The sequence below is a fragment of the Citrus sinensis genome, chromosome 3, assembly GCF_022201045.2.
Source record: "Citrus sinensis cultivar Valencia sweet orange chromosome 3, DVS_A1.0, whole genome shotgun sequence".
In the NCBI taxonomy this organism is placed as follows: Eukaryota; Viridiplantae; Streptophyta; class Magnoliopsida; order Sapindales; family Rutaceae; genus Citrus; species Citrus sinensis.
Genome location: NC_068558.1, coordinates 14,934,152 through 14,993,783, shown reverse-complemented (window position 1 = coordinate 14,993,783; position 59,632 = coordinate 14,934,152). Strand labels below are relative to the sequence as shown.

At 36.0% G+C, this 59,632-nt stretch overlaps 5 protein-coding genes across 6 annotated transcripts; 1 reads left to right on the top strand and 4 right to left on the bottom strand.

The window, feature by feature from the left end:
* Positions 1 to 15,346: 15,346 nt before the first annotated feature.
* On the bottom strand, positions 15,347 to 19,063 carry LOC102628914 (MDIS1-interacting receptor like kinase 2-like). Of its 2 annotated transcripts, XM_052436399.1 has the most exons (3): positions 18,519 to 18,658; positions 16,011 to 18,403; positions 15,347 to 15,835 (listed from the first exon to the last, which is right to left on the bottom strand). In XM_052436399.1, exons 2-3 carry the CDS (start codon positions 18,262 to 18,264, stop codon positions 15,543 to 15,545), a joined length of 2,547 nt encoding a protein of 848 aa, XP_052292359.1. In that variant the 5' UTR covers positions 18,265 to 18,403; positions 18,519 to 18,658; the 3' UTR covers positions 15,347 to 15,542. The 2 variants fall into 2 exon arrangements, with proteins under 2 accessions (XP_052292359.1, XP_052292358.1); XM_052436398.1 differs by having other exon boundaries at positions 16,011 to 19,063.
* A 2,436-nt stretch (positions 19,064 to 21,499) lies between these two features.
* On the bottom strand, positions 21,500 to 22,114 carry LOC127900600 (secreted RxLR effector protein 161-like). Its single transcript, XM_052435762.1, has one exon. It carries the CDS (start codon positions 22,112 to 22,114, stop codon positions 21,500 to 21,502), a length of 615 nt encoding a protein of 204 aa, XP_052291722.1.
* Positions 22,115 to 29,851: 7,737 nt separating this feature from the next.
* Positions 29,852 to 31,922, top strand: LOC107175195 (uncharacterized). The gene is made up of 2 exons (XM_052435761.1): positions 29,852 to 30,680; positions 30,802 to 31,922. The coding sequence occupies exons 1-2, from the start codon at positions 29,852 to 29,854 to the stop codon at positions 31,920 to 31,922; spliced, it is 1,950 nt and encodes a 649-aa protein (XP_052291721.1).
* A 777-nt stretch (positions 31,923 to 32,699) lies between these two features.
* On the bottom strand, positions 32,700 to 34,124 carry LOC127900599 (uncharacterized). Its single transcript, XM_052435759.1, has 2 exons — positions 33,963 to 34,124; positions 32,700 to 33,182 (listed from the first exon to the last, which is right to left on the bottom strand). Exons 1-2 carry the CDS (start codon positions 34,122 to 34,124, stop codon positions 32,700 to 32,702), a joined length of 645 nt encoding a protein of 214 aa, XP_052291719.1.
* Positions 34,125 to 52,945: 18,821 nt separating this feature from the next.
* Positions 52,946 to 55,134, bottom strand: LOC127900598 (receptor-like protein 9DC3). The gene is made up of 2 exons (XM_052435758.1): positions 54,515 to 55,134; positions 52,946 to 54,026 (listed from the first exon to the last, which is right to left on the bottom strand). Exons 1-2 carry the CDS (start codon positions 55,132 to 55,134, stop codon positions 52,946 to 52,948), a joined length of 1,701 nt encoding a protein of 566 aa, XP_052291718.1.
* Between the last annotated feature and the right edge of the window lie 4,498 nt (positions 55,135 to 59,632).

The following is a 59,632-nucleotide window of genomic DNA, read 5'->3' as shown; positions in this document are numbered from 1 at the left end:
TCATTATATAATTAAGTTATTAAGCCAACTTTTTTAGTTCAGTATTTAATTTAAAAAGATATTCTATAAACTATGTTTATATACTTAATTAATTTTCATTATTAGCTAAATAAAAATATAGTATTATTACCTATTTTTATAACTTGTGATCATATAATGGTAGACTATTATTATTCTTTTTTTTTCTTCAAATTAGCATTATTTATCTCCATAATTTTTTATGAATATTTTTTTATAAAGGATTGCATTCAATTGAACTTGATTTAAGTAATGATAATATATTACCTTATTTAAGTTCTTTAAGATATTTATTATTTATTTAATATTTATAATTTGTTGGGACACAATTATAAAAATACTAATTTTTAATAGGAGTGGCAAAAAAGTCTGGGCCAGGCCTAGCCAGTAATGGATATGGGCCCAAAAATTACAAAGCCCACATATGTTGGGTCTGGATAAAGGGCTTAACAAAAATGCCTGGACTTGGCTCAGTCTTTTCAATTTATGAATAAAAAATAAATTTAATTTAAATAAAACAAAAAAACTCAAAATATTAAATTAAATTAATTTTTTATATTAGTATTTATTATTTTATTAGATTATATTACTAATAATAAAAAAACTTAGGCTCGGCTTGAGACCGGTCCGTCCAAATTTGGCCGTACTTTTGAAGAGTTTGGACTTTGTTTGAATGATGTGGGCTTGGGTCTGAGCTTTGAAAAGCCCGACCTAAGCCCACAAATTATCATCCCTAGTTTTTAAATTTTTTAAGTTAAAAAAGTGAACAACTTAACATTTATTTGTAACAATTTTGATAAAAAAATAAACATATCATTGCATGTGATATTTAGAACTCAGATTAATTTCACATGTATTTTAATTATAAGAAAATACTATCTGTGTCATGAAATCCACAGCTCAAGATGAAAGACTGACACGTCACAACGTTCCCCTTTAGCCACATAATAGTTAAAGGGTTTCCATGGTATGTACAGGGGCAAATTTTGAAAGACGTGTTAATTTTCTGAAGTAATACTAGATTTACAAACATCGTGCATTCCGAGTCAAATATTAAAGAGTTTGAAGTTTGCAAGATTGATAATACCCACACTTGAACCCGCGAGAGTGTTCATCACTGTTTTGGGACTAACCTTTTTCCAGGTTAGTCAAGAGATTTCTTTGATATAAATCAAATTTCATGGAATCTCTGTAATGACTGAGTTGAGCGCACGCATGATGTTCGATGAAATTCCTGAATAAAACTTAACATTTCTTGGACGAGTAAGACGTCATTTGCTTTAGCCATTTCTTTTCTTGCTTGCACATTTGTTGAAAGGAGGACCATGAAGAAACAAAGGTGCTTGACAGATCCTAAGCCTGTTACTGTCCAGCCCTCATCAGCTGCTGGTGGTTAAGAAATTATGCGGCTGGATTTGATGTTTGCCTTACTCATCTGATTGTCTTCCTAATTTGGTGATTCTAGTTTATGATAAAGACAGTGAATTAAAAGCCAGAAGCACCTTGATCTCTAAAGTTCTTTGTTATGTTGGTCTAATGCTGCATTCAACAGTCTACCTCCCTGGCGCTTATTAATGTCTTATATGCTTTTTTTTAAAAAGGTAGTGGTTGATAGAGCAGTAATTGATTGTTTGATCCTCCGATGACCAGTCAAATAAAATTACTTGAAAATCATTCGGTCAAGTTTTTGTTTGATGATAAGGCTGACTTTAGAATCATTCTCAGAAGCTCTCTTATTATCTGAATCTTTCCCAAATTGTTTCTATATATATTTAGCAAAACTCATGGTATGAAATTTTCAATCTTGATCTTCGAAAGTAACTTTCTCCAAGGACTGCTTCTGGTTACGCACCAACATTTTTTCTTTTTTCCCAACAATAAAATGACTGGATAAGTCCCCATGTCTATCTGTTTTGCCAAAAGGAAATACAAATTCTTTTACACAGAATATGCATTTTCAAGAACTTATGCATGCTAGTTAATGTTCTTTATAAATATCAGATTCAATCATATTTGTTTAATTGCAGAAAGAACTCTGTCGGAGCAGCAAGGGAAAATTTTCTTGTAAGAACCAGAAATGATAATGAAAGGAAAAGGATTTAATTATACATTCTGTTTTTTGTCACTAACAACACTAAAACGAGTCAGTAGAGAGCAAGCTTATGTATGGTCATTCCTAGAAGCAGTCTGTCAGCATTGGATTCTTCATCAAGGGTTGGTACTTAGTAGTGAGGACAAAACCAAACTAAAGTGCTACCCACATGTGTTATATTAATTAACAACAACAATTTCACTGAAAAAACGTATATATGGTCATTCCTTCAATTTTCAAGGAAGGTAAAACGAAATCTTGAAGCAAAAGCTTTGACTGAAAAAACTGAAAAAAATAGCGGCTTTAGTACATCGTCCTACTCGATCAAAATTAGAAGAAGCAAAAGCTGGAGGAGATATTTGGAGTTACCTTTTTGATTGATTTATCTCAATAAAATTATTATTATTAATGTTAAAAGAATGAATTTTTGAGTCGATATGAAATGAAGGAACGTGGGGAAAATGAGAAGGGTGTGAGGAAGGAGTGAGAATGAAACGGTGACGTTTTGTGGGTGTAGTGGGGGGAAGAAGTGGCCAGATGAGGAAGAGGCGGGTGACAAAAACAGGAGGGAAATGGAAGGCACGCACGAGTCCTTTGTATTTATTTTATGAGTCTTCATATAGTACAGTGCTGTATGACATACAGCTTACTTTTTCCACTTGAACAACCGGTATTTTACCGGTTGTTCTTTCAATAATTTAAAAAAAATCATTTTTAATGCAGAAAAAATAAAATAAAATGAAAAAAATTAAGGAAATTTATAAACATTTAACTTAAAAAATATTTGAGTGAGAAAAATATTTTTAATCTAAATGAAAGTTAAAAAAAAAGGTAAAATAATCATGTCCCAATAGTTTTCGTTAAATATCAATATATTAGGTTGATGTTTCAAGTTAATTTCACATGTCTCTAATTTTGGTTAAACTTTCTCATGAATAGGTTCATTTGTTTCTACTTTCCAATTCACTAGTTTTGTGCTTAATATTCCTATTAAATTCGTTAGATACTAATATTTTGGGTTAAATTCCAAGTAGATTCGTTTCTCGTTAAAAAAGTTTCTAAATTTGTTTATTCTTTCTCCTCTTTTGGTTTATATGTTTCAACTATTATTCCACTGATTTTGCATTTAATATTCCAACCAACTTGGTAAGATTCCGGTTGTTTGGGTTAAATACCCAACTTATTTTTTTTGGTTAGATTAGTTCCTGATTTTGGTTAATTTTTTTCATTTATAGGTTCATATATTTCAATTTTTATTCCACCGATTTTACATTTGATATTCCTACTAAATTCGTTAAATACCAAAATTTTGGGTTATGTTCCAAGTAACTTTCATTTTCCGTTGGATGAATTCCTAATTTTCATTGCACTTTCTCTCTTATTGGTTCACGTGTTTCAACTAATTGTTACTCTAATTTTGTGTTAAATATTCCCATTAATTTGGTAAGATTCCAATTATTCCGATTAGGTACCAGATTTATTTTTCATAATTTTATTTTTGGTTAGGTAAGTTCCTAATTTTGGTTATACTTTCTCCCTTATGGGTCTATATATTTCAACTATTATTTCACTGATTTTGTGTTTAATATTCCAATTAACTTAGTAAGATTCCGGTTGTTTGGGTTAAATACCCAAATTATTATTTTTGGTTAGATTAGTTCCTGATTTTGATTAAGTTTTTTCATTTATAGGTTCATATGTTTCAATTTATTACTCTACCGATTTTACGTTTAATATTCCTACTAAATTCGTTAAATGCTAAAAAATTTTGGTTATGTTCCAAGTAACTTTAATTTTTCGTTGGATGAGTTTCTATTTTTCATTGCACTTTCTCTCTTATTGGTTCGTGTGTTTCAACTAATTGTTACTCTAATTTTGTGTTGAATATTCCCATTAATTTGGTAAGATTCCAATTATTTCGGTTAGTTACCAAATTTATTTTTCATAATTTTATTTTTGGTTAGGTAAGTTCCTAATTTTGGTTACACTTTCTCCTTTATGGGTTTATATATTTCAACTATTATTTCACTGATTTTGCGTTTAATATTCCAATTAACTTAGTAAGATTCCAGTTGTTTGGGTTAAATGCCCAAATTATTATTTTTGGTTAGATTAGTTCCTGATTTTGATTAAGTTTTTTCATTTATAGGTTCATATGTTTCAATTTATTACTCTACCGATTTTACGTTTGATATTCCTACTAAATTCGTTAAATGCCAAAAAATTTTGGTTATGTTCCAAGTAACTTTAATTTTTCGTTGGATGAGTTCCTATTTTTCATTGCACTTTCTCTCTTATTGGTTCGTGTGTTTCAACTAATTGTTACTCTAATTTTGTGTTGAATATTCCCATTAATTTGGTAAGATTCCAATTATTTCGGTTAGTTACCAAATTTATTTTTCATAATTTTATTTTTGGTTAGGTAAGTTTCTAATTTTGGTTATACTTTCTCCCTTATGGGTCTATATATTTCAACTATTATTTCACTGATTTTGCGTTTAATATTCCAATTAACTTAGTAAGATTCCGGTTGTTTGGGTTAAATGCCCAAATTATTATTTTTGGTTAGATTAGTTCCTAATTTTGATTAAGTTTTTTCATTTATAGGTTCATATGTTTCAATTTATTACTCCACCGATTTTACGTTTGATATTCCTACTAAATTCGTTAAATGCCAAAATTTTGGGTTATGTTAAAAGTAACCTTAATTTTCCGTTGGATGGGTTCCTATTTTTCGTTACACCTTCTCTCTTATTGGTTCAAGTGTTTCAACTAATTGTTACTCTAATTTTATGTTGAATATTCCCATTAATTTGGTAAGATTCCAATTATTTCAGTTAGTTACCAAATTTATTTTTCATAATTTTATTTTTGGTTAGATAAGTCCCTAATTTTGGTTATACTTTCTCCCTTATGGGTATATATATTTCAACTATTATTTAACTGATTTTGCGTTTAATATTCTAATTAACTTGGTAAGATTCCGGTTGTTTGGGTTAAATACCCAAATTATTGTTTTTGGTTAGATTAGTTCCTAATTTTGGTTAATTTTTTTCATTTATAGGTTCATATGTTTCAACTTATTATTCCATCGATTTTACGTTTGATATTCCTACTAAATTTGTTAAATATCAAAATTTTGGGTTATGTTTCAAGTAACTTTCATTTTCCGTTTGAGGAGTTCCTAATTTCCGTTTCACTTTCTCTCTTATTGGTTTATGTGTTTCAACTAATTTTTACTCTAATTTTGTGTTGAATATTCCCATTAATTTGGTAAGACTCCAATTATTCCGGTTAGGTACCAAATTTATTTTTCATAATTTTATTTTTGGTTAGGTAAGTCTCTAATTTTGGTTATACTTTCTCTCTTATGGGTCTATTTGTTTCAACTATAATTCTACTAATTTTGGTTTGAACCTTCCCATTAACTTGGCAATATTCCAATTATTGGGTTAAATAGTCAATGTACTCGTATTACCAATAACAATAATATTAATAAAGTGAATTATGTTTAACCCCTTACTATTTTAGTAAATATCAACTTACTATATAGTACTAAAAATCTTTATTACAACCCTTAATCTTTTCTAATATTTTGTCTATAATCTAAGTCCATTTTTTTTTTCTATTTTCTTCACTTGAATTTGATTGTGTGTGTGTGTGTGTGTGTCTATATATATACATACTTGAGCGAGTAATCTTTATACATATTTATTCTCATTTTATCATTTTAATTAATTATTTTTAGTTATCAAGTAAATTAATGCATTCATTTTCAGCTTTCTCTTTACTCTTTAAATAATTTCTTTAATTTTTCAAAACTTTGACAATAGATTAAAAGTATATATAAAGGTGCGTGCAATTGCTGTGTTTTTTTTAAAAAAATAATTTTTTAAAATTTTTGACAGCATAAATTATAAAAAAAGTTTAAACTTACAAAAGTTATAATTTTCTTAATTTATTTGTGTTGAATTATCTTTTTTCTCTTTTTGGGGGGATCAATTGAATTGATAAGATTTCTTGAACTTGAATTTATTTATACTTAAATTTTGATTTTTGTAAATGTTATGCTCATTTTATCATTCAATTAACCATATTTATTTATCTTTAAACTAAAATAAATCAAGAATTATGATTTTTTGAATTCGAATTAAATTTTTACCACTCTATTTTCTTTTCAAATTAGTTTTAGTAATTTCCAACTACTTCAACAAAATATTTATGTTATTAATTATAAATATTATTATATTATACTTGTATTATTACCACTATTATTATTATTTGTTTTTTTAAACTATTACTACAATTATTATTACTACAATCATGAGATTTTTTAACAAAATTTTTTCTTACAATGAGTATTCTTCCTTTTCATTTTTAAATATGTATATAATTTTTGATTTATAAAATAAGTTCTTCAATATAATTTTCAGAAATTTGTTATGCCCAACAATATGGTATGATGAAAATCTAACATTATAGTAATATGATTTTGCATGTTTAATTAATTTATCTTTTTCAAATGGTCTTTTTTACTCATAAATTTATTGACATTTATTTGCAAATAAAATTATAACGTCCTACTAATTTATCCGATGCATTTAAAAATTACTCAAATCAAGAGTTTCATTACAAGAATGAGAACTTCGATCACTTAAGCAGTTACTTACAATAGTAACCTAATGTGAGGCTTATTGAAAAGTTAAAATTGCAAAAAGAGTCGAGCCTAAAACCACTTTTGTTCAGAAATTTTTTTACAAACTTGTGAGAAAACAACTCTTTAAAAACTATTAATATCAATAAAACTATTACAAAATTAAATCAATTCACAGCTTCCAAAAGCTAAATCAAATGTTAATAATTTGAGATTTAGATTTCATGGGTCTCTGCATAAAAAAAATACAAAAACCAAATGAAATTAGAAAAAAAGGCTACAAAAAAATAACAAAAATATTCAAATTTCAAAGGTATGATCCAAATTCTTAGGCAGGATCAGATATCTATTGTTTTGAACAAAAAAAATTGAAACTTAAATATAATATAACACAAAACTATATTCTAATTTTAACAACATATATTTTTGATGATTTTTTAACAACAATATTCAAAATATAAAAAAAAAAATTCTCGACTAGGGTTTCTAACAATGGAAGAATGAGAAGTATTTATATTTTGAATCAAAATTTGGGGAAAAAAATTAAAAAATTGTAAATGTATGCGGTATTAAAACAAAATTGCTTTTTATCTTGGTGGTAGTTTTACCCACCTAAATGAAACCTAAGTACTTATTGTTTCACCAAAAATATAATTTAATTTAATTTAAAAAATATAGATATAAAATTTAAGCTTGTTAATATTTTTACGTAATTTTATATTTTTAGTTGTTATATAAATTAACTTAATTTTAAAAAATATAGATATAAATGTAAGATTGAACTAATTTTGTGATCATTGCACACTATTCAGTATACAAATCATGAACCATCAAGTGAGTGTAGTGTTACTCAAATAATTTGATTTAATTTAGAAATGTAATTGTCGTGCTTAAAGTATATAACTGTAAAAATAATTTAATATAACATTATTCAATATTAGTTGCATTCAATTTGTAATTATCCATATTATGTACCATTATAAATTTGATTAATGTTTAGCAAAAAAAAATTAAATAAAGTAATTAATTTGACATAATTTTGTATGAATCAATTTGCATAAAAGATTTTTTGTGAGTTTTATTTAAAAATATGAAATATTAGATGCTTTATATTTGTCTAATATATGATTTTTTTTTTAGAGGGTATACAAAGAACATATATTAGCCACTAATAATAACAACAACAACAACATTTGAGGGGTAAGTATGATGTTTGGTATAATAATTATTCGATAGTTAGATAAACATTACAATCATTTTTGTAGGTAGGGATTTAAGTCCTTATATGTGTATTGTGGTTTGTGGGATATTGAGATTGATTTCTTCCAAATATTTAGGAATGAATTGTTTTTATTATATGTTTAGATACTTGGATTTTAATGTGATTAAAAGTTGATAAAGTTGTTTTGATAGTTTTTTAGGCAAAACATCATTACATTTATAAAGTAATATAAAAATAGTTTAATTGATATATAATTTATTTTTTAATTAATATATAGTTTATTGTAATTTTTTATATTAAAATATTATTCTTATTAGTACTTAAGTTACATTTTAAAGTAAAATATCATTAAATTTATAACGTAATATTAATAAAATAAAATAATTATTTTTGTTTAAATATATTAATCTATTAATTTTACTTAATTATATTTTTATTAGTACATAAGTTAAATATATTAACTATTTTTTCATGAATTAAAAGAAAAAGTAGTATTTTCTTTTTTTAAGTTGAGGGGGTCTTTGATAGTTTTCTAATTTTAGATTGATTATCGTAATATTTACCTAACGTGAGGGAGCGATATGATAGTTACCATTTAATATTTGCCTCTTTTAAGCAATTAAAATGAGAGTACCGGTGGCCGGTTATTGATTGTATTAATAAAATAATAAAAAGCGGCTGTATGAGATACAACTGCTGTATTATAAGCGGACCCTTATTTTATTCATAGGGAAATCGGGAACGGTGAAAAAAAAATTGATATGACATTTTGTTAAAAAATTGGAAACAAGCTTTAATACAGTTGTTGTTTTTTTTTTATAAGATTTAAATAAATTAATTGTATTATCTCACCAACTAATTAATAAATAACATATTATTTAAGATAATTTTTTAGAATAAAAAACTGAAGATGTATAGCATTACTCTTTTTTTATTTGCTTAAAAAAAATCTTTAATATATGTAAAACAAAATACCGTAGTTTTGATGGTGAAATTGATATTACATTTTGTTAAGCATTTTTCATATCGCGATAAATTGTATCTTTTTCTTTTCTTTTTTCTTTTGTGTTTTTCGGTAGGTTTCATGTGGGAATCAGAATTATCTCTTATCTGAGCATTTATGATCTTTTACAAATTTCGTGCCACATATCTTTTAATGTTTGTGAATGATTAGAATTTAATTACTTTTTTTTAATTTATTAATTACTAATCATATTAACAGAATTTGCTCAGATGAAAATCATATTATAAGAGGATCTTAATCCTTCTTGTAGACTTGCTTGCTTATGCATCATTTTTTAAATTAATTTGGAATATTATTACCTTTTTGTAAGATTTTAGATACAAATAATTGAAAATGGAGTACGATTTTTGCAAGTAATTATTTTTCTGAATAACAAACTTCATTTATTTCCGAATAACCAATCAAAAATAACAAAGTAATTGCTTGGGATCGAGCCAAACATAAAAACCAAAGCAACAGAGTACAAATTTAGTTAAAACATCTACCACTTGATACAAATCTGAAAGACATGGCGAATCAAAAAAATTTATTTTGGTCGTAATAAGTATTGAACATCATAACTCTATATCCTTTCAAAAAAATAAAAATTCGTAACTCTATACGAGTACTATGTCATTCCAAGACTAGCTAAACAACATGTAAATTTTACTTTTATTTGAATTTAATGTTTTTTATCGAATTTACACAATTTTATTAAAGCATAAACTTCAAATGTTAATGTTGGATCCTTATCTAATAACTTAAATAGTAATATGATTATTCAGCAAAAAAAGAATATTATGATAGATTCATTAAAAATTTAAAGTTAGCTTGTAACTGCGATGTTAACAATTTTTTTTTTTAATTTCATGTACGTGATATTTGAATTCATATTCTTACATGAATTAATGACTAAGATGTGGTCCCATTAACATGATAATTATATTTATTTTTATTATTTTAAATTTTACTCTCATAACCATCAAACAATTCAAAAATCTTTAAAGAAAATGCCACATGATGCTTAGTGAATTAGCATTCTCACATGAGAGATCAACTAGATTCTTATCTAAAATTTTAAATCTAAGTTACTCGGTGGCTAACTAAAACTTTAATTAAGTAAATACGTAAATATAATTTCTTAAATAATATAATTTTGTAGTTTGATTAATATTTTAATCTTAAGTCACACAACACTCAACTTGTTGCTAAGATAAAGCAAAGGTCAAGTTCTCATTATATTCAGGGGACCTTGTTTGATTAATTGGTTGACTATTTATCCAATTTGGACCATTTGTTTTTTTTTTGGGCAGAAGTTCCGTGAATCTATCATCTTTCTTTTGATTTACACTAAAAGTAAATGGATTCTTACAGTGATTAATTATTTAGCATCAACATAACAATTTAGATATTTGTCTAGTTTGTTACAAAAATCTTCATTTTTTTGCTACATAATGTATCCATATAAAATACGTATATGTTACCTTAATGGGTAGTTCTAGCCAAATTTGATATATCTTTCTAACTTTGGCTTAACAATTTTACTAATTCAAATTAATTCTATAGATTTATAATGTGACAGTAATAAATTAACTTTAAGGTTATTTTAATATTGTATTATAATGTGCTAACATTTACGATCAATAATTAAAAAATTGTTAAGTCTTTTATTGACAGCTAAGTTATAAAACAATTTTAATGTTTAAGGTTTAGATCAGATTATATATTTATGAATACAAATTCTTAATATAAAGTCGAGACAACCTTTCTTGACAGCTTCCATTATGGCGAAATACATAATTTATATTACATAGAAAATTGTTCAATACAATAAAGAATCTTTATTGAAGATTTAATAATAATGTCATAAGATGTCAACATTAAATATTTTACCAAATACGATACAACATAGTGTTAGCTTATAAAACTATATTTGCTTCAACCTACATACACATCTATTGTTGTATACGAAAGAAAATAAGCACTACATTTTGTAAACTATAAGAAAAAAGTATATTAAAGTAACATGTACGTATGTTCAATAAATTGAATCAAGGCCATGTTCATGCAAGGAAGTTCACTAGTGTATAATTCTGTTTTTATAATTTCTCAAAAGGAATATTCAGTTGAATTCTTTTGATTTTTTATTTACTATTTATAAATAAAAGATAAAAACAAAGAGTTAAATTCAATTTATCACGAGAAGATAGAGTGAAATAGAGATTTTTTTTAAATAGTTTTATTTTCTTTTCACAAAGAGAATAGACGCTGTGGTCTGCGCAGAGATGGGGCCCAGCTCGTACGTCCATTTGACGAAAATCTTGTGATTAGAACCGGATAAGCAATCGTCGTCGGACGCGTGGATAATGGATAGGAGTGAAAGAAAATGGGGCGGCTTTTTAAGTGTTGGTGGAGGCTGACGAAAACGAAAGGAAAGACAAATAAAAGATGGTGTCGACGTGTCGTTGTAAAGCGGGGGTGTTTTTTTTTTGAGTAATGATAGAGCTACAAACTCTTGTACAAACTTATTTTGTACAAATTAATGTGGCATGATAAGATTGGTTGAATTAAATATCACTTGGTCCACATGATTTGTTTTTATTAATTTATATTTTCATTCAACCAATGAATTAATGCCACGTCAGTTTGTACAAAATAAATTTGTACAAGAGTTTGTGGCTGTATCATTACTCTTTTTTTTTTCACATGAAAAAGATGTTATCACTTATCATCAAGATTAGTGGGTCCACGTGATGTCTCGTTCATGGGGTCCACGGTTTTTATTTTAAGAGTAATCATATTGGACGGAAAAATTGGATAGAACACTCGAGCAAATAGAATACTGTATGAAAAACCAAAAAAAAAAAAAAAAGTAGAATACTGTATGCATCGGTGCATGTTTACGCTAGCATAAATAGAAGATGACATAATTAGATTAATTTTTATATAAATTTATTTTATATAAATTAATATGACATAATTAAATTAATTAAATTAAATATTTTTTATTTTACATAATTTATTTTATTATTTTATATTTTCATCTAACCAATCATTTATTCAGCAATAATTTATACAAAATAAATTTATATAAGAGCTTGTAACTCTATCATCACTATGACTTAGAAACTGAAATGATTTTATTTTAATGATAAAAGCTCTTACAGTATCTTTATTATTTTTGTCAAAATTATCATTTAAAAGTTATATTTATTACAAATCATCAACTTTTACTTTTTTGTTATACCTTTATTTTTCACAATAATTATAATTTAAAGATAACAATACCTTAATACCAAACAAAACTTCATTCACAATTCTTTTGTTAATTCATCGAATATTTTAAGAAATTATAGTTATTTATTTTTTGAAAAAAAACTATTAATTTCGTTTCATTCCTATCAGATTAAGCAGATGTAAACTAATAGATGGACCATTAAACTTTCTTTACCGACAAGTCCGTGCACAAAGAAAACGATTGTCGATGCATTAAGTATTGATGCAAAGCATTAACATTATTTATTTTATTTTTAAACCATAAGCATATTGTGTTGGGTACAGAATCTATGGTCAAGAGTTGATTGAGATCCACGTGAAACTCGTGTTGGACAAATTTCGACTATTGATTTAGTGCTTAATAGTCCACACAAGCTCATCCGATCACCGAAATTGGTCCAAATTTTTTATCCAAAATTGTGCAACCAAAGGACGATGTAATTCATAATTAATAAGGATCATTAATTATGTCGGATTTTGTAGCAAAATTATGGCTCAGGGGATTTTGGGACATATCTCGCGAGGGTTATTTAGTGTCAAGTGCGTCCAAGCTCTCAAAAACTTCAGGCTAGACATGGACGCTGAAAAGTTGAATATGAAGCCTAAGTTCAATGGCAGATTTTTTTATTTAAATATCTCCAATTTGCCCTTAAATACTAAATTTATATCCTATTATATACATATACCTCACGAAGATAGGAAAAGTAAAAAATAACCTTAAAAAAAAACCAAGAATCCACACATTTCTTCCTCTCAGTGCAGGAAGATGTAGACTACGAAGTCGAGTAAGTCGAGAATTTAGTCGAGTAAGAATTGGAAATAAGTAAGTCGAGTATATGGTCTAGTAGGAAATCGAGTAAGCATATTAAATGAAATCGAGTAACCATATTAAATGAGTCAAGTATTAAGTAGTCGAGTATTAAATAAAAGTCAAGTAAATTTTTTGAACAAGTCGAGTATTAAGCCGGGTAAGTACATTGAGTCGAGTATTAATATTTTTAAAGAAGTAAAGTCTGGTAAGTTGAGCATTCAGTCAAGTAAGAAGTAAAGACGATTGAACAAGTCGAGTATCTAATCGAGTATGAAGTTGGGTATGAAGTCTGGTAAGTTGGGTATGAAGTCGAGTAAGAAGTGAAGACAATTGAATAAGTCGAGTATTTAGTCAGGTATGAAGTCTGGTAAGTTGAACATTCAGTCGAGTGAGAAGTGAAGACAATTGAATAAGTCGAGTATTTAATCGAGTACGAAGTCGGGTATGAAGTATGGTAAGTTGAGCATTCAGTCGAGTAAGAAGTGAAGGCAATTGAATGAGTCGAGTATCTAGTCGAGTACGAAGTCGGGTATAAAGTCCGGTAAGTTGAGCATTCAGTCGAGTAAGAAGTGAAGGCAATTGAATAAGTCGAGTACGAAGTCGGGTACGAAATTTGGTAAGTTGAATATTCAGTTGAGTAAGAAGTGAAGACAATTGAATAAGTCGAATATCTAGTCGAGTAAGAAGTCCAGTAAGTAGATTGAATGAGTTAAGTATTAAATTTTTGTTGGCATTTTATTGAGGCTATTTTTGTACTTTCCCTGATTTTTTAAGTATGTATGTGTAAAGTTACAGATTTTAATAATTGGAAGTATATTTTGGCTATTATGAGGGAAACGGGGTATATCCAATCAATTCCCTCTTCAAAGGCTCTATATCAGTGATAGTTTTGAAATTGGGGGCATTGAAGCGGTTGGTTTACGAGGCCATAGAAGCAGATTTTATTTATTTATCAGCAAAAACGAAGCTAGTCTTTTGTGGCCATTTGTCAACTAAATTTTCTATTTTGTGTTGAAGACATACTGATTAACTATGAATTACATCCTTCTCCAGTTGCACAATTCTATCAACTAACATTCTTTTGCTCCGAATTAAGGCCTGCATAAGCATGATACGTATAATTAACTTGTGCAGCAGAAATGAAGGCAGATATTTAAAACTCAAACAGTAATGATCAACTTGCTCTGAACACCGAACAATGGATCAAGTGGAAGCCGAGGATCCAACATTTCATCAAGCGGCATTGGAAGGTGAAGTTGAAGCTACGGAAAGAAATCTGATCTCTTGGATGCTTTCCCTTGATCACTTCCAATACTAACACTCCGAAACTGTACACCTCGTATTTTTCTGTGATCTTGATTGTGAAAGCAAGCTCTACAAGGTCAAGGACAAATAAAAAAAGAAAAAAAATTGTTTACTCTCTTTTGAAAGATCAATGCGTATAAATTAGTAAGCTTTTATATCTCTAGAGAATGTGTTGCATGATAATATTCCTCAAAATGGCAATGAATATCATAAGGCATCGGCAACGCTTTTTATCCCATTCATTCTCTGACTCCAGCCCGCTTAACTCTTATGTGGCTGCATTGTTGCTCAAGATTATGGCCAACTACCCCTTTCAAGAAATTCATAAACTAAAATTAAATGTCAGTCATGTTTTACAATACTCTGATGTCGTATCTCTGTCAAGCCCTCAATCTCGTTCAAGCATTCTTTAATTTTGATCAGGCATCCACATTGATCAAATATAGGACATCAACTAACTTTGACATAACAAAAATAAACATCCTGAAAAAAGATTAACTTGGTAGAGGTCGGTATAAGAATCAAGTGTAAATTAAATCATTCAACCAAATTCACAATCAAACTCTAACCACCGAAGTTGTTATCACAACATTGGAGATTCTACAAGGTATAAGCCATTGAGCATTCAAGACAATTGGCGAGAGCTGTAAGTCCTTTACATCGTATACTCAAAGCTAAGACAAATCATTCCCAAAAAAATATATATACGAATTGTTATTAGTTTATTTGATTTTTGGTTAAATCATAAGGACTGCAATGTAAATTATCCTCAATTTTTAATTCTTTTTTCCCTACCATTCCTTTCTTTTAACATTTAGTTTAACATTATCAATAAGTAAGAGCCACCCATTAATTAATGCAGTGGTACACACTTTCAAGTTTACATTTGACGGGTTCACCGTTTTGTAACTGTCGCAAGAAATTATTTTTTTAATTATTACAAACTTTATTTAATTAGCTAAACCTCTAAGGAATGAGCAAACTTTATTTATAAATGAAAGAGTTGAGTACACCATATACCAAGTATATATGGATGACATAATAACCAACGCCTCCTGATTCTTGAAAACTAGAACAAACAAACTCTAGTACATGAGAAAAATAAGCCAAGCAAATTAGAAGTATACTTAGAAAATTAAGACTCAGTCAAGGCAGCTGAGGTTAAATCCTTACTTGTTGACTGACCACCTTCATAGTTGGTCTAGACTCTGGACTCTCATTCAAGCATGAAAAAGCAACCTCCATTATTGATATCAGTTTTTCTTGAACACTGCGTGATGGAGGTGGAAGACGCGGGTCCAATATTTCATCAAGTGCTATATCCGTGTTGAGAGATGAAGATGAAATCAAAGAAAGAAAATCTCTTGGATGCTTCCCTTTGATCGCTTCCAACACTAATACTCCAAAACTGTACACATCGCATTTCTCTGTGATCTTCATTGTGTAAGCAAGCTCTGTAAGGTCAATGACCAAAAAAAAAAAAAAAAACGTGCATAAACCTGTAAGCTTTTACAACTCTACTGAATGTACAACATAATATTTTTCAACAATATCTAGTTACATTGTTATGTTACCGCACACATAACATAAAAATGTTCCTCAAAATGGTAACAAACGAATACTAAATACCTGGTGCAACGTATCCGTATGTGCCTGCAAATTCAGTCCAGTTGGACGATTCTGGCTTCAGAAACTTAGCAATTCCAAAGTCCGCAACATGAGCTTCATATTCCAAATCTAGCAACAAGTTCTTACTTGATATGTCTCGATGGACAATCGGAGGAAAGCAGTCATGGTGCAAGTAAGACAAGGCATCAGCAACGCCTTTGATTACATTCATTCTCTGACTCCAACCCAATTCTTGTGCTGCTGTATCACTACTCAAGATCGCAGCCAAGCTACCCCTTTCAAGCAATTCATAGACCACAAAAGAGTGTCGGGCATGCGAGCAAAATCCGTAAAACTTCACAATGTTTCGATGTCGTATCTCTGTCAGGGCCTTCACTTCGATCAAGAATTCTTTCTGATCAGCAATCTGGTCACATGGGAGTGGCGAGTGAAATTTCTTAATAGCTACGACTTGCCCAGATGGTAGTTCAGCTCTATAAACACTTCCATGTCCGCCATTTCCAATGCAATACTGTGCATCAAAATCATTTGTTGCTCTAACAATTTCATCGTACACAAGTTTCCCTTCAAAATTCAATATAGAAAACAATCCATGAGGGTTCTGGTTGCTACTCTGTCGATCTCCTGAGTCTGACTTCCGCTTTCGAAGAATGAAAATTGCTATCAACGCCATTGAAAGAAATAGTGCTCCTAAAACAGGGAACACTATTGCAAACCACTTGACTCTAGAATTTTGCTTGTGTGACAAGAAAACTTTGCATGGTTGCATTCCTTTCACACCTCCACACAATCCTTTATTCCCCTTTAACGCTTCCACTGGGGCATTCCGAAATGCTGTGCTATTTGGAACTGGGCCTTGTAATTGATTATCAGAAATGTCAATGACTGATAGACCCCGCATTCCCTCAAAGCAATTTGGAATCGAACCAGAGAGATTATTGTGGGAGAGATTCAACTTTTCCAAGCTTTTCAAACTGCATATTTGAAATGGTATCTCTCCTCCAAAAAGGTTATGACTTGCATCTAATTCTGAAAGTTGAACTAGCTTCTCCAATTCCTTTGGCAATTCTAGGACAAACTGGTTGTTGCTTAAGCCCAAGTAATGCAATTTCAGCAAGTTGCCGAGACTTTCTGGGACTGAATTGTTGAACCTATTTGCAGATAAGTCGAGGTATTCAAGGTCAACCAGCGAGCCGATTTCTGGAGGTAGACGTCCTGTAAATTGATTCCCTCTCAAAATGAGCTCGGTTAGAGAATTTAACTTCCCAAGTTCCTTTGGAATCTCCCCAACTATATGATTCAATGAAAGATCGAGTGCTTGTAGTTGAGACGAGTTTCCAATCTCACGCGGTATACCTCCAGTAATGTTATTCATCGAAACGTTGAGAGTGCCTAATTTTGGGCATTTCCCCCAGTTAGACGAGATTTCACTGTAAAAATCATTGCGGCTGAGATCTATGAAAGCCAGGTTAGGATAAATGCCCAAAGCTTCTGATATATTTCCAGTAAGGTTGTTTGCATTAAGGCGTACCCGGATTAAGCTTGTGCAATTTCTCAAGCTTTTAGGAATTGTTCCTTGAAAATGGTTTTCAGAAACGCCAAAATACTGTAATGCTCCACCTCGACAAACATTGTGCGGTAAATAACTTGTAAAATGATTGAAATCCAATCCTAGCCTGGTTAACATGGGATTCTCAAGGGAGGGAGGAATGGAACCGGATAGGTTGTTATAAAGGAGGACTAGTTCTTTTAGGTTGGTCAAATTACTAACAGATGGTGGAAGAACCCCCTTAAATTGATTTTGGTTCAAATCGAGAACGCTAAGAGACCTCATCTTTCCTATTTCATTTGGAATGGAACCAAAGAGCTCGTTTTCAGACAAACGTAAAGTTGATAAACCGGTTAGATTACTGAAGGAACGTGGAATATAACCTATGAGTTGATTGTCGTTCAACTGTAAATCATTAAGGGACTTCAATTTTCCTATACTTGATGGCATAGAACCAGAAAGTGAATTTCCATAGAGGTACAAATAAATTAAGTTGCTCAAATTACCAAAAGAAAGAGGGATTGGACCACTAAATTTATTATTGCTCAAATCTAATTGGGACAAATTTTTCAAGTTTCCAATGTCAGGAGGAATGAAACCAGAAAGTGAATTATCATTAATAACCAATCGATACATATGGCTCAAATTTCCTAACGGAGAGATTGAACCGTTCAAGTAGTTAGAGTACAAGTAAATATCCTCCATAGAACTCAATTGGCCTATTTCTGGTGGAATTGAGCCATCCAATTGGTTAAGCTGAATGTGAAGGACCTCCAAATGACTCAGAAGAGCAACCTCTGGTGGAATATTTCCAGAAAATTGATTGGATCCTAAATAAAGATATCTGAGATTCGAAAGGTTACTAATTGGAGGCGGGATAGTACCAAAGAATCCATTCCAGGTGAGATCAAGATAAACAAGATGAGGAAACGATGAGAAAGAGAAATCATGAAGCGTACCGTTTAATCCTACATTTGGAAGGCTGATGTTGACAACTCTTCCGGCATCATTGCAGCTGATTCCGGACCAAGAACACGGGTTTATTTTGGATGAAACATTGGTGGCGTCGTTAATCCAAGAAGAAAGGAGAGATCGGTTATGGTTTTGAAGGCTGGCTTTCCATTTGAGAAGAGCATCAGCTTCTTCATTAGAATCAGAAGAAACAGGAAGAGAAAAATTTGACACAAAGAATAGGATCAACAAAACAAGTGAAGGAACTACTGTACTGAGGGTTGGTGATCCCATTGATATTACAAAAACACAACCAAATAAACAAAGTTAAACCGAAGTTTTATTGAAATTCAAAAGATATTTTGATGACTCTTAGCTTTTGGAAAACATACAACGGTGCAGAAAACGAGCATGTTGGACGCCAAATTTATAGAAGCCGCACACGAGAGCAATTGAGAGGTCAACAAGTCGATGCGTCAAGTTGGGAAGATTTTTCCAATGTTTCATAAGGTGGAAAAGTTTTCCAAGATTAGGATATTTTTTACATAGTAGTCTGAATTTTATTGCTCTGAAATTATCCAAAAAATGGTTCCTTTGGTTGCAATTCAGTAAATCAATCACCGTTTGAGCCGTATGTCATGTTCTTCTACGTCGATATACGACTTGTAGTCGTCCATCTACTACTTGTTGGTTAGTTATTTTGATTATAAAATAATAATGAATTAATTAAAAATATAATATAAAATCAAATGTTTTCTTATTAGTTTATATTCTAGATTAATTTAACTTATAGTTTAATTATTTTTATTATATTTACTGCTAATGTCAGCATTTTAACTCTAAATTCTAATGGGTATACTTGTCCAAATTAAAAAAAAAACATGTAATTCCTTTCCCTTTTAATTTTTGTTTTTTGTGAAACCAAATAATAAAAATCAATTTTTGCGCTCCTATCCTCTCATTACCTCTCCACTGCTCCATTTTTTACCCCTCCGCTCCTTCTTCTCAAAACCAAACACTACCGGAAGGTACATTTTTAAACACACACACACACCCCACATCATCGTAATCATCATCATCTTCTTTTAAAAGGTAGGTATGATAAACGACAAGATCCGCAAGGTGCCCAAGATCAGCCACTGGAGGTGGCTTGTGAAATGATGAAATTAGTAACTGCAAAGTATTATTACTATTATTATAATAGTTATTTATAGTAGTATTTTATTTCATTATTATTATTGTCATTATTAATATTATTACTTTTCGTTATTTTTATAATTATTATTGTTGTTGTTATTTTCATTATTATTATATTATCATTATTATATTTTCTAGCCCCAAATTTTATGAATTCTCTTTAAAATTGGCCTCCACTATATAAATGTCTTATTCACCCATATTTGTGGGCTCTCCTCTCTCTATCTCTATCTTTTAGATCATCACAAACGTCTCCATTTTTAGGAGGCCATTTTTCATTCTCCACCCCACTATCTTCTCTACCATATCATCACTCTTCATATCTTTTTTCACCATCTTTATCTTTATGAACACCAATCTCTATATAGATATCTAGCTATATAACTTGTGTTATTCATCTTAAAATTTCATACAATCTCTCATTTATATAGTGGATTAGCAACGGCTTGCTCTTATGGACATCAGCCGAAAACCAAATCAAGTAAACATTGTGTGCTCTTTATATTTATGCTTATTTTACTATATTTTCAATTTGAGGTCGAGATTATGTTTTAGGTAGGAGCTTATTTGAGCTACTCCAATTATGTTAAGTATTTTGTGAGACCATATGAATTATCCATCAAGCACACTTGAGTCACTTGCCCCAACCATAAAAAAACATATCTAAACCCAAATTTAGCACAAGCTTCCCTTAAATATAAATTTATTTATTTGAATCAGATTTAAGTTGGATCCAGTGAGAAGCACTCAATTAATTTGAATCGGATCCTAGTGAAAATTTGGTGAAAAAATTAAAGACAAACCGAAGTGGATTGAAATTGGAAAGGTTTTCAAACACTTACAAAATAATGAAGTTGAGCATACAAGCATATCCGGGGTCAAAATTATGGAACCCACACGTACAAAAGCAATTAGCGAGTGGTTAACAAGTCAATGCCTGAACAAGACCGCTAAAGTAGAGAAGAATTTTCCCTTCTCGCTGAGCCAAAAGTCTTCACAGATGTCTAGGATATTAAGATTACCCAAACAAAGTCCACTTGTTGCAGTTTTGTCAGATCAATCTTTGTATTAATTGCCTCTTCTTGTAACACAATAAATGTCCAGGAAAACTCATACTAGAAAATAGAAAAAATTACATTTGTGATCAAGATTAATGGAAAAATTGACAAATTAATGCTTCTTTGACCCAAACTGTGACCATGTAACAGTTTGATCAGATTAATTTACAAAGAATGCTTATAATTAATATTAGAAGAATGGAAATAACACTTTGAGCATATCTTCTTAAAAATTTACTTACCTTAGGGCAAGTCATGAATTATGCCTAAAGCAAAGAAATATATTTTGATAATAAACTAATCCAGTCCCCAAACTATTTTCTCTACTTGTAAATAAACTTCTCATTTCGTATGCTCAGCAAAGAGTGGCCATGTCACATCCACAATGTGTTAAAGATGTTGAATCAAAATAGAGTAAAAACTCTAATTGATCAAGAAGAAGAAAAACTCTCTTTAGAATAATCTCACAAAATTGCAAAAGAGAAGAACTCTTAAGAAAACTTTCAAATGCTTATAATAAAGCTTTGATTGTTGAATGATAAAACTCAAATACAAATGAGGTATTTATAGGTTACAAGAAACAATCTAAACCACTCATTAAAATAACCACAAACTAATTTAAACCATTGAAATTAAACATGGGAAAAATACCTAATTTTCACCTAACTAAATTGATGTAAGCAATGACATCAAATTAATTTAGGTGTGGACTTATTTGGGCTAATATTGACTTCTCAACACTCCCCCTCAATGTTAGCCCCCATTCTTTGAATCACGCTGAGTTGACGACGGAAATGTTCAAACTTTCCAACACTCAAGCTTTTTGTAAACAAGTCAGCAATTTGTTCATCTGTCTTAACTTGCCTCATCTCAATCTCTTTTTGCAGAACTTTTTCCCTAACAAAGTGGTAATGCACTTCCACATGTTTAGTTCTTGCATGAAAAACAGGATTCTCCGCCAGCCGAATTGCCGATTGGTTGTCACAGTACAACAGAACTGCATAATCTACTGGTTGATGTAGATCATTCATTAGTTGTATCAGCCACGTGCTTTCTTGAGCTGCCATTACTGCTGCTCGGTACTCTACTTCCGTAGTTGACAAGGACACAGTCGGTTGTCTCTTGCTACACCAAGAAATCGTTCCAGATCCAAGGGTAAACATATACCCAGTAGTTGATCTGCGAGTATCGTGATCTCCTGCATAGTCAGCATCACAGTAGCCAACTAGTTTGCAATTTCCACCTTTCTTGTATAGAAGACCATAGTCTATTGTACTCTTCACATATCTGAGTACTCGCCGAACCGCTTCTAAATGAGACTTCTTCGGATTTTGCATGTATCGACTCATCACGCCAACTGCATAAGAAATGTCAGGTCGAGTCAAGGTTAAGTAGATTAGACTACCCACTAATTATCGATACATCGATGCATCTTCCAGGTCTTTGCCTTCAAGTGCACACATCTTGGCATTTGGTTCCATCGGCGTTGAGATTGGCTTATATTCTAGCATCCCAAACTTCTTCAACAAATCTTTGGCATATTTCTGTTGACAAAGAAATATCCCTTCTTTCGTCTGATCAACCTCTAGCCCAAGGAAATGCTTAAGTTGTCCAAGTTCTTTCATTTGAAAACGAACTGACAAGTTCTCATTTGTTTGGAAAATTTCTTCAACATCATCTCCAGTGATGATTAGATCATCTACGTACACGAGCACAATAGCTATCCTTTCTCCATTAGCTTTAGCAAACAAGCTGGAGTCTGCAGATGTTACTGAATACCCACTTTGAGTTAGAAATTCAGCAATCTTGCCATACCACGCCCTGGGTGCTTGTTTTAGTCCGTAGAGAGCCTTTCGCAGCTTACACACATACTCAGGATGACCTCGGTTCTGAAAACCCATCGGTTGAATCATGTAGATCTCCCGATCCAGCTCTCCATGGAGAAAGGCATTCTTCACGTCCATCTGCCACAAGTTCCAGTTTTTGTTGGCTGCAAGTGCAAGTAAGACTTGGACGGTTGTAAGTTTTGCCACTGGACTAAACGTTTCGTCTACCAATCGAGCCTTGTACCTCTCGATTGACCCATCTGGACAGTGCTTTATTTTGTAAACCCATCTGCAGGATATGGGTTTCACATTTTTTGGCTTTGGCACGAGTTCCCAGGTCTGATTTTGCTCAAGTGCAGTGATCTCGTCTTTTATAGCTGTCATCCACTCAGAACTCTGTGATGCTTCTTCGAACGTCTCAGGTTCTATTCCAGCTGCTTCTTCAACTATGGCTGCATTAGCGTATTTGGGATTTGGCCTTCGGGTTCTTGTTGACCTTCGTAATGGACTTGATTCTTCCGTTTCACTAGGCACACCTTCTTCATCTGGTTGTCGATACACCCCAGATTGCCAAGGATTTAGAGTTACTCTTCGTTCGCTATCACTATCGCATAGATCCCCAGCTGAGCTTATATGAATTTGGACAGTATGCTCCCCCATCTTTTGTTATAGCATGTCTCCAAATTCTTTCGAGTCTGGCAGCACTTCTTTTTCTGAGGTCCACCATGAGGATGCTTCATCAAACACCACATCTTGTGATGTGTAGCACCTTCCATTTACTGGATCACAACACTTCCACCCTTTTCGCTGATTGTCGTATCCCACAAAGATACATCTGACTGCTTTCTTATCGATCTTGCTACGTAGATGGTCAGGAACAAATACATAGCATACACAGCCGAATACTCGAAGATAGCTAACTGTAGGTTTCTTGTTCCACAATTTCTCAAAGGGTGAAACAAACTCCAACCTTGGTTGAGGAAGCTTGTTGATGACATGAGCTGCAGTTCTCATACCTTCGGCCCAAAATCTTCCAGGTGCATTCTTCGCATGTACCATACTCCGGCAAATTTCAGCAAGGTGCCGATTCTTCCTCTCTGCTACACCATTTTGTTGTGGCGTATTGGCACAAGTATACTGATGACGTATTTGGCATTCCCGTAGGTATTGAGAAAACTCTCTCGAGCTATACTCACCCCCGTTGTCTGTGCGCAAGCAACGAATCTTTTGCTCCACTTCTCCTTCGACTATCTTTTTGAACTCTTTGAACTTTGAGAATGCTTCAGATTTTTCTTTCATGAAAAAAAGCCCATACATATCTGGAGAAATCATCAATGAACGTAACCATATACCGCATTCCGCCAATTGATGGTTGCTTAAAGGGTCCAAACACATCAGAGTGAATTAACTCTAATGGTTTCTTTGCTTTAAACTTCGACTCCTCGTATGGCAATTGATGTGCTTTACCATATTGACATCCCGCGCAAACAGTATTTGTTCTCACGTCAAGTTGAGGAAGTCCCTTAAGCATCGACTTCTTCACCATCACACTTAGCTTGGAATAACTAACATGACCTAGCCGCATGTGCCACAGATCTGCCGTGTCATTCCTTCTTGTCTTGTCCACGTATGCAGACTCAGCTGACATCACATAAACTGACTCCAATCGTCGTCCCTCCATCGTAGGCTTTTCTGAGATCTTCAGGTCTCGGAATACCTTCACATTTTGTGGACCAAACAAGACATAGTGGCCTGATGATGTCAATTGAGCTACGGATAGCAAATTTTTCTTCATTCCTGGAACATGGTAGACATCTTGAAGTGGCACTTGGTTGGGACTATATCGAAGTGTAACGATCGCTTTACCGATGTGAGCTATCGGTAACCTTGAGTTGTCAGCTGTTACTACCACACGATTTCCCTTGTACTCAGAACAGTTTTGCAACTTCTGTCTATCACCTGTCATGTGATTTGAGCAGCCTGAGTCTACGATCCAATCATTCTCGTAGTTAATCTTTTCCGATGTTGTTACCGTGAGAGCTAATTCTTCTTCCTCTATAGCGAGTAATGCTTCGGCATCCCAGCTATCTTCACTATCTTCTTTAGAACTAGAAGTAGCAATATTGCTTTCGGTAGACTTCTTTTTGGACCAACAATCTCTCTTCATGTGGCCCTTTTTCCCGCAATTGTAACATTCGCCATCGAACTTTCTATTACTGTCACGATTCTTCGAAGCTCCCCCTGGACGAGAGCCATTCCCTCCCTGATGACTTTTTGTCTGTTCACCAGTCTTTCTAGATCCACCTTTGTTGTGCTGTCTTGAACCACTTCTGCTTTGGTTGGTGTAAAGCACTTCCTCTTCACCCTTTAGTGAGACTCTTCCCATTTTCTTGGCCATAGCTTCTTGGGCTGTCAGCAAATTTTCAAACTCAACAAGTGATGGTTGTGTCGGCCATCCTTGTACAGCGGCTACAAAGCTTCGGTATTCGGGTCTTAAGCCATGGACAATTATTCTTTTTATCCTGGCTTCCCCAATAGTAGTTGTCGGATCTAATTCTGAAATTTCGCGGCATATCGACTTCACCTTGTGAAAGTATTGGGCAACCTCCATGTCGCGTTGCGCCATTGATAGAAGTTCATTCTCGAGAAGTTACAATTTTGTATCGTTCCTCTTTGAAAAGAGTGTAGCGAAGGTGTCCCACGCTTCCTTCGGTGATTTAGCATCCCGAATGTGCTCCAACATTTCTTCTTCTATTGTGGTCTTTAAAGCAAACATTGCTTTGCCTGCTTTAATTTTCCACTTCCGCAAGACGCCGTTAGCATCTTCCGCTGCCGGTTGTGTAACTTCACTACCATCGACAACCTCCCACAAGTCTTGACCTTGAAGGTAAGACTCTATACACATTGCCCACGTGTTATAGTTTTGGTTGTTGAGCTTCTTGATTCCTCCAACAACTTGAAGATCACCCATCGTATCAACAAGACTTTGACTACACTGAACAAGCTTGAGTGACTACCGTGCAGAGTAATACACTACTCTTGACACAAAGAAGCTCCCTCTCAAGGTTTGTGATAACCCTAGCAATAATCTCAAGAAATCTTTTCTGATGTGGAAGATCAGTCAAAACTGCAACCACAGAGCATACTCGGAATTTCAAGAGACTTTACAACCAATGCTCTGATACCAAATGTTGAATCAAAATAGAGTAAAAACTCTAATTGATCAAGAAGAATAAAAACTCTCTTTAGAATAATCTCACAAAATTGCAAAAGAGAAGAACTCTTAAGAAAACTTTCAAATGCTTATAATAAAGCTTTGATTGTTGAATGATAAAACTCAAATACAAATGAGGTATTTATAGGTTACAAGAAACAATCTAAACCACTCATTAAAATAACCACAAACTAATTTAAACCATTGAAATTAAACATGGGAAAAATACCTAATTTTCACCTAACTAAATTGATGTAAGCAATGACATCAAATTAATTTAGGTGTGGACTTATTTGGGCTAATATTGACTTCTCAACAAAAGAATCCTCGAATTGCTTGGTGAGTTACTATTTGTACTTTGCACTTGTGTTCCCAACCACGAAATATAAGACCTGATCTTCCTTTGATTTTGTCTTCAAAAATTTCATTTACGCCCATTTCTCAAGCTCTTTTCGATGCTTCTGAAGCTAGGCCAGGTTCTATTATTGTGGGACTGTAAGAAGCGTCTGATGCGTCCACTATTTGAAGAAGCCAATTAATTATTATTTCTAGAGAATCGGTTTTTTGTAAATCACGCCACTTTAAACATTTGGTTTCCATTAATTGAAGCCATACTTCATCAGCCCTAGTTTCTTTGTGAAAAATCTCCAGTGTCTCTAATGATCCGATATTGACAGCTTTAGATATCTGAGCTAGATGTGGCAAAACAAATTGATGCAATAAATTTACAGAGGCCATATAGAAGCAGAGTTTTGTGTTGGGGAAAAATCAGGTTTTTAAAATTTTATAAAACCTTTTAAGATCTCTCTCATACGATATATAAGAATTTATAATTTAGAAATCGTACCTTGAAAATCCGATTTGGCTTTTTCCGCTGAAGTGATTTAGGCTCCTAGATCACGATCCGTCACTACTACTCCTGTTAGATCACGATCAGTCACCACCACGCTTGTCAGATCACGAACTGTCACCAATGATCTTCCAGATTATGGCTCATGTTTGATCTGCACTTGACCTGTGGACGCCTTTATCACTACCAAAGCAACTAGCATGAGAAAATTTTTCTCTCAACAATAGAGAGAAAAATCTTTTTCTCTAATCTGTATAAAGTGACTGCTCTCTATTTTTTTTAGAGAAAATAAGCTTTTTATATCTTCCTTTAGTGAAAACCCTAGGCTCCAAATAATTAAAAAACAAAACTCACGTTACTTGCTTTTTCTATAGGGGACCTACCTTGTAAAATAACATAAGGCTCCTTACACACAAGTTAATTAAATGGAGCCTCCCACTAAATGATATATTTAGGTTTTTGACCCAAATAACTAGTTATCTTACTTATTAGTCCAGTCGTGGTGCATTCAATTAAATGAGCTAACCCGGAGATCATTTGAGAACGTACAATAGTGGCTATAATAATTAGGCCTATAAATAAACTAGCCTAATTATTTAATTCCAAATCTACTCCACTAAAAGATTGGAATTGACCTCCATAATTGTATGCTCGAATAATAATTCGTCCCAAGTCACATTGATTTCTTTACTACACAATCCTTTGTACCACATCATTAATTAAATCGATATCTCAACTGTCCAATCAATTTAATTATATCTTGTTCCTTGATACTTACTGGTTTTCTCTAATGATCATTTTCAACATACTAAATATGTTGACACACTCTGGCCAAAAAATTCTATGATCAAGTGCCGAAAACCCATCAAGAGATGTGTTGTACAAATTCTATATTGTTAATCTATAATTCCAATGCTCATAAATGCTCCCACCAAGATACCAGGTAATCTAGACTACAAGTATGTGTCATGCCCATTGGTAACTTAAATGGAATAACAATTACAATCATGAAATCATAATTAACTCAAGATTAAGATTACAGTAAAATCAATGCCTATGAGATTTAATAAGTCTGACAGTTATTACAAAGTTAATTAAATCTCATATGTGATCTTGTTCAATGTAGTCGTACTACATCAATAAATTCATACATGATTAAGACAAATCATTCAATGAATTTATTACAGTCTATACCTAAATAAAGTGCCCAACTTTATTTATCAACTGCGAACTAAATTTATTTAATCATAAGATAACTTGTATTTATGTCTTCTGTGAATCTACATGGTGATCACATAAATACATATAATATGATTAATTGGACTTTAATAAAAATATTAATGCAATTAAGGTATTTGAATAAAATATCTCATTAATTTTATTAATCAGAAAAAATATTTATTACAATTAAATCAACACATATGCTTTTAAAGAGCATATTTTCCCAACATTTTGATCTTGCAAAAGTGAAACTAGTATGATAAAACTTGAAAACTCTGATTAATATTTATATCTTGGCCTGCAATTATCTGCTCGCAAGAACAAGCACTGCCCTGGACCTTGTACAGATCTAATCAAGATGCTTTACAAGTTGATTAAAAACAGAAATGATCAACTCAATTAACAAGGTTTCAAGAACAGGTTCTCAATACATAAACCTAAAACGAAACAAACACTGCCAAGAACAATAACAAATTTGTGTGGTTCAGCTGTACCAATGAGCCAAAACTTTCATCTACGGGAGAAGCTTTCTTGTGAGTTTTAATTGATGATCAATGGAGATTTTTTACAAAGCAATTACAAAAGATTACGGAGAATACTCTAGAACTTTCCCTCTCTTTTGTTTCTCTCTATATTGCTTGTTGATGCTGAAATCGGCTCGCCCTTTGCCCGACCAGATTTTTGCACCAACGTTTTCGTTATCAATAATGAAAATATCAATTCTTTCTTGCTTCGACGCTTGCTCCGGCCACTGAAGTTGGAATTGTCCCTATTTTTCTCACTAAGCCTGCATTCACAAAAATGGATAAGAGACGCCGGTGGTTTTGCCGGCATAAACCCTCTGATGCCTAAGTTAGCACAAGGTGTCTACGGGAAAATGGTGCAATTAAGGTTCAAATAATTGCTTAGAATTCGCTCACTCTCGGTATTGAAAAGTGTTTGGATACAATTTAGCAGAGTTTTCCCTTCTCTCAGTTTTTTCTCCCCCTTCTTCATCGATTTCTTCTTCTTTTATAGCCACTGTCCCACGTTCCCGTTTATTCTTCATCCCTCTTTTTTTTGGGTGGTGGCAGCCCCTCATGGGACTCTAACTGCTACATTATGGGCAAACATGAGATCTCGCGTCTCCCGCAACGGTTCTGGGAAAAGCGCAACTACCGTGATTCTGTGGGATCGTATTCCCGCTTTTTCGGGGGATGGGTATTGGCTCGGTATATACCTCTGGTCGGTATACTCCCCTGGTTGGTACCCGTCTATGGTCGGCTCATATTTGTCCCCGTGTTCGGCTCGTACCATTTGGCTGAGGTGATCCATGTCGGGGCGAAAATAGTAGCATGGTCGACCTGGTGCTTTTACTTACTTAACACCAGTTCCCCAGTTTCTGGTCTTACGAGTGAAATGAGTTAAGAGTAGAAACTGATAGTCAAATCTTACCAACCCGGGGGCTTCTCATCTGGTCTTCTGTTTACCGGGACGGGCCTGAGGTACCATTTTTCTTCTGGGGAGGTTCCGACCTTAGCGTGGGCCTTAATGAGCATGTCCATTGCGTATCTGGGCTTACATTTAGCCTGGCTTCTTGTAACGGTTAGTGACGTGGCATCTCCAGACTCTTCGTATTTAAAATTTGAAACGATGGGCTATTCGTCCTCGATATACGGTAAGTGAGCTGGCATCCCCATCACTTAAATGCTTTCATTTCCTCCTTTTTGTTTCAAATCCCTAGACTTGCATCATCATCGTTTCGTTATTCGTCTCTCCGTCGTTAACCTACCCCTTCTTTGAACTATACTCACACTTCTTGCGTCCAGAGTATCTACTTGCTGGGTTTTTTCTCTGTCACGGCAGCCCTATCAGGACCAGTTCATTCCAGGTATTGCTTTTAATCTCTTCTCTGGTTGTTGTTGATTGGGTTTTGTGTTGCCCCCTTTTGTATCCGTGTACTCGAGTTTTCTTTGTTTTCTTTTGGGATTCCGATATGTTAAATCGAAAAAGGAAGTTAATTGTTGATGAAAGTGATGAAGAAACAGGGGATTCAGACCTTAACGTGTCAATACCCACCGATTTCTTAGGTCCCTCCAATAGTGTAGGTCCTTCTCATGGCAGGGATAGCCTTGAATACCACCGTCCCTTGACCATTTTGCCTTCCCCTGAATTAGAGCTTGTGGGGAATAGAGGTGGACCCGCATCCGGCTCTGGTGAGGATCACAGTTATGGTGGGGTTGGGGTCTCTAAAGAAGTGGGTGATGGCGAGGGAAGCAGTTCCGAGCCGAGCGGACCCTCTAGGAAAAGGAACCTTGGCCATAGGGTGGAGGCGGATTCTTACCCCATTGATTTCATAGCTTGTGCCACTACCCCCACTGATCTATTCAAGCTTAGAAACCTCTACAACATTCCCGAGGAGGTTCTCCTTGTAGTTTCTGGGAAAGGTGATGTACCTAGTCGGCCTCCGAAGGGGTATGTAACGATGCACTTGGAGAGTTTCAGACTAGGAGCTCGGTTGCCCCTTCAATGTTATTTTGCCAAGATATTGGGCGGTATACACCTGGCCCCAGGTCAGCTACACCCGAACGGGTGGAGGGTTCTCTCGGCTATGTTTGTGCTATGGGAGAGGTGTGGGTCGGAGGAGCCTTCCCTTGTTGAAGTGAAGCATCTGTACCAGCTGCAGAGCAGCCCAAAGGAGGCAGGCTGGTACTACTTCATGTCCAATCTGCAAAAAGGAAACCGATCACTGAGTTTCCTTCTTCATGTAAGAATTGGAAGAATAAATTCTTCTTTGCTGGAGGAAACTGGTGTCCAGCAGTCCGGTCGCTTGGTGGGGATATTTACCTTCCAACGCATTTTGTCACCCCAGGTCGTTCATTTTTGCCTATATTCTTAATCAAAATTGCCACTTATTGGATTCTTTAACCTTGTATGTTTTTTCAGAATCTTGGGGTTTGGTTAAGGACTTTGAAGACCGACCTTTGCTCCAGGTTGAAATTGCTCTGGTGAACGCGTCTACCTGTCAAGACCTGCTGTCGCCAACAAACTTGGTCGGTTCAGGTTTAGTGGACATAGCTGCTGGAATGAATAACAAGATCCTCAGTTCTATGACCAGAAAGCGTGGTCGGGCTTCGAACAGATCCATCAACCCTCCCATTTCTTCAAAGAAAGTCAGTGTTGGTCCTTCTAAGGCTTCTGTTCCTGCTCTGCCCCCACCTCCACCTCGTAAGAGTGGTGGGGAGAAATCTACTGACAAGAGTTCAGAGGTCAGCACTTACTCTGGAGACCGATCCTCTCCTCTTCCGGCTCGTGATCAGGGTGACTACCTAACCCCGTATAAGAGGGACTATGGGAAGTTAGTGGGACCGAAAATGGTCCAGGACATTGAGAGCATGAATCTCAGTGAATTGGCTGGTTCCGTCCAGAGGGTCTCCTTCAAGCTGACTACCATAGTTTCTTGTTATAAGAACAGGATCACACGCCATGACAGGACGCTTCAAGCTGACAATCAGGACTTGAAGAAGAGAGTTGAGTCTGCTGATCGTTTGAAGGAGAAAATTGCGGTTGCTGAGTCCACTTCCTCCAAACTTGAGGGTGAGTTAGCTGACCTGAAGTCTGATCTTCAGGCTACTCAAAGTGAAAGAGATACTCTGAGGACCGCCCTTGAGGGAGAGATCAAATGCCTGAGTGAGCAGCTGGCTGAGGAGAAAGGCAAATCCGCTGATGTGGACGATCGGTTGGATGCCGAGTATGACTCTGGGATTTCTTTCTCCTATAAGTGCATCCTGTCTGTGCTTAAGGAAGAATATCCCGAGCTGGACATGAGCAAGCTGGAGGCTGGAGTGCAGCGGTATATGGCGGAGATCGGCCAGGTAGATAAGGAGCAGGGTGAGCAGGATCAGGTGGAGGCTCCTTTAGATGGGATGCAGGAGGGGGAAGCTGGTGGACGTGCTTTTGAAGTGGGACAAGGGTCCATGCCTCCTCCCCTTGGTGTTGCTGATCTTCCACCTCCAAAGATAACTAATCCTTCACCTGCTGAAGCCGTTGACCCTCCTAATCCTTAGGTCTATTTTTGTATAGACTCTAGATTTTCATTCGTTTTGTAAACATTTAAATATTTATAAATTTTTAGATGCTCTCTATTGGCTTTCTTGTCTAGTTTTTGCTCATAGATTGTTTTTGCAAAATAATTGGACAACTTATTTGATTTTGTCTGCTGGTTCCTTAGAGGACCGACCAGGAGTAGACATTTACTTGCCTTAGTAAAATTTTCGTAAAATTTATTGCTGGTCTTTCGTTGACCGAGCAGAAGTAAACACTTACTTGCCTTAGTAGAATTTTCGTAAAATTAGCTACTGGTCTTTTGTTGACCGAGCAAAAGCAGACACTTACTTGCCTTAGTAGAATTTTCATAAAATTAGCTGCTGGTCTTTTGCTGACCGAGCAGAAGTAGGCACTTACTTGCCTTAGTAGAATTTTCGCACAATTAGCTGCTGGTCTTTTGTTGACCGAGCAGAAGCAGACACTTACTTGCCTTAGTAGAATTTTCGTAGAATTAGCTGCTGGTCTTTCGTTGACAGAGCAGCAGCAGGCACTTACTTGCCTTAGTAGAATTTTCACAAAATTAGCTGCTGGTCTTTCGTTGACCGAGCAGAAGCAGGCACTTACTTGCCTTAGTAGAATTCTTTAATGGGCTTGTTAGCAGGGGGATTTCATGTTGAATTCATCTTTATTGAAATTTAAATGTGTTACAGAAATACAGAATATATGCATGTGCAACAAGCCATCATGCATTTAGCAGATATAATTTATCAAAATAAAGATTTAGTATAGCACTTTGCTTACTGGAAATACTTCTTTAAGTGCTCGGCGTTCCACGACCTCTTCACGTCTCGTCCATCCGGGTATGCTAACTTATAAGCTCCTGGTCCAACCGCTCGTATCACCCTATACGGGCCTTCCCATTTTGGGCCAAGAGCACTATGGTTGGGATCCCTAGTGTTTTGATTCACCTTCCTAAGTACCCAATCTCCTGCTCGGAATTGCCTCATGCGTACGTTCTTGTTATAATAACGCATGACCCTTTGTTGACACTGGGCCGCTTTTTGCGAGGCCCCTTCTCTTTTCTCCTCCAGCAAGTCTAGGCTCAAGCAGATTTGTTCTCCATTTTGCTCCTCATTGAAGTATTCCGTCCAGTGTGTTCCTATTCCAATTTCTGCTGGGACTACCGCCTCATGACCAAATACTAAAGCAAACGGAGTTTCCCCTGTAGCAGTTTTGTGAGTTGTCTGGTAAGCCCACAATACCCCTGGTAGCTCGTCAACCTAAGCTCCATTCTTCTCTCCCAGTTTAGTCTTTAGGAGTTTCTTTATCACTTTGTTGGCTGCCTCCACTTGCCCGTTTGCCTGGAGGTGTGCGGGGGTGCAGAACTTCAGGTCCACCCCTAAGTTCCGGTAAAATTCTCTGAAATTATTGTTGTCAAATTGCCTCCCATTGTCTGCAATGATGACATAGGGGATCCCGTATCTGCAGATGATATTCTTCTAAATAAAATCCGTCGTCTTTCTCTTCGTAATTTGGCTGAGGACTCCCACTTCTACCCACTTGGTGAAGTAGTCTATTGCCACAATCGCATGTGTTGCCGCTCCTCGGCCTTTAGGTAATGGACCGATCAGGTCGATTCTCCATTGGGCAAAAGGCCATGGGGATGTCATTGTGGTCAGCTTTTCTGGGGGTTGTGCAGGAACCTCAGAAAAGATTTGGCATGTTTTACAGTTCTTTGCCATCTTTTTTACATCCTGGTGCATGGTTGGCCAGAAGTATCCTTACCGGAGTGCCTTGAAGGATAGAGTTCTTGCTCCCGAGTGATTGCCACATATTCCTTCATGAATCTCCCTTAGTACATAATCTGCCTCCTCATCATCCAAACATCGTAAAAGGGGCAAAGTGAATCATCGGCGGTAGAGCACCCCATCGAGTAGTGTGTACCTCGCTGCTCGACATTTTAACTTTCTTGCTTGCCTTTTGTCCTCCGGTAAAATGCCATCGCGGATGTATGCAAGAATCGGGTCCATCCAGGATTCTTCAGTGCTTACTCTCATTACCTCTACTTCCTCTCCTATACTCGGCGAGGTTCTCACCTCTAGTGGAACTGACTTAGATAATTTAGAATCTACAGTTGCAGCCATCCTAGCCAACATGTCAGCTCGGTAATTTTCATTCCGGGATATTTGCTTCACCTCTACCTTACTTAAGAGTTCAACCATTTACTTCGCCTTCTTCAAATAAAGCCCCAATTTCTCTTCTCTTACTTGGAATTGATCGCTGAGTTGATTACATACTAGTTGGGAATCTGCTCGGATTTCTACTCTTTCTGCCCGTAGTGCATGTGCAAGATCGAGCCCAGTAATGAAGGCCTCATATTCAGCTTGGTTGTTCGTAAGCTAGAACTCAAACTTTACAGCGTAGGATACCTCGATACCTTTTGGGCTTCGTATTATAACTCATGCCCCGGATCCTTGTTCACTACGTGACCCATCAACCATTACCAGCCATACCCCCTTTGGATCCTCTTGTTCTGCTGGTTGTTCCTCTTGGACCTCTTCCCCTGATTCAACACGGTCAACCATAAAATCAGCTAGGGTTTGGGCCTTGATTGCTCCTCGGGGCCTGTAGGATAAGTCGAATTCGCTCAGCTCCACGGACTACTTCACTAACCGCCCTGATGCATATGGTTTTTGGAGCATTTACCGAAGAGGCTGGTCAGTCATCACAATTATCGGGTGGGCCTGAAAATATGATCGCAGTTTTCGTGCTGCCGTTATTAAAGCCATTGCCCATTTCTCCATCAATGGGTACCTAATTTATGCGTCTACCAGGGCTTTACTAGTGTAATACACGGGGTGTTGCTTCCCTTCTTCTTCTCGGACTAACACTGAGCTGGTAGCCCATTTTGAGATTGCTAAGTACAAAAACAGCTGGTCACCTTCTCTCGGAGTTGATAGTAACGGGGCATGGGCCAGATATTCCTTTAGTTGCCCAAACGCCTCCTCACATTCTGATGTCCACTCTATTTTCTTCCCTTTATTTATGATTTAGAAGAAATGGTGGCATTTATCCGCGGCCCGCGAGATGAATCGGTTCAATGCTGCCAATTTCCCTGTAAGACTCTACACCTCCTTAACTGTTCGTGGAGATCTCATTTCTGTTACCGCCCGTATTTTTTTCGGGTTGGCCTCAATCCCTCGGTGGCTCACCAGGAATCCCAAAAATTTACCCGAGCTGATCCCAAATGCACATTTCTCCGGGTTTAGCTTCATTTCATACTTCCTCAGCAATTCAAAGGTTTCTTCCAAGTGTTTCACGTGATCCCTCGGTTCTTTGGACTTTGTGATCATATCGTCCACATATACCTCCATAGTATGACCGATCAAGGGTTTGAAGATCTTATTCACCAACCTTTGATAGGTAGCTCCTGCATTTTTCAGGCCAAAAGGCATCACCCTGTAGCAAAACAAACCCATGTTAGTTATAAAAGTGGTGTTTTTCTCATCCTGTTCGTCCATGGGTATCTGGTTGTATCCCGAAAAGGCATCCATGAAGCTGAGCAGACTGTGACCCGCTGTTGAGTCCACCAATTGATCTATCTTTGGTAGGGAAAAACTATCCTTCGGGCATGCCTTATTAAGATCTGTGAAATCCACACACATTCTCCATTTTCCGCTGGCCTTCTTTACCAGTACTACATTGGAAATCCACTATGGGTACTTGGCCTCCCTTATAAATCCTACTTTCAACAGCTTCTCCACCTCTGCGTTTATGGCCTCGTACCTTTCCTGGTTAAAGCATCTCCTCTTCTGCCTCACCGGCCTCGCCCCCTTCTTGATTGTCAACTTGTGGCAAGCTACCCCGCGATCAATTCCTGGCATGTCCTCGTGAGACCAGGCGAATATATCTGTATGAGACTGTAGGCACTTTACCAGCTTGCCTTTTACTGCTCCGACCAATCCTGATCCGAACCTAACCACTCTGCTCGGGTTGTTTTTATTTACCACAATCTCTTCTAGCTTCTCAACAGGTTCTTGGCGACCCTTTTTAGAATCTCCTCGGTTATCTAGAGAAGTAACCTGTAATGTCTCCTTGGCTGTTGTAGCATAACAACTCATTGCCATCATCTGGTCGCCTTTTACTACACCAACCATTCCGTTCACTTTGTACTTCAGTGCCAAGTAATGCGTGGATATGACGCATTGGCTTATCCTCATAAATGGTCTTCCCAATATCATCTGGTAAGGGCTTCTCTCCTCTACCACGACAAAGTCCAGCATCATCGTTCTTTCAAACAGCCTTGTCCCCACATTAATCGGGAGTTCGATGATCCCCATGGGAGTTAACCGTCCCCCTCCAAATCCCTTTAAGGATGTATTCGTCCGTTCCAATTTCAAGTCTGCAATCCCCATATCATCTAGGGCCAATTTAAACAGGATGTCAACCGAGCTACCGTGTCTACCAGTATTCGTCGTAATTCTATACCAGCCATCATTGCTTTAATCACCAGTGCATCCTCATGAGGATATAAAATACCCTCTTCATCGTCATCTGTCCACATAATGGGAACTTGTCGTACTTTTGCCTTCTTGGCTGCTGGCAAATTGAAAAGCACTTCTTTGCTGGTCATGGCGTATCTCCCATAGTTCTTCCGTGCCCTGTTCGAATCCCCAGCCAAGGTTGGCCCTCCTGCTATCACACGGATAGTCGGCTGTTCACGTTCCAGGCCCCTCTCACCTCCTTCATCCCGAGTGTACTGTGATTCAATGACGGGGGACACCCCGTCTACATATTCATCCAAATAACGATTTCTCACCAAATCTTCCACCTGAATCTTTAAGTCACGACATTGGCTGATAGTGTGACCGTGAGTGTCGTGGAATTTACAGAATTTGCTCTTATCCCGTCGGTGAGCAGGTTTTGTTATAGGGGCTGGGGGGTATAATAGGCCTCGTCCCTCGATTCTCTCATACAACTCCTCCATAGGGACTTTTAACGGGGTCAGCTGGACTGCTCGGCTATCATGAATATCGTCCCAAGTAGATATTGAAGGTAGTTGACCTAATCGTCCCGTTCTGAAGTTGGCTGTATGTAGTGCTCTGGGAGCGTTGTGATAAGGATGGTTAGCCAACTGCCGGAATTCTCGTTGCCGCTCTAGGAATGGGGGGCGCGGGGGCTGAGCCCGATTCTGTTTGACCTGTTACGGTCTCTGAGCCATGGGGTAAGGGCGAGACCGAGCTGATACTGCATCCATCATTGAGGACTCCCCAGCTCGCTTTCCCGACCCGCTCCCACTTGGGGTTCTCATTTCCTTTCGCCTCAGCTCCTCCAGCTGTTCACTCTTTATCCTTGCCAATTTTTCTTCTTCGATTTCAATGTCTCTCTTTGCCTGCTCATACCCTACTGAATAATTCTGCACCAGGGGACTTCTCAGATTATACCATAGCCGGCCTATCCTCACACCCTCCTTTAATCCCCTCAACGCTTGCGGGTGATTGAAAGCTCCCAAATCAAGCGTGGCTCGGTGGTATCGCTTTACAAAATCTCGAAGGGGTTCTTGTTCCTCCTGCTTCATCCTCATTAGTTCCATCATATCATCCTCTGGGGCCACTGCTCCTCGGAACTGTTCAGCTAACTCTTGGCATATCTGCTCGTATCCTCTGATACTTCCTCGTGACAGCTTGCGGTACCATTCTCGGGCTCGTCCCTCCAGTGTCAATGGGAACACCCTACACCTCTGAGCTGATGTTAACCCCTGAACACCTGTTATGTTGTTGAAACATTCAATATGCACCAATGGATCACTTCGCCCGGAGTATTTGAGGTCGGGGAAGCGGAAATCTCTTGGGATTATAGTACCCATGATCTCAGTTGATAGTGGAGATTCTTCATCTAGCATTATCCTCCAACTCGGGGGCTTCCTCTTGCCCTGTATCTCCTCTGTCACTTGTGCTAATCTGCGCACCTCTCCGTCCAATTCTACAGCACGGTCAGGATCACGCGCAGCTATCTGATCTCGCTCTTGCTCAGCATTTTGCAACCGTTGTCTGAGCTCTCCTTCCTCAACACTGGCTCCTCGGCCATCAGCTTCCAATACCCGTCCGGGGCGAGGTTGGTCCCTTACTTCATCTACTCGTTCTCTTGGAACCCGACCAGTGCTTCTGTGGGGATGCACCCCATCAGGTTGGTCTGCCAGCGGAGGGATTTCCTCGACTTTACGCCTCCGGAGGCTGGGTTATGCTCCAACATCATCTCTCCCCACGGGGGTTTCACAATCCCTTCTCCGCTCATCCCTCAGCTCATACAGTATGGTCGCGAGAGTCTCCATTTGTTTCTCCATCCGCTCCAATCGATCTTGCATCATCCTCTCCTGGGCTTCATTTGCAATTTCCCGAAGAGTGATTGTCTCCACAGCTTCGTTATCCTCCCTCAAAGCGTCATTCCTTGGCACATCCATGTCTAATCGTTCGCTGCTTCTCCGGTAACTACTAATTCGGTGGTAGCTTTTTATCCAGTTCCCCACAGACGGCACCAAAATATTGATGCTGAAATCGGCTCGCCCTTTGCCCGACCAGATTTTTGCACCAACGTTTTCAATATCAATAATGAAAATATCAATTCTTTTTTGCTTCGACGATTGCTCCGGCCACTGAAGTTGGAATTGTCCCTCTGTTTCTCACTAAACCTGCGTTCACAAAAATGGATCAGAGACGCCGGTGGTTTTGCCGGCGTAAACCCTCCGATGCCTAAGTTAGCACAAGGTGTCTACGGGAAAACGGTGCAATTAAGGTTCAAATAATTGCTTAGAATTGGCTCACTCTCGGTATTGAAAAGTGTCTGGATACAATTTGGCAGAGTTTTCCCTTCTCTCAGTTTTTTCTCCCCTTTCTTCATCGATTTCTTTTTCTTTTATAGCCGCTGTCCCACATTCCTGTTTAGCCTTTATCCCTCCTTTTTCGGGTGGTGGCAGCCCCTCATGGGACTCTAACTGCTACTTATGGGCAAACGTGGGATCTCGCGTCTCCCGCAACGGTTCTGGGAAAAGCGCAACTACCGTGATTCTGTGGCTGTTGTTCTTCAAGTGCAGAGTAATCAGCTCAGTGCTAAAGTTTCCAAGACACGGGGGAATTGTTCCGCTCAAATTGTTGTCAGATAAGGAAAGATATTGAAGGAAACTCAAGCTGCAAATAGATGGAGGGATCCGTCCAGACAATTTATTGTTTGAAACTAAGAAGACTTCAGTTGAAGGTGGTGGAACCAGAATTGATCCTTGGATTCTGTTGTTTCTCATATCAAGGGTGGTGATATTCATCCATGGATGTAGCTCTATATGTGTCAAAAAATTGTTGGAAAGAACAAGGACAGTCAAACTCTTGCATCCTTGAGAACCATATTTCGAAATCCGACCATGAATTCTGCTGTTAGAGAGCTCTAAGACTCTTAAATTTTCTGAGTTTCTCAAGAAACTTGGAAACTCACTGACATTGCAATTAGAGAAACGCAAAATCTTAAGGCTAGGTAAGGAATATTCGATAAAGATATTGGCAGAAGAGGTAAATGAGAGTAGGCTGTTATTTGAAAGATCAAGAAATTGAAGCTTTTGTAAGTTTGAGAACTGGTCAAATCTGATTGCGCCACCAAATCATTTGATGAAAGATCGAGAATAGTGAGGTTCACTAATTGAAAGATGGAATTAGGAATTGTACCACGGATCTCATTTTCTTCCAAACGAACATCCCGTAGTGAATTAGGCCACTGGAATGGATCAATAGGACCATTGAGCTTGTTCCATGCAAGGTTTATAGAAATCAAAGAAGGCAGAGTGAACAACCAAGATGGTACTCTGCCTTCGAAATAGTTTCCAGAAAGGTCTAAAGTGGTTAAATAAGACAATTCACTTACATGATAAGGCAGTTGGCCTGTAAAATGATTTGATGCGAACACAATTTCAGTAGCTCTGGTAAGGTTTCCGATTGATGTTAGAATTGACCCAGTGAAATTGCAGAATCCAATATGTAAAACCTTCAAGAAAAATAGATTTCCAATTGAATATGGTATTTCGCCTAAAAAAATACTGAGAGAAATATCCAACTTCCTAAGAGAACTATTCCAATTAGACTTTGGGAGATAACCTGTGAGTTGACGGTTTAGTTTTAAATTGAGTATTTGAAGATTTGGAAAACGAAAAATGTCGTCTGGGAAATTTCCTTCCATCGCAGTATCACCCATATCGAGATCCGTCATTGTTGAAGACAAGTTTAATAGAGAAAAGGGTTTGATCAAAGACATGTTTGTCTTTCCGAGATGTAGAAGGCTTCATTTGTAAGGTTACTCGCAAGCAAATCAAAAGTTTTTTGTTCGATTGTCAAGACGCAGAAGGAAAGGACAAGATGAGTTAGTTTGGACAAGTGGGACATTTCATACGGGACTAGACCACCGAAATGTTAGGAAATTGGTGGGTGAAGCAGGACCGCAGCTAAAATGAAATTGAAAATAAAATAAAGAACAAGCACAATAGAGGACACCAGAAATTACGTGGTTCGGCTTTTAGCCTACGTCCACGGGCGAAGACAGAAAGAAATATTATACTAGTGAAAAGGAGTTACAAGTATTGTAGTATTTTAGCTCACTACCCAAAACCCCAATACACCCAAACTCTCAAATCACTAAGCACACAAAATTCTTTGCTCTTGCAAGAATCACTTCTCACAACTCTCAATTCTCTCTACAAAATTGGATCTCAAGATTGGAATGAAAAATGAGGGTGGGAAGCCCTCTTTATATAGCCAAAATTTTGGCTCTTTTTTTTTTTTTTTTTATTGGAGTCATTCAACACGGCACCACCAACAATGGCGGGCCGTGTTGAATGTTGAATGGTTGGCACCGGCCATCTAGATGGCCGGCGCCAGCCATGACTTTCAACATTCTCCCACTTGGAGATTTGATTGAGGACCAATCAATCTCCACACCATCCTTTCTGCTTCGCCATAGTCATGTTGCCTACGTTGCTGCTAGGCCACAGGAGGATCTACTCCAGACAAACTTATCAGTATTTATCGACTTGGTCAAAACATCTGCTAGGTTCTCCTTCGTATGGATTTTCTGTAAATCCACACTTCCATCTTCCACTACTTCACGAACGAAGTGATACTGGACTCCTATGTGCTTTGTCCTGGAATGAAAGGCTGGATTCCTTGCAATGTGCAAGGCACTCTGACTGTCACAAAACACAGGAATTTTCTGTTGTTTGTGCCCAAGCTCCTCCAATAATCTTTGTATCCAAATAGCTTCCTTGCAAGCTTGTGTAGCTGCCATGTACTCTGCTTCTGTTGTAGATAAAGCCACAACGGTCTGCAGTTTAGAAACCCAGCTTACAGCTGCTCCCGCAAGTGTAAACACATAACCAGTAGTGGATTTCCTTTTATCAAGATCTCCAGCAAAATCTGAATCCACATAGCCTCTGACAGTAAACTCTGATCCTCCATAACATAATGCAACATTTGAGGTTCCTCTGATGTATCTCAGAATCCTCTTCACAGCTATCCAATGCTCTCCACCAGGATTCGCCATGTATCGACTGACTGCTCCCACTGCTTGTGCAATGTCCGGTCTTGTGCATATCATAGCGAACATCAAACTTCCCACTGCTGATGCATACGGTACTCGAGACATCTCCTTCCTCTCCGCTTCATTGCTAGGACACATACTTGAGGATAATTTGAAATTAACAGGAAGTGGGGTAGAAATTGACTTACAATCTTGCATGTTGAAGCGCCGCAAGATTTTCTTCAAATAATTCTTCTGTGAGAGCCAAATCTTCCTGTTATTTCTGTCTCGGTGAATTTGCATCCCTAGAATCTTGTTTGCTGGTCCCAAGTCCTTCATTTCAAACTCCCTAGCCAACTGTGCCTTCAATTCTTGGATTCGATCTTTGTTGGGACCTGCTACCAACATGTCATCCACATACAACAGCAAAATGATGAAATCATTATCTTCAAACCTCTTGTAATATGCACAATGGTCTGAACTGAGTCTGTTGTATCCAAGGCTCATAATGAAGGAATCAAATCTCTTATACCAACACCTCGGCGCCTGTTTGAGACCGTATAGAGATTTGTTCAACCTGCAAACCAAGTTCTCCTTTCCTGTTTCTGCAAAACCTTCTGGTTGGAGCATATATATTTCTTCTTCAAGTTCTCCATGAAGAAATGCAGTTTTCACATCTAACTGCTCTAGATGTAGGTCAAATGTGGCACACATTGCCAAAACTATTCTGACTGTTGTGAGTCGAACCACCGGAGAAAATATCTCGTTGAAGTCAATACCTTCTTTCTGAGCATATCCTTTCACTACCAGTCTCGCACGATACCGCTCCACTTGGTCATTGCCATCACGTTTGATCTTGTAGACCCATTTGTTTCCAATGGCTTTTCTTCCGTGTGGTAGTGGTACAAGTTCCCATGTCTTGTTCTTGTGTAGAGCTTCAATTTCTTCCTGCATTGCTGTCATCCACAAAGCAACATCTAAGCTGTTTAAAGCTTCATGGAAAGTTGAAGGCTCTCCATCCTCTGTTAGAAGACAGTATGCAACGTTGATCTCTGTGACATATTCCGAGTGCCACGTTGGCGGTCGTCTCTCACGAGTTGACCGACGAACTTCTGGAGCCTCGGACTCGACTGGTTCTTGTTCCTCGTGCTCTGGTGCTGCTTCAGAAGAATCTGAATTTTCTGGATTATTTTCGACATATACTGGCACAGTCTCAGACTTTTCTTTTACAGTGCCATCATCTCCATCTTTTCTTTGCAGTTGATCTTCTACAAAGATAACATCTCTGCTGATGACGATCTTATGGGCAGTGGGGTCCCACAGACGATACCCCTTTACTCCATCAGCATACCCCAAGAAGATACATTTTCTAGATTTTGGATCCAGCTTTGTTCTTTCTTGGGCATTGTACATCACGTACACAGGACATCCAAATGCATGTAGGTAGGAATAATCAGCTGGCTTTCCAGTCCACATCTCCATCGCTGTCTTCAGCCCAATAGCTGTAGATGGCGATCGATTTACTATATAACAGGCAGTTTTGGCTGCTTCTGCCCAGAATGAATTAGGTAGACCAGCAGTCCTCAACATAGCTCTTATTCTTTCTGTAAGAGTTCTGTTCATCCGTTCTGCCACTCCATTTTGTTGAGGAGTGTATGCCACCGTGAACTGTCTCTGAATACCTTCTTGCTTACAGAAAGCAAGAAACTCGCTGTCTGTATATTCTCCACCATTATCTGTCCTCAAGCACTTGATCTTTTTACCAGATTCAAGTTCCACCCACGCTTTGTATTCTTTAAACACAGGAAATACATCTGACTTTTTCTTAATTGGATACACCCAACATCTTCTGGAATAATCATCAATGAAAGTCACCATGTACTTTGCACCTCCCATGGATATATCCGGTGATTCCCAAACATCAGAATGAATCAAGTCGAGAATGCATTTACTTCTAGCAATAGATCTACTGAATTTTAATCTATGCTGCTTACTTGTAACACAATGCTCGCAAAATGGTAAACTTACCGATTTGAGCCCTGGAAGCAATTTTCGCTCAGAGAGAATCTTCAAACCTTGTTCCGACATGTGGCCAAGTTTGAGATGCCACATCATCGTTGACTCTTCTCCATTTGATGCGACACACGCATCAGCCTCCTGTAGTGTTTCTCCTTTAAGCATGAATAGATTAGCACCGATCTTTTCTGCCTTCATCAATACAAGCGCGCCTTTAACGATCTTCATAATTCCATTCTCCACATGAGTTTTGTACCCATGACTATCCATTTGTCCCAAAGACAATAGATTTTTCTTCAGGCCGTTGACATGTCGTACCTCTCCAATTGTGCGAATTGTACCATCAAACATTTTTATTTTGATAGTACCAATACCAGCGATCTCCAAGGCATGATCGTTACCCATATATACAGATCCTCCTGAGATAGGTTCATATGTGTGGAACCATTCTCTCCTAGAGGTCATGTGCCAGGTAGCTCCTGAGTCTATAAGCCAGACATCAGAAAGTCGTTTTCTGCCTTCTGAAACAATTGTTGCCTCGCTGTAGAGTATTTCGCCATCATCCGAGGTACTTGCTACACACCCCTGAGCATTTGATGACTCAGGTTCTTTACCCTCTCTTCTCTTCTGATTACTCCAACACTCCTTTTTGACGTGCCCTTTCTTGCCACAATTGTAGCATTTAACATTCTTCTTACTTCTAGATTTTGATCTACCATGATTTTGACTCCCACTGGGGCCACGTTCCGTTGATCTCCCTCTCGTCACCGATAGCGCCTCCGCTTGCTGCGAACTTGCTTGTCTATTTTCCTTATTTTTCCGCCTGCTCTCCTCATTTAGTACGGAGGCTGCAACATCGTCGAAAACTAGACTGTCCACTGGATTGTTGTTCGTCAGGTTGATGATGAGTTGATCATACGAATCTGGTAGACTTTGAAGTAGAAGCTCTGCACGTTCATTTTCCTCTATATTATGACCCAACGTTGTAAGTTGTGAAAATAAAGTCTTCAAGGTGTTGATGTGGTCGGTCACCATTGTAGATTCCGCCATTCGAAGAGTATAGAGTTTCCTCTTCAAGAAGATTTTGTTGTGTAGTGACTTGGCCTCGTACAATTTTGTGAGAGTATCCCAAATTTCCTTCGCCGTATTTTTCTCTGCCACACTGGATAATACTCCATCCGCAAGTGCCAAGTGTAGATCAGAAATGGCGTTGCTGTCTACCTCGTTCCACTTGTCATCAGTTATCTCCATGGGCCTTTCTCCAATTGCTGCCAAACAATTATTTTTCCTCAATACAGCTTTCATCTTCATTTTCCACAACGAAAAATTATTTCCGTTAAACTTCTCAATTTCATACTTTGCCGCCATTTTGTTGATAAATACCGCACACAAGTTAGTGTACCACCTTGAATAGTTGTGAGTATGTGTGAGAATGCACACCAGGAAAGTTCCCAGGAAAGACTGGAGGGGTCACAATGGTCCCACTTAAAACCCAGACTCCTTAAGCTCTTATCGCCTTTGTGACAGAACTTTCCTAGACATGTACAGAACCACACAGTTGTTTTACTCACACCACTATTCCCTGCTTTGCACCGCAAAATTCTTGGATCGCTTCCACCGTTTCACGTGAATAGTACCGTATACATAAATAGTACCGTACACCGTATACGTGAATAGTGCCGTACACCGTATACGTGAATAGTGCCGTACTCTGTATACGTGAATAGTGCCGTACTCCGTATACGTGAATAGTATCGTATACGTGAATAGTGTCGTATACCGTATACGTGAGTAGTGCTGTACGCCGTATACGTGAATAGTGCCGTACGCGGTATACGTGAATAGTTCCCGACTCCAAAAATAAATACAACCAATAGCTCTGATACCACTGTTAGGAAATTGGTGGGTGAAGCAGGACCGCAGCTAAAATGAAATTGAAAATAAAATAAAGAACAAGCACAATAGAGGACACCAGAAATTACGTGGTTCGGCTTTTAGCCTACGTCCACGGGCGAAGACAGAAAGAAATATTATACTAGTGAAAAGGAGTTACAAGTATTGTAGTATTTTAGCTCACTACCCAAAACCCCAATACACCCAAACTCTCAAATCACTAAGCACACAAAATTCTTTGCTCTTGCAAGAATCACTTCTCACAACTCTCAATTCTCTCTACAAAATTGGATCTCAAGATTGGAATGAAAAATGAGGGTGGGAAGCCCTCTTTATATAGCCAAAATTTTGGCTCTTTTTTTTTTTTTTTTTATTGGAGTCATTCAACACGGCACCACCAACAATGGCGGGCCGTGTTGAATGTTGAATGGTTGGCACCGGCCATCTAGATGGCCGGCGCCAGCCATGACTTTCAACACGAAATTGGAAGCCGAGAGGTTAAGATACGTCAATTCCTTCAGCCATCCAAACTCCGGAGAGAGTTGAGAACCGAGGAAATTGCTATAAGCAAGGTTGAGGGATTGGAGATGTGAAAGATGAAAGAGGGTGCTATTGTCATCGATGGTACCTACAAGCCAACTGCAGCTGCTATAAAGGTCGAGGCCAACCACGTTTCCAGTCACATTATCACACGTTACTCCATCCCATGAGCAACAATCGGTACCCTCCGTCCAAGAGTTCGTCTTAGGAGAAGAATTTTCTTCATTGCAAAAAGAGTAATTCGCTGATCTGACGTAAGTGTTATTTTTAAATTGAAGCAAAGCCAAACTTTGTTCGGGAGGGCAGGAATGAGTTGTTTTAAAAGAAAAGTGATGGAAAGGTGATGAACAATCAACTTGAAAACTATAACCAAGCAAAAGGAAGTAGAAGAATAAGAGAGTGCAGGAGACTTTGTTATAATGCCATATGAACCTCTCCATGGTTTCTAAGAATTAATGCAAAGAAACGAGACAAGGACTGTATCTTTAGCTTTTATGTTTCATTTCCGGGGCGGGCGTGTTGCTAGTTGGTCAAAGATTGATTCAAATGATACATTTAACATTTTCTGAAATGCATGAAATGGAATGCAATGGACAAAAAAAAAAATTCCATGAAATGCATTATCCTCCAAATGACGTGAAAGAAAGCATACGATGGAATAAATACGAGAGACGGCCGCGGCTGAGTTTCAAGAATTATCTTTCAGCTGGCCAATATCATTTGTTGACTGAAATCCAACGAATGCAAGGATTAATGGGAAAAACAGAAAAAAGTAGTGGATAACCGGATGAACGGATTAAGTTCCATTTTTTTTTTAATTCTGTTACTAAAAGGTGTTCACATTAATGGTTTTGTTTTTTACCTTGTTTCACAGTATGGACTTAAAAGAGCAATCTCGATTCAAGCAAATCCAAAGAGTAGGATATTTTTATATTTGACATTACATATCATATGGACAAGTATGTAATGGTGCGTTTACTTTAAAATTGGGAAAATTGAAATTCAGAATCAAAATAATTGAGAGTATTTACTAATTAAAAGAGAAGGCGGAATGAAAATCAAGTATGTGGAATCCACAAATTTTGTAATTTGAGAATAGGAACTTGATTCTCAAGGGGATTGAGAATGAAATTCTCGTTCCCAGAACTACTATTTTACTCCCATTAAATTTTCATAATCTCCAAATTACCTCAACCAAGTACTATTTCTTTTACATCTTGATCCTTACAAAATTTATGAAAATGCTTAGAAAATTTGTGATATTTACAAATATATCCCTCAGTATTTATTATTATTAATATTATTAAGGTTTTGCTAAGTTACAATTAATATAACTTACAGCCCAACTAAAATAATGCAAAAATCAGGTGGGTTCCACTACCATTTTAATCATTTATGCATATTTTAGGTGAATGTAAGTTTTATTAATTATCATTAGAATCATTGTATTTATTACTGTTAACATTATTATTATTATTATTCATTTTTTATTATTTTTATTCTTGTTATTGTTATTTTTATAATAGATGCAAATAATACTAAGTGCAACAATTAACAAAGAATATATTAATAACTTATAACAGTTTATTTTAATTTTAATATAAAATAAACACATGAATGAGAGTACAGTTCATTCCAATTTCGATTCCTATATTTTAAGTAAACAACTTATTTTGATTACTTTTTTAATTTCAACACAATCCGATTATCAATTAATGAATACATCATGAAAATATATCCTCTATTTATAAATAAAAAAACCTCAGTTATGGTTGGAGATTAGATCTAAAGTCGCTCGTTCAATCCCAAGACAATGGTAACTATGCATCTTGTAAATAATTTATGTTTCATGTCCTTTGTTAGCACGTGATTTTGTTAGAGATTTGGTTTAATCTTCGTTGTGAACCGTTTTTGATATTTGTTCCGATTTTATTTTATTCTCACGTGACATTTAATGAAATCACTTGAGTGCGTTGCACTTATCCACCGGTCGATGGCCTTGTTTCCGTTACGAATCAAAGTGTTATCAGGACACTTTTATTATTTCCGTCTGATATCAAATTAACGACACATGACGCAATTTAGGTGGTTTGATGTTATTGCTGCTATTAAGGTCAGTAGGCAGTCGTCAAATGTAAGAGCATCTCTAAAAGGGTTTTTAAATTTTACTCTTCAAATTTCAATTTGCTTACTGATGTGACAAATAAGTGTATAGAAAAATATAATTCCCTCCAAAAGACTCACCAAATAAGAATAAATTAATATTATTTTAATCAAATCTTTTTCACTATCAAATTGAATTGTCATTATATTTTTTAAAAGAAACATAAATAATAATTATTGCAGTCTTATCTTTTCAATAAATAATAAAAAAATATTAATAGAAGAGGGAGAAACTCACTCGACAATATTGAAGAGTGAGAAACAAATCTTATTTGAAGAATATAAATTAACGTGTCTTTTGGAGTGTTAAATATTGATATGGCTCTTCAAATAAGAAGTAGAATCTTATTTGAAGAGTCTTTTGGAGATGATCTAACATATGCACTCTTTCTTTTTAATCTTATATTTTCATGGGCCAAAGGCTTTTGGCTAATAAAAACGAAGCGCATTTCTTTTATGTGTATTAGGCATTTAAAAAAAAAAAGATATTCACTTCAACTTTGTCTTCTTCTCAAAAATATTATAAAAATTTTAGTTTATTTAAAATTTTACCCCAAATTTATAATTTGTATCATCCGTCAACCAAAACATCAAAACATTTACTTTGTTATGTTGTTTAACAAATTCTAAGTACAAAGTACATCTTACCCTTGAATTTTGAGAAATTATCAATCATTCACCAAAACGTTAACTGCCGTTTATATAACCAATATTCAACTAAATACACTTAACACTCTAATTTCTTCTTTAATTGAAAAAAATCTAATTTATCTTCTCAATTATCTTTACAAATTTGAATATCAAACTTAATCTAGAAATTACCCTAAACCCTAATTCATAAACACCTAATCAATCCAACACTTAAATTTGATTTCATAAACACCCAATCAAACGTAATTTATAGTATCATAGACATCATTTGTTAACATATATGTTTTCATAATGTTGATTTTGATGATAACAAACAAGATTAAGAATGATAAATCTTTTAAGCTCAAATTATTTTTTATACAAATCATTATTTTTACATTATAAAGTTTTTATATTTAATGGAAAAATGATTTTATGAAATTGATTGTTTTTATTCTTTTTAAATAAATCATTATTTTCACATTATAAATGTTTCATATTTAATGGAAAAATGATTTTATGAAATTTGTTGTTTTTCAAGTTATGATTTAATTGAAAGAGTTTTGAAAACTTTGAAATCAACAAGTATTGCTTGAAATTTTGGAGAAGGACTTATTTGAAAAGTGTCATAGTATTTTGGGCTATATCATAATTTCAGAAATTTTTGAGATTAACAAAGCATTATTTAGAAATTCTGAAATTGGACCTATTTGTAAACTTTCATAACGATTTGGGCCATAATATAGTTTTATAAAGTTTTGGGGTCAAACTATAAATTTAGAAAAAAATTTCACTTTAGCAAATAGCTAACCGTTTATTTAAAACGGCTAACCGATAATTTCCAGAAAGTATGTTCTACAAAGAATTGTTAAAATGATGATTCTGGAACATAACAGTGAACCGTTTACTGAAAACGGTTAACCGATTATTTCCAGATTGCTAATCTTGAACCGTTTAGTAAGAACGGTTAAATCAAATTTGTTTTGCAGGTCTCTGGAATTTAACGGTGAAAGGGTAAGCCTAAACGGCTAACCGTTTATTTGAAATTTGGCCCAACGGTAACTTTTGACCAGCCTAAACGGTTAGCCGTTAATGGTTAACGGCGAACCGTTTTTGTGCAGATAGTCTATAACGGCTAGTTTTCAACTCCAACTATAAATAAGCTCAATCCAATTCAAACAAGAGGGAATTCCAACGATCATCATTGAGCAAAATATTGAGAATACAACTTTCATTGAGCTTTAAATTCTTGTATTCATCTCATTCATTCACACATTGAGCTTTCACTTGTGATCAAACACATTGTGTGTGAGAGATTCATTTGTAATCTTTTTTGTAAAATCAAGTTAAAAGATTAAGTGTTGGGATACACTTGGGTTAAGAGATTGGGAATAATCTCTTGTTGTAAAGGTCCATTGACACCTTGGAAGTCAATTGTAAGCGTTTGAAGCCTTGGGAGGCTAGCTTAGTGAAATCCTCAAGCCCAGTGTGCTTGGAGGCGTGGACGTAGGCGGGGATTGCCGAACCACGTAAAAATCCTTGAGTTTGCTTTCTCTTCCCTTACTCATTTATTATTGTGCTTTTATTGAATTTATTGTTTTCGAATTTATTAAGGCATTAGATTAAATTATTGTGTGTTTTGCCTAGGATAATTTTTAAAATCCCAATTCACCCCCCTCTTGGGTTGCCCAGTTAGTATTTCACCATTCCCATTGATCGTTCCTGCTACTACCTCTTCTCTCAACCTCGTGGATAGCTGCAACCACCACAAGACTCCTCATTAGCCGGTCTTCATAGCCCAATGCATACTTTTGTCTATTATAGTAGTTGGCTGAAGGATCTAGTGATGGAGGATGTAGGCGATGAAAGATTTGAACAATTTCTGTGTTGATTTTATAAACTCTAAAATTTTAGACAAAGAGAAGACAAGGAAGAAGATAGTGAGATGTATTTTATTTTATTTTTATTTTACGTCATTGACGAAGGGTTTGATACAAATTCTAGTTAGGGATCAAAATTGTCAGTGGATTTTGTTTTGAAACAAAGAGTTTCCAAGGTTTGATGGGTTTTGATTTTTTTTTTAAATTTATTATTTATGGTGCAAAACCAAAAATGCCTTTGAATTCAAGGTAAAATGGTCATTTGACTTAGATTCTATTAAATTGAAGCTTTAGTGTGGAAAAATAAACAAATTCAAACGTTTATAGTATTTTTGATAACGGAGTAAACTTAAGGCGAATGACTAATAAATACACAAATTCAAACTTTTATGGTATTTTTAATAACAAAGTAAATTTAAGGTAGATGCCCGACATTTTTCTTTTAATTTTTATTTATTGTGTTAGATGTCTAAATTACCCTTTTGACATCATCAATTATAAATAGCAATTAACCGTTTAATGGATGGTTGATACTAGGGGTGGGCGTTCGGTTCAATTTGGGTTACCCGGTGAAACCCAAACGGATTCAAACGGGTTGAAGCCTTTTTTTTTTTTTTAAGATTCAGCTTTTAAATTAAAAATATATATACATTAAACCAAAAAATCCCTAAACAAAAATCTCACTGTCTCACTCCCTTCCCTTCCTTGTTCCTTAAGGATGTTTGGAATATTTGGAATTGAGAGTTTTAAATTACTGAAATGTTATTAAAGGTGATTTGTAGTTGATATTTGTTATTAAGGATGTTTGAAATTGAGATTTATGGATTTTAAGTGATTGTTATCATTTTTGAATTAAATTGTTCCTTAAGGATGTTTGGAATTGAGATTTTTAAATTGTTGAAATGTTATTAAGGATGATTTGTAGTTGATATTTGTTGTTAAGGATGTTTGGAATTGAAATTTTTAGATTTTAAGTGATTGTTGTTAGAATTTTTAGATTAAATTATTCCAACCCATTCTAACCCGAACTAACCCGAATCGAAATTTTAACCCGAATTATCAACCCGATCCGATCCGAATTGCCAACCCAAACCGAACCGAACCGAATTAAATTCCATTCGGTTTGGTTCGGGTTGTCATTTTCAACCCGATTGGGTTCAATTCTCCAACCTGAACGGGTTGAAACCCAAACCGAAACCCGAACAACCTGAACCGAAACCCAAACAACCCGAACCAAAACCCAATTTGCCCACCCCTAGTTGATACAATACAAATTCTAGGTTGGAAAATTGGACAAATTCAAAATTTTATAATATTTTTTTAAAGAGGGTAAATTTAAAGTGGATAACTTATTTAAAAAAGAAGAAGAAGAAGCATTTTTCATTGTTATGGAAAAAGAAGCTATTGGTGAAGAAGAATTGAAATGGGGAAAATTCGAAGGTTAGAGTTTATGAAAAATTAAAGTTTGGGTCTTTTAAAACTTGATTTGATGCGTTATTTTGGAGTGTTTTCAACATTAATTTTATTTAGGAAGACCGTTGAAGGTGAATTTGAAGGTGGAAAGTGTAGAGAGAGAGTGTGTTTTTGGAGTGTAAGAAGTCTATAAATTAAACATAAATGTTCGATTTCTCACCAAAGGAGTAAGATTTCCATCTTTGTATCCATATTTATGTTGAATTTCATGGAACAAAGATAATTTATGGATTTGTGTACTTTATTTGTAATTAGGGTTACCACAGACTGGTCTTTGCTTGTAACGAGCAGAAAAATAAGAAAGGAAAAGGATACAAGTGCCAGAGCAATCTCATGTTGATAATATATTATAACTGTGGACAAAATGGGCGGGAAGTATTTGATAATTGATGTAAATAATAAAGATTAGATTAAGTATATATGAGAAGCTAAATGATATAAGCTAGAAAATATTATTACTAATCTCGGATTGAAAGTGAGTACAAATGAAGCTAACCAATGAATTATAATGATGGGTAGCCAATTAAATGTTGCCACCATTTAAGTCAAACATGTATGGCTGTTCTTTCATGTAGATCTTATCCAAATTACTTGCTCCACTTGACTAACTAATTAAGCGGTTTCACCAAGCCTGGTAGTAAGATAAGCACGGAGCATGTGATTTAAACCGCAAGCATACAAGAAATGGTTTGGTTTCAGTAGATAGCCATACCGTTATTTACACAACCGAAAGAAGGATTTTTAATTAAAAAGCTAATACATAATTTCACATACAATCGTCATACATGACCAATGATTCTGCTACTAAAAAAAAAAAAAAAGCAACTATTACTGAACAGCAAAAACACCTACAACTTAATCTTAGCCTATAGCTTAATTTCAGTTATTTGTATTTTCTTCTACATTCTATCTCTTGGCCTTCGTCTTCTTACCTTCTTCTGCTGATCTCTTTCAACCATCTTCACTAACCATCGTGGTCTCCCTATTGACAATAATATGTATCCAATTGACAATCCAATCACCACTCCAGATGCAAACCCCAGCTTCGCCACTTTCCAGTCAAACCAGCTTGTAGTTTCATCTTCCTCGTGATCAGTAGAAGCCGAAGGAGGTGCTTTTGGCAGCCCGTCATTGCTACATGTTACTGTCAACGGCTCCCCACACAAATGAATATTCCCAATGTAGGAATCATTATCAAATGTATTAAATTGACTGCCTCGAGGAATGCGTCCCCGAAGCCGGTTATATGAAAGATTTAATGATGCAAGGTCTGTAATACCTAATAACTGCTCTGGAATTCTTCCATGAAGCTTGTTGAAAGAGAGGTCCAATGATTCAAGTGCTGTCATAATCCCAAAGGACACCGGAATATTACCTGTCAGGCCATTGTGTGAAAGGTTGAGCACTTTGAGTGATTTAAAATTTCCAAGTACTTCAGGAATCTCTCCATTGAACCGATTGCTTAAAAAATCCATAGCTCTAAATATTATCAAGATCTTGTACAGTAGAACATCCCGTCCTTTCATTGCAACAGTTACAGAATCTTTATAGTAGAAACCACCAATATATTGAGGTCCAAACTCCATTTCCTCCACATTCTTCATTGCTTCCATACTTACAAAGATCGTTCTTGGCAGAAAACCAGTGAATTCATTATGAGAGAGATCAATGATTTGAAGGGCTTGAAAGGTAAACGTACTATTGGACTTGCATAGTGGACCATAGAATCGATTAGATCTCAAGACCAGAATTTTTAGCACCGGAAGATATCCCAACCAACACGGAAATCTGTCACTTATCATGTTGTTCCCCACATTGACAACTTGCAGGACGCTACAATTCGCCAAAGATCTTGGTAATGGCCCTTCCAACTTGTTGCTATTAAGGTCAAGACTCCTTAAAGAACTTGCATTTGCAAATGTATCATGGATGTGACCCTCAAGGCTGTTGTTCTTCAAGTCCAGAATAATCAGCTGAGTGCTAAAGTTTCCAAGACATGAAGGAATCGTTCCACTCAAGTTGTTGTGAGATAAGGAAAATTATTGAAGGGAACTCAAACTGCAAATCGACGGAGGGATCTGTCCGGACAATTTGTTGTTGGAAACTAAGAAGACTTGTGTTGGTGGTGGAACCAGAATTGATCCTTGGATTTTGTTGTTTCGCAGATCAAGAATTGTAATATTCTGCCATGGATGTAACTCTATATGTGTCAGAAAATTGTTGGAAAGATGAAGATCAAATAAACTCTTCCATCCTTCAGAATCATGTTTCGAAATTCGACCATGAATTCTACCATTGGAGAGGTCTAAGCTTGTTAATTTTTCTGAGTTTCTCAAGAAACTTGGGAATTGGTTGACATTGCAATTAGATAAATTCAATTCCTGTAGACTAGGTAAGGAATATTTGATATCCATATTGCTAGAGGAAGTAAATGAGAGTAGGCTGTTAACTTTGAGAACATGTCGAACTTGACAGTGCCACTCAAGTTGTTTGATGTAAGATCGAGATAAGTGAGGTTCACTAGTTGAAAGATGGAACTAGGAATTGTGCCATGTATCTCATTTTTTTGCAATCGAACTTCTTGTAGTGAATTAGGCGACTGGAATGGATTAATAGGACCATTGAGCATGTTATTTGAAAGATCTAGAGAAACCAAAGAAGGCAGAGTGAACAACCAGGTTGGTACCCTGCCTTGTAGAGAGTTTCCAGAAAGGTCTAAAGTGGTTAAATATGACAGTCCACTTACATGATGGGGCAGGTGGCCAGTAAGATGATTTGATACGAACACAATTTCAGTAGCTCTAGTGAGGTTTCCAATTGATGTTGGAATTGACCCGGTGAAACTGCAGCCTTCGATATGTACAATCTCCAATAACAATAGATTTCCAATTGAATCGGGTATTTTACCTCCGAAATTAGTGGAAGAAAGATACAACTTCCTAAGAGGACTACTCCAGTTGGAATTTGGGAGATAACCAGTGAGTTTACTGTTTCCATATAAATAGAGTGCTTGAAGGTTTGGAAGACGAAAAATTTCATCAGGGAAATTTCCTTGTAAACTAGCTCCACTGAGATCGAGAGCCGTCATTTTTGAAAACAAGTTTAGAAGAGAAAAAGATTTGATCAAAGACATGTTTGTTGTTCCGAGATTGAGAAGGCTTAAATTTGTTAGGTTACTCACAACCAAATCAAAAGTTTTTTGTTCGATTGTCAAGAAGTAATTTAGGGAAATTTCAAGATGAGTTAGTTTGGACAAGTGAGAGATTTCATATGGGACTAGACCACCGAAATAAGAAAAAGAGAGGTTAAGATATGTCAATTCCTTTAGCCGTCCAATCTCGGGAGAGATTTGACAACCAACGAAATCGTTAAAAGCAAGGTTGAGAGATTGGAGATGGGAAAGATGGAAGAGGCTGCTATTGTCATCGATGCTGCCTTCAAGCCTACTGCAACTGCTGTCGAGGCCAATCACGTTTCCTGTCAAATTATCACATGTTACCCCATCCCATGAGCAGCAGTTGGTACCCTCTGTCCAAGAATACGTCTTAGGATAAAAAACTTGTTCATTACATGTAGCGTAATACCCAGAACTGAAAAAAAAAGTTTTATTTTTAAATTGAAGCAAAGCTAAACTTTGGTCGGGAGGGCAGAAATGAGTTGTTTTAGGAGATGAGTAATGGAAAGATGATGAACAATCAACTTGAAAATAACCAAACAAACACAAGAAGAAGTAGAAGAAGAAGAGGGCACAGGAGACTTGATTATAATGCCATACGAACCTCTCCGTCATCATTTCTAAGAATCAATACTCAGAAACTTGACAATTAATGTCAAATTGTTAAGAGGCAGATGATAAATGTTAATACAGAGGAGTTCTTATATATAGGCATTTCGTGGACGATATCTTTTGACTTTTGTATTTCACTTCCAGGCATGTTCCAATTTGGTGAATGATTAATATACCTGAAATGCATCAAATTATGAAATGCAATTAATGGACCCAAAAAAAAAAAAGAAAAAAAATTCCATGAAATGCATGATCGTCCAAATGGTGTGAATTAAGCAAGCATGCAATGGACAAAAAAGAAAAAAGAAATCAATAAACGGTACCCATCAATTAATGATGAAGTAAATAGATGTTTTTAAATACGAGAATGTGGAATTTTTAGCTAATAAATTTAATTTTGAAATAGTATAATCAGTGAGTATATACGAGCATCCTTTCAACCGGCTAATTTTCTGAATCCTTTCAGCCGGCCAGTATCATTTTTTAGGATTTGTTGACTGAAATCCAACGGATGGAAGTTACTGGAACCAAAAACAAAATAATAATAAGTAGTGGAGAACCGGACGGAAGGATTAAATTATGGAAAATTCTATGATGCCATGATTAATGCCATAATTATTGTTTACCGTTAGATTAAATTAATGGCACATAATAATTATAATATAATAAAAATTTTATTTAAAAAAAAATAGATTTCAAACCGGTTAACATGTTTTTTACCAGTTAAAATTAAAAAAAAAATTATATTTTTTCAAAATTATTATAACTGATTTATTTAAAATCACTCATTCACGTTAATTAGGGATTACGAGAGGGAAAGAGCAGCCTAGTATTTCTCTACTGTCAACTCGACGTCGTCATTGTACCGCCATTCTATTCCATTAGGTGTTGGTGGAGGGACAGAGACTGTTGCGCAGTGGCCAAGTCGACGAGTCTTAAGTTCCTTAAATTCCGAAACACATAATCCTTTGAGCCGGCCAGTATCATTTTTTAGGATTAGTTGACTGAAATCCAACGGATGGAAGTTACGGAAACCAAAAACAAAATAATAATTAGTGGGCAACCAGATGGAAGGATTAAATTATTATCTATTAATAGTACACCGTCACATACTGTTTTTTTGTTTTCTTGTCACTATTTGTCGTAAAAATAAATTCCAACAATGTCTAAATTATTACTCAAAAAAAATTGATGTAAAAAATCTTCAAGCGAGAAAAATTGTTTGAATTTACCAATTTGTTTTCTTTTTTCCGGATATAGCATTCTCAATAAGACGAATTGCGTATTCGCGAAAATACTCACTCATCAATTAACCTGCAAGAACGTGATAATGCAATTTACACCAAAAATAATCGTTCAAAAAATCTGTACTCCAAGAAATTCAAATCAGTCTCCTCATTGATTTCTCCTTCTTACGCCTCTGCTTCTCTATCTCATTTGGATGTCTAAGCTACCCTTTTATAGGTTTTTATTTGGGCCCGATTAAATTTTAACTGATGGGCTGTTATGTTAAAAAAATTTTAAATTGTTTTACACATTAAAATTAAAATTGAAGGGATGTCATTCAATCCTAATGCATTTGTGCAAGAAGGGCAATGCTCTTAGTATGAAGACTATTTTGCACATTACAATTGTGAAGGTCCATATTAGCTTAACTTATACATACATTTAACTGAATGAGATAACTGAATTAAGGATTGGAGGACTTCTATTTAAAGATTGAACACTTTGACTGATTTAAAATTCCTAATTAAGCATGTTAGGAATCTCTCCGTGGAAATGATTGCTGGAAAAGTCCATAGCTCTAAATATGATCAAGATCTTGTACATTAGAACATCTCTCCTTTTCATTGCCACCGTCATAGAATCGTCGTAGTAGTATCAGCTATATATTGAACTCCTTATTCCTTTTCCTCCACATTCTCCATTGCTTCCATGCCTACAAATATCTTTCTTGGCAGAAAACCTGTGAGTTCATGATGAATGGTTGTTCGTCATAAATCAATGATTCCAAGGTCTTGAAAGCTTACCGCGCCGGGGAGGGGGGGTGGGGAACATCTCGAAAGGGAAATATGACTTTGGAATTGCACATGGGATCTACTTGATCAAAACCAGAATTTTCAGCTTAGGAAGCGATACCAACCAGCGGGGAAATGTGCCACTTATCATGTTGTTCCTCCCAATGATAACTTCCAGCTCAGTACAATTAGCCAAAGATTTTGGTAATTGCCCTTCTTACTTATTGCTATTGAGATCAAGACTTGTCAAAGAACTTCTATTTACAAAAGTATCAGGGATGCGATCCTGAACATTATTGTTCTTCAACTGCAGAATAATAAGTCTCTAAGGCATGGTGTTGTGCACGGAATGCGGAACCAAGCACACTAAATAAACACAAAAAATAAATGACACAAAATTTAACGTGGTTTGGCTACAAAGCCTACATCCATGGAGGCAAAAGATAATAATTGTTTTACTAACAATTAACAGAGTACAAATTTGAGTAACGAAACCTCACTTCCCAAATATCCAAATACACTTAGTACTCTCACACACTTTTGAAGGAAACATTTTCCCCAAGACATACATTCTCTCACATCTCTACAAATAGTGCAGAACTCAATTAAGCACCCAAGGAAAATGCTCTCCTAAACTTTCTAAGAGCTCACTTATAGATACTCCCTCTCTTTGGACTCTTTCATAGAGAACTCTCTCTGCACTACCTTAGACAGCTCATCACCTAAGCTCAAGTGTTTTGCACTATTCCACATTCGGTGCCCACCTACAATTTGGCCAATTTTGCCAAATTGTCAAAGTTGTTGTGAAATTGTCAAATTGTCACATGTTTTACCAACTCTTTTGGCTTCAATTTCTACGATTCCAGCCACATGCTTCATTAATATTTCTGATATTGTAGAAGATCATGCATATCAATTTCTTTTGACTTTTCAACATGGTGGAATGGTTCTGCTCAAATTGTTGTCCGACAAGGATAGATATTCAAGTGATTCAAGTTGCAAATTGATGGAGGGATCTATCCGGACAATTTTTTGTTAGAAAATACGAAGTGCATTGAAGGTTTTTCGACTTTGATAACAATTCAAACTTGACCGTGCCACTCAAGTTATTTTTGGGGTTGGAAAGCTGCTGGTCTAAATCGTCCTCCACACCAATACAAATTTAAGTCTTGGCAATGGCGTCTGGTCGCAACTCTGCACGACAGCACGACCAATATATGTTGTTGGATTTGATGTTTGCCTTACTCACTTGATTGTCTTCCTAATTACAGTGATTCTATCTCCTAAATGGTTTGTCGTTATCTCCCAAATAGTTAGCCGTTTGATACAGTGATTGCTACAATGACATTATTTTTCAAAATTATATTTTCTCCAAAACTTTCTATAATTATGATATAGCCCCAATATTCATAAAGCTTTACAAATAGGTCCATTTCCAGAGTTTCGAAACAATACTTGTTGATTTCCAAAACTTTCTAAAATTATAGTATGACCTAAACTTTATAAAAATATTTTCAATAGGTTCATTTCTAGAATTTCAAAATAATACTTGTTGATTTCAAAGTTCTCAAAACTTTTTCAATTTAAACCATTAACTTAAAAATAACGAATTTCATAAAATTATTTTTTCATTAAGTATAAAACCTTTTTATTATGAAAATAACATTTATTTAAAAGGTATGAAAAATAATTTGAGTTTTTAAAAGATTAATTATTCTTAATCTTGTTTGTTATCATCAAAATCAGCATTATGGATATATATATGTTAACAAAGGAGAAGA

Bases quoted from the DNA above. Each gene is read 5' to 3' on its own strand.
- LOC127900600 (XM_052435762.1), bottom strand. From the start codon at position 22,114: ATGAGTCGATACATGCAAAATCCGAAGAAGTCTCATTTAGAAGCGGTT.
- LOC127900599 (XM_052435759.1), bottom strand. From the start codon at position 34,124: ATGGTTGAACTCTTAAGTAAGGTAGAGGTGAAGCAAATATCCCGGAAT. The intron at 33,183-33,962 runs GTAATGAGAGTA...AATGGAGCTTAG, and splicing joins GTATAGGAGAGGAAGTAGAG to GTTGACGAGCTACCAGGGGT.
- LOC102628914 (XM_052436398.1), bottom strand. From the start codon at position 18,804: ATGGGATCACCAACCCTCAGTACAGTAGTTCCTTCACTTGTTTTGTTG. The intron at 15,836-16,010 runs GTATTTAGTATT...TTGACCTTACAG, and splicing joins ATACGGATACGTTGCACCAG to AGCTTGCTTACACAATGAAG.
- LOC107175195 (XM_052435761.1), top strand. From the start codon at position 29,852: ATGTTAAATCGAAAAAGGAAGTTAATTGTTGATGAAAGTGATGAAGAA. The intron at 30,681-30,801 runs GTCGCTTGGTGG...ATGTTTTTTCAG, and splicing joins AACTGGTGTCCAGCAGTCCG to AATCTTGGGGTTTGGTTAAG.
- LOC127900598 (XM_052435758.1), bottom strand. From the start codon at position 55,134: ATGACGGCTCTCGATCTCAGTGGAGCTAGTTTACAAGGAAATTTCCCT. The intron at 54,027-54,514 runs GTTCGACATGTT...TGGAAACTTTAG, and splicing joins AACTTGAGTGGCACTGTCAA to CACTCAGCTGATTATTCTGG.